The sequence below is a fragment of the Coptis chinensis genome, chromosome 8 (assembly GCF_015680905.1).
Source record: "Coptis chinensis isolate HL-2020 chromosome 8, ASM1568090v1, whole genome shotgun sequence".
NCBI lineage: Eukaryota > Viridiplantae > Streptophyta > Magnoliopsida > Ranunculales > Ranunculaceae > Coptis > Coptis chinensis.
Window position 1 is genome coordinate 26,965,836 of NC_141463.1, and position 72,089 is coordinate 27,037,924.

The 72,089-nt window shown below is 42.2% G+C and overlaps 1 protein-coding gene, 2 long non-coding RNA genes and 1 pseudogene across 5 annotated transcripts; 2 read left to right on the plus strand and 2 right to left on the minus strand.

The window, feature by feature from the left end:
• Positions 1-10,294: 10,294 nt before the first annotated feature.
• Positions 10,295-14,315, minus strand: LOC147480836 (uncharacterized). 3 transcript variants are annotated; one of them, XM_086577870.1, is made up of 6 exons: positions 14,231-14,315; positions 13,642-13,745; positions 13,293-13,514; positions 11,607-11,732; positions 11,202-11,421; positions 10,295-10,947 (listed from the first exon to the last, which is right to left on the minus strand). In XM_086577870.1, exons 4-6 carry the CDS (start codon positions 11,684-11,686, stop codon positions 10,909-10,911), a joined length of 339 nt encoding a protein of 112 aa, XP_086433996.1. In that variant the 5' UTR covers positions 11,687-11,732; positions 13,293-13,514; positions 13,642-13,745; positions 14,231-14,315; the 3' UTR covers positions 10,295-10,908. The 3 variants fall into 3 exon arrangements, with proteins under 3 accessions (XP_086433996.1, XP_086433994.1, XP_086433995.1); XM_086577868.1 differs by lacking the exon at positions 14,231-14,315 and having other exon boundaries at positions 11,607-11,756; positions 13,293-13,719; XM_086577869.1 differs by lacking the exons at positions 13,293-13,514; positions 13,642-13,745; positions 14,231-14,315 and having other exon boundaries at positions 11,607-12,437.
• Positions 14,316-15,659: 1,344 nt separating this feature from the next.
• LOC147480837 (uncharacterized) lies at positions 15,660-22,631 on the minus strand. Its single transcript, XR_015203696.1, has 2 exons — positions 22,501-22,631; positions 15,660-15,785 (listed from the first exon to the last, which is right to left on the minus strand). It is a non-coding gene; the product is annotated as an uncharacterized LOC147480837 (long non-coding RNA).
• Positions 22,632-24,423: 1,792 nt separating this feature from the next.
• LOC147480838 (uncharacterized) lies at positions 24,424-32,515 on the plus strand. Its single transcript, XR_015203695.1, has 2 exons — positions 24,424-24,552; positions 25,161-32,515. It is a non-coding gene; the product is annotated as an uncharacterized LOC147480838 (long non-coding RNA).
• Positions 32,516-53,479: 20,964 nt separating this feature from the next.
• On the plus strand, positions 53,480-55,507 carry LOC147480839 (3,9-dihydroxypterocarpan 6A-monooxygenase-like; annotated as a pseudogene).
• Positions 55,508-72,089: the final 16,582 nt, after the last annotated feature.

The following is a 72,089-nucleotide window of genomic DNA, read 5'->3' on the forward strand; positions in this document are numbered from 1 at the left end:
AAGAACACCTAAGTGATAATGTAAAATTTGGGAAACAGAAATTTAATTCATTTTGCTGATAGACACGATAAACCGGTTTGCATTTATATAGTCATTCCCGCTTGATTGCTATGTGATTTGTGATGAGAGGGGTAAGGTATTGTAAATGCTAACCCCACGATTTTCTGGTGGTGGGGGTCAAGATATTGCATATGCAAGTCCCGACTTTCTTGAGGCGGGAGTAAGGTGTTGTAGACGCGAAACTCCACGACTTTGTGATGCGGGAGTAAGGTTTTGCAAACACAAACTCCACGACTTTTTGATGCGTGGAGTAAGGTTTTGCAAACGCCAATTCCACGACTTTTTTGATGATGCGTGAGTAAGGTTTTGCAAACGCCAACTCCACGACTTTTGATGCGGGAGTAAGGTTTTGCAAACGCAAACTCCACGACTTTTTGATGCGCGGAGTAAGGTTTTGCAAACGCAAACTCCACGACTTTTGATGATGGAATAAGGTTTTGCAAACGCAAACTCCACGACTTTTGATCGTGGAATAAGGTTTTGCAAAAGCAAACTCCACGACTTTTGATGCGTGGAGTAAGGTTTTGCAAACGCAAACTCCACGACGACTTTTTTGAATTTTGAATTTAGGTGAAATACCAACCTCACCTAAACTAAGGTGGTGGTGGATGAACTAGAGTGCTTTCTTTGTACATTGCTTTTGAGGAATTTATATACACCGTATGTCTCTTGGTTGAATGGAAGTCAAATATGGAAGAATGAAATTTTATTGATGATTTCAAATTTGAAACAACATAGCTAGTCCGTCTCATGGACAAACACTAAGGAGCCGTCACTCAAGCTACCAATTTGTACTAATGGGAAACCAATTTAACGATAAAAACGCCTAAGATGGAGCCGCATTCCATGGTTTCGGAGAGGGTTCCCCGAAATTGTCTTGAAGGAAATATGCCCTTAGAGGCAATCTGGTCAATGATAAGAGGTCCTTCCCAGTTTCGCCTAGCTTCCCCGCCTCGATGATCTTTGATTGTCTACACAAGACCCGTCGCTGGATGAAAAACTTTCAAGCCGCTTCTTGTCATATTGCTTCTTCATTGCGGCTTGGTAATGGAGGAGACGAGCAATACTTTCCTCGCAAGACTTCATCTAGATTGGCCTTTGAATGAGCTACTAATTCGCCATTATGGCCATCATTTAAGGCAGCGTCTGGTCGCCTCAAAGAAAAATTTCCGTGGGTAATACCGCTTCGCTCCAAACGCCAGGGTTAAATGGTGACATTCCTCGAGAGCTTTGGAGTTGTTCTATACCCCATAGAACGGCTGGTAGCTCCCTTGTCCACTTGCCTTTAGCCCTGCTCTCGAGTCGACGTTTGAGGATTGCTAAGATGGATTTATTTGTCGCCGGCCCCGCCCATTTGCTTGGGGTGATAGGGTGCAGAAAAGTTGTCTTGAATATGGAGACTAGCACAAAGCCCGCGGTATTTTCTTCTGATCAAATTGCTTTCCATTGTCGATATTAACTCAGGTGGGGATACCAAATCGGCAAATTATATCCTTCCATAGGAACCGCTTTGACGTCCGAAGCTTGTATGTGCACCAAAGGTTGTACTTCTCCCACTTGGTAAAGTAATCAGAGCTATGAGGAGAAAGCGAACATTCCCTGGAGCTCTAGGTAGGGGCCCAATGATGTCTAAACCCCATTTTGCAAATGGCCATGGTGAGAAAATCGGGTGTAGCTCAGTGGCTGGAAGAGTACCCAAATGATAGTGTTTCCGACAAGGAATACATGTCCGGGAAATGTTTTTCGTGATCCAATTGCATATGAGGCCACCAATATCCTTTAAGGCCATTGCCTTATGAGCCAAACTTCACCACCGAATGATTTCCGCGATATCCCCTCGCATGGATTTCTTGTAGCACGGCCGTTTCCTTCCTGTGTTGTGAGACACCTCAAAGATAGGAGACAATGAATTACCTTTCCTGTACAATTGCAGAGTTCCTGTGGATGAAGATACGAGTATAAACTTCCATGAGTCTCTTTTGACGTTATCTGCGATCTTGGGTTCTGAAGGGACTATGCCATTGCGTAGAAATGCAATGATCGGTGTCATGATCGTCGATGTCCGCCTCGACATTTGGGTAAGTGAAGTTGTTGGGCTCTTCTGCAATTTCGTTGTCACCTTGATCGTTACTTTCAGGTATAGGGCTGGAGTCTGCATCATTTTCTTGAAGAGTCTTGTTTCTATCTTTCTGGGAAACGTCTTCACTGGGCTTGTCTTGTAGGGGAATATCATACTTCCTTTTCCTCGTATTGACAACATTAATGTCCGATGGTAGATGTTCCCTATCCATATAGAAAAAGCAACATGCGTTGATGTAGATGTCTGCGAGTTGTTCTAAGGAGAAGTCAATGCTCGGGTCTTGCTGGAAATCAACGTTAACTTGTCTTGGTCCATCAATGTCTACTGCTGCGGATAGATATGCTAAGGCGTCTGCATGTCGAACATCATTCCTAGGCCTTTGTATAATCTGGATGGTTTCAAACTGGTGAGCAAGTCTGTGAATTAAGTCTAGGTATGCTGCCATTTTATCGTCTCGGGCTTCAAAAGAGCCGGAGAATTGCCCTGCCACCAACCGTGAGTCAGTGAAAATTTGTAATTTTCGAACTCCTAAGTCCAAAGTCAGGCGCGATTCGCGCATATGACGACTTCATATTCTCGCTACATTATTGGAGGCCTTGAACCCAAAACGAACCGAAGCCCATGGTTGATTTATCCGCTTGATAAAACACATCCTAATCCAGAGCCGGATTTGTTGTGTGAGCCATCTGTGTAAACAATCCATAAATCGGATGAAGGGTCCGTATGCTTTGGCAGGGCTTCCTCGCCCCCAACTATAGCCGTTTCGCTATAGATACTGCTGTCTTGGTTGACTTCGGGGACAAAATCGTCGATAGGGAAATCTGCCATTAGGGATGCAAGTGCATGACCCTTTTCTGAAACACGAGGTTCAAAATGGATGCTATAAGCACTTAAGTAGATGTCCCATTCCGCGAGTCTACTTGATTCTTGGGCACTTCGGAAAACTTTGCGTAGAGGATATTCCGTGTATACTTTGATCAGTCTTCCTTGGAAATATGGCTTGAGGCGTCTGGCAGCATGAACCAAGGCTAGAGCAATTTTTTCAATTCTCGAATATCTGCTTTCCGCCCCCGTTAGTGTTTTACTAATGAAGAAGATTGGACGACCGTCTTCTCCATCGATGAACAGGACTGCACTTTACCGCGAGATCTCGTAGCGCCAAGTAAGCTCCAACAAAGTTGCCACTCAGAAATTGGCCGCCAAGATTGGTGGTGCGACAAGGTAGTTCTTAATTGATTGAAAGGCATTTTCACAATCATCATTCCACTTTGCTGAGTCTTTTAACGTCTGAAAGAAAGGATGACACCGGTTCGAGTATTTAGAGATGAAACGATTTAGTGTTTGCTAAACGCCTGCGGAGTCATGAATCTCCTTTTTGTTTTGGAGAGGGCATGGATTGAATGGATCGGATCTGTTCTGGGTTAGCTTCGATGCCTCGACGAGTCATCAAATACCCTAGAAATTTTCCCGATATCATCACCGAAAAGCACATTTCAAAGGATTTAGCCGCATGTTGAATTAAATCGATCTGTCAAAACCGATTGTAAGTCGAGATGTGATCGCCACTGTGCTTGGATTTTACAACCATGTCATCAATGTAAGCTTCCATTGTCTTGCCCAACATATCTCCGAATATGGTGTTGATCATCTTTTGGTACGTAGCCCCTGCGTTTTTTAAACCGAAAGGCATAACTTGGTAACAAAAATCCCTTTGGTCGCTGATGAATGCAGTTTTGCTTCTTGGTCTTTAACAAATGGGGATCTGGTGGTATCCCGAATATGCATCCATAAATGATAAGCGTGGGTAGCCGGGCGTGGCATCTACCAATTCGATATTCGTGGAAGAGGTAGGGATGAATCGGGCAAGCTTTGTTAAGGTTCGTGAAATCAATGCACACTCTCATTTTACCATCTTTCTTGGCACCGCAACCACGTTAGACAACCACCGCGGATATGAAACCGGGTCATTATGAACCGAAAGTTGAGAGTAACCGATCAATTTCCTCTCTGACTTTGAGTTTTCTATCCGGGGCCATGCGCCTAGGCTTCTGCCGAACTGGCTTGATGGTAGGATCCATGTCAAGTGTGTGGCATGCAACTTCTGGGCTGATCCCCGCATCCGCCGACCACCAAGCAAAGATCTTTTTGTTTTTTCTGAGGAGTGCTACCATTTCTTTTTGTTCATTTTCCGTCAGTTCTGCCGAAATGAAAGTTGTTTGTCCGCCTAAATTCCCAATTTGAACTTCTAAGAGGCGGTCGATAGTCGGCGGTCCTTCATTTTGTGAACTAGCAGTATAAATACTGTGCGTGGCTAACTCTGATTTAGACACTGCTTGCGAATTACTGAGAATTGTATTTCCCCGCATATCCGACTGACGATATTCATCCAAGACTTTCTCGTGACAGCTGTGGGAAGCCATCTGGTCACCGCGCACCTTACAAATTTTGTCGAGAGATGGGAATTTTACTGCCTGGTGAAAGGTAGAGACTCATCCCATCTTTGTGGAGCCGATCTCTTCCTAGGATTGCATTGTAATGGGACTTGCAATTCATCGAGGAATTCAATGTCAATAGACTTGTCCATGAGCGTGATCGGTAGAGACTCTTCCTAATCGGAGTTGTTGCGGTTCCGTCAAACCCAATGATTGAGTACTTTCGTAGTAATTAAATTTTCCTCGACAAACAGCATGTTCTTGTAGCAACCTGCAAAAATGACGCTGACAGAGCTTCCAGTATCTATCATGATGCTCTGAACTCGCCATAATCCAACGAAAGCTGAAATGACGACAGCATCATAATGAGGATGATGGACGCCAATTAGATCTCTATCACTAAAACATAGGGGACCAAGCTCTGTGGTTTATGAACGAATTCCTTCAACAAAATCAATGTTATTGACGTGATAAAATTCCCGTAAGAAACCAAACTTTGCTCGTTGTTCACACTTTTGCCTTGTTCGTGAAACATCATTGATTTTGGCATGACCAGCTAGTATGACATTGTGGCTAGTCATTGCTACATTTTGTTTCACCGTTTTTGAAAGCACAAACTCATCTAATTGTCCCTTGTCGACTAGCCTCTCAGATTTTTCCCTTGAGGGATCTGCACTCTCCTGTTTCATGGCGAAATCATTGTGGAAGTGACACCAAAGATTTTTGTCACGTGTAGACTTAGTGTTTTCAGGCAAGGGTAGTGGTGGAAAAAGTAAGTTGCGTCCCTTGATCTTTTCATATATCACATTGTACTTGGCATTTAATGGAGTGAGCTTCATTTCCTCCCGAACCGTGGTTAACCTTGTTGTATTCTAACTTCTGTTGTGGTCCTTCCGATATGTTTTGCTTCTGTTTGCCTTTACCTTCGTTTGAGTCTTTACTCCGGAAGTCTTTGTCTCTTGAGGCTTTTGATCTAACATCTTCCTCCACGTTAATGAACTGCTGTGTTCGTGCAAACAAATCGGATTTTGATTGTGGGGGGTCCCGTACAAGGGAGTTGTAAATTCCGTTTTTATCGAAATGGACTCCTTCCTTGAATGCATGAATGATCATTACGCCGGGGACATCGGTGACCTCTGCTTACACTTGGCGGAAAACGAATTACTTAACTTTGCCAATGCTTCATCCTTTTGCTGCTTGGTGTTGAGCAAGATGTTGACATCCTTAGGACGTGTCCAATTATGCTTAAACCGATCTGTGAACTGGTTTGCTAATTCCTGAAATGACGCGATAGATTGAGTTGGCAAGCTGGAAAGCCAACGTAGAGCTTCTCCTTTTAACGTAGACGGAAAAAGTTTGCACAGTAGGGGGTCATCTTTGCGCCATAGAATTACCCTGCTTTTAAACTCCATAACATGATCGTTTGGGTCTCCTCCTGCTTCGTTGAACGTAGGAAGGTCTGGTTGTTTGAATCCTTTCTGATGCTCTGCATTTTGTATTTTTAGAGAAAATCTCCCGACGACATCTTCATTTACTGCAAGGTCTTTCCATCGTGCTTCAGTGACACCCACATTAGTCATTATTTTCTTGATGATGTCTTTGATTTGTTATTCCGTGAATGGTGCACCTGTGGCTTCTAGACTTACGACTTGAGGAGTAACTTCACTACGTTGCCTCTCACGGTGTTGTTGTCCCCACCGGTTGTTGCTTGCTTCTATATTTGGTCGGTTCCTTGGGCTGCGAGAGACCTATGCCGATAAAACGGGCTAGGGTCATTTAACCGAGACCCATTTCTTTGGTGTGGCCATATTCGGGTGACCGTCCATTAACCTTTGCGTCAGACGGTTTGCTGCATTCAAGCCATGTCTAAGGCTAAGCAGTTAAAATCGGTTTTCAGAAGTAATCGGTCTAAGAGCGATATGTGATTAATCAGTGAATCGGTGATTAATCGGTGATTTAATCGGTTTAATCTGTTTTATATTATTATATACAATTATATCTTCAAAATATTTTAATATAGAATAGTAACAACATTAAATGTATTAATAAAAATTGTTATTAATTAGTAGGCATTGTTATCCTTGTTCTTATTTATTTTATTGTTATTAAAATTTTAGTTGTTTTTATCTAATTTGTAGTTTCATAAAAAAAAAAAATTATCTCATTCTTATGTAATATTAATATTGCAATTTCAATGCATTTGGTGTGACAAAATTTGCAAAACTCTCTTTCAATTTGATTGAATAAAAAATAGTTATTAGTGGAAAAAAAAATAGAAAATAGTCAAAATATAACTTTTTTGGATGAGAATATATATTAAAAAAACTTAGTAAAACTTTAAAGAATATAAGTATAGATACGTGGCTTAACAAGAAAAGTAGTATGGCCATGTAACTAACATTGGTAAGCACCATAGTATTTCTTTACAAAAATAGAATAAAACAATGTTTGACTTTAAGCTTTCACCATCGTCCTCAATCTCTCTTCAATATAGATCTGTAGATCTGGTTTTGCTGCTGGTTCTCTCTCTCATCTCTCTTTGTATTTTGAGGAACCCATCACTCCTCAAAATTCCATCCATCGTCCTCAATCTCTCAAAATATAGATCTTGTTTGTATTTTGAGGAACCCATCACTCCTCAACCAATCACTCCTCAAAATTCGATCCATTTGCAGTTCGAATATTAATCTTGTTAGGATCCGATAATATCGGGCGAGGATTTTTCTCATTTGTTTCGAGAAAACGGTGTTTTCTCGGTGTTATCGGTCGATATGACCGATTAAATCGCAACCCGAGTATTAACCGAGAAATCGGATAAAAGCATATCGCTCAACCCCCGAGATACGATTAATCACTGATTAATCAGCGATATAATCCGATATTAACTGCTTAGGTCTAAGGTCATGTTGGAATTCGTCTCTGAGGTCCTGATTTTGGCGTTCAGCATTTCGTCTTATGGTGGATGTTGTCCACCTTTCTGATACGCTATGATCAACATTCAATGATCTTGTCATGTTATGACCACTTATACGCCTACTGTTGTTGGTATTTCGAGATCTGGATCGTCTTCTTGAATGAGATGAATGTCTGTTTGACCTTGGGTGACGATGCTCAGGGACCGTTTCCAATGGACGGGATGTACCGTAATTAAATTGTAGTCGGTTGGATACACTCCGATTTTCACCGGATCTGGGAGCTCTTGCCGGTGTGGAAGATGCATCATCGGTGTCATCCCTTTGTACTTGCTTCCCTTTGTCCAGTTGCTTCTGCAAGTAGTTGCTATGCTCCTTCTCTCTTCTGAACCTCTGACGCAGTACTTCTAACGGCATGTCTTCATCTCCTATCTCCATGTTATCCGGATCTACTTCGTTTACATTTGTAACGTCTAGATCTTGAAGGTGAGTTACTGGAGTCTGAGATGTCGGACGTCTAGATCTGGGTTGTCGTGGCACTGGGAGTTGAAAAGGCTGATCTTGCAGATCTGTTGCAGCCGGTTGTTCTATCACCTCCTGATTGATTAGTATTTCCGGATTTTCGTCTTGTTGTTGTTGTGTTCTTGCATTCTTGTTCGCCTGAGACCTTGTAGTTTTTGCCATTAATGGTGCTTGGAAGAAGGAACGTGGAAGAGGGCCCGTCAATAAGGACCACGGACGGCGCCAATTATGTTTGGGTGAGAACTCACACAAACACACTAATGATCTTGTTGGAGAGGTGGAAAGAGAGTGAAAGAGACTGTACCACCAATGGCTGCCTACGTATCCAAATTGTTCTCTGGAATCAAGTCTCAAAAATGCACGTAGTTCTTTGTTTGAAATGATTATTGGGTATTTATAGGAATCTCATTGCTAAAAATACCCCTTTCTTATTTGACGAGATATTTCCCTTTTTGTATAAAATCTTTCCAAAAGCTTCATACCTGCTATATATAACTTGAGTGTCATATTAGTGGGCAGTGTCATTGCTCCAATAGAAGGCATGCCCGAATACCACATTAGTAGACAAGCGGGACTGCCACAGTAGCGGGTAAGCAAACCCGTCTCATTAGTGGGCTTATAGTGGTACCCCATGATGGTCGTTCGTAGGGGTACAAATACAGTGGTACATACAATATATATATATATATATATATATATATATATATATATATATATATATATATATATATATATATATATATATATGGGGAGGGATAGAGGCACATTCATCGTAGAATTCTCAATTAGCAATATGAAATTTTGCAAATTTCGGAAATATATTTTTACCGAAACAAAAAAACGAAATTTTCAAAATTTAGATCCAGACTCCTCCTTCTCCCCTCTATCTCTATTCTCTTCTCTCTTCTCCACTCTCTCCAAAAAACCACGACTCTCTCTCCACCACTCCAAAAATAGGCGACTCTAGACCTCAATTTCTCTCTTTCTCGATCTTAAATCGATTTCTCCCTTTCTCTCTTTCTCGATTTAAATTCTAGATCTACAACTCTCGAGGAAAGCTTTGTCTATCTACAACTCCAAAACAGGTATCATTTCGTTCTCTCTGTTTCAATTATGTTTTCTTCATGGGAAAACTGATTGATTAAGTGATCATTGAGCCTCGCCAACCTATGCTTGCTGCGCATGATTCCGCGTTGTAGAAGTTGAAGTTTTGTATAGTTTCCCACTGAATCTACATGTCTTAAATCAACCCAAAATCCCTTTTTGGGTGACCGATGGTTATCAACAACTCGCAGAGAACAAGTAGGTGAAACAAACAAGGACACCATTACTAGTACTACTACTAGCATCATAACGGAAGAAACGTTAAAGGGTGAAGAAGCCATAGGTGAAAGAAGGGTGGGTGGAATGTTAACAAATTGGAGTAATGCAGAGAACTACTTGAGAGACGAATATATAAGGTGTGAGAAAAGAATAATGGATCTTTGGTTTACAGGGTACGAAGCATGCAGGACTCTTTAGTTAACTAAGAATCAAATGCTTACAATCCACTAATCAAGAAAGTATGATGAAGAAGCAAGAGACGTAAATGAAGATTACTGAGTTCGAGTTGAGTGGGTCTCTTTAACTGATTAACTCTAAATCTTCCATCATTATCTCTTACCGAAATCTTCGTTGTATTTAAGATGTAAAGACTGAAGAGTTTCTGCTGTTGCAATTAAGTTTAAAATACTCAAGATCTTGTGCTACTGGGAGTCTCACTATATGCATGGGGGAAAAAGGTGCAACTAACAGTCAAAACCCTTCAACCTTGTATTAGAAAAATTAAACAGCAACCACAAGGAAATGCAGTTTCCTTTAGATAAGACAGATTCTGTTTGCAAATAAAGATTACTAAATTCATCGAGGCCTACCACCAATAGAGCCACCAGGTTCAGTTTGATTTTCAGTTAGTGTAGCGTGTGCACAAAGGAAGGTTGTACCAGCACGTTCACACCATATTACTCTACATAGGCGACTCAGTATGGTTATCAGTATGTGCGCACATCCACTTTGATCTGTTTTACCCTTGTACACCACAACATCTGCATCTTTCTTTATTAATTATAAATGAATGTAGAAAATATAATATTTTTATACTTGTCCAAAAAGTATATTTTAACAAACTCATTTTGCTCCTGTAACTTAACAAAACATCTAGTCTATCAATTATGCAAACCAGTACACTGGTTGCCAACATTAGAGAGAAACAGGATACAATGAGAATAAAATACAATGCACAGTAAACATAGATTCAAACATAGCTGACCTAGAAACTACTCTCCAACGCAAGAATCCACCTTCTAATCATACAAAGCTTGCCAAATGATTCGTCATGTCTGAGTATCAATATTTGTTACAGCCAAACAAAGAAAATTCAAAAATGACATAAACCAGTAATAGATAGACCCAGAACTGTCAAAAACAATGACATGAACCAGTAATAGACAGACCACGAATTCTCTAAAACAATGGCTTTCGAATCATTTTCATTTCATATGAGCCAACCATGTGTTTTTTACGGCTGCCATGGCAGAAGGTAGACCTTCAAAACCTTTTCTTTCTCAACTTTTTCCAAAACCATGTGTAATCCAACTTAAACACCAGCCATGTTACATAATAAGGCATCCATTATTTTAAACCAAGTCCAAACGACAGCTTCGGCCGTGTTTTGTTTTTACCCAATAACTTCATCTGATTTGATCTTTCTTCCTCTTCTTCCAATTTCTTTCTCCGCATGGCCTCTTCTTTCTGCCTTTGGAGTTGTTCCAGCTCCCGGTAGCGTTCCTCCTCCTTCCTCTGCTGCTCTAATGCTTCTCTTTTTTGAGCTTCTTCCACTCTCCTTCGGTTCTCCTCTAGCATCTTATCCAGCTCCTCTCTCTCTCTCTTTACGAGCTTGTTCCTATGAGATACCAAGCCGCAATTTTAAGATTTTAGCATAAAACAGGTTCTACATATAACAATAGATAAAGCCAATTAAAGAGATCATCATGAAAGTTTGACTTTGCAGAAACTTTAATAAATGTAACATCTTAGTTCATAATCAGTCCATCATATCAATCCGATGAAAATATTTGGCTCATTGCGGCTTTTAGTTTAAGAACACTATCAAGATTAAGCAATCAATATCAGACAACGGAGAGAACAATAAGCTACCTCTTTCTGCCGAGCCTCTATAAGAGCAGCTTCCTTTTCTTTTTCAAGTTGAGCAGCAACTTCGTCAGGGAGTTTATTGCGACCTTCCTCAATTTGCCTTTGTGTCTCGAGCTTTACTTCCTCAGAGTTCAGTCTCTCTTCAACTTGCTTCCTAATTGCCTCTTCAACTCTCTTCACAGTTTCTTCTTCTAATAGTTTCAACTCCAGTTCACGCTGACGCCTGATAAAACAAGAAAAAAGTCAACCAGGAAAATGACCTTTAACACAGAAGAGCACAACACTTCTGTTTCCAATTAAATGTTAAACGGAAGCCGCAGTGTCAGATCTACGTAATTTATAATGAATGACTAACTAACCTTTCCTTCATCAAGACACTAAATACAAGCTTATGCTAATAAGGCATACCTCTCTAACAGATTTCTGATCCAAACAAATGAGTATTCAAACTGGTGAACAGTAGATAAACGAGGCACCAATTGCATCATCAAATATTACAAGTTGAACTATAGCAGTAGCTTCCTTCAGTAAAGCCTGTCGAGAAGAATGTCAAGTAACCTGTTGCAGGTTTAAAACTAATCACAGAAGCACTTCAATCCTCACATTAACTACAACTCTGACACAACCAGATTTATTAGATTTATTCAAATACAAGAAAAATGTTTAGGAATTGACTTTTGGGGAACAACAACCAGTGAACAAGAGCAAATGATTCCACCAAGGAAAGATTTTCGTGCAAAAAAAACTCTCCACTCTATCCCACAAGGGTGACGGCAGAGTTCAGTTTGATTATATAACTTTTATTCTTTTATAGCATAGCTTCACACTCTTACTACCCATATTCATCTTGACCATCTAGTACAGATATACTGCCAACATTTTATTAGATGTTTGAAAGACGAGGAACTTCCACAATACTCTCGAGCGATTGATATAAGTGCGGTGAATTGCAACCCCCCCGGGTATCAACGGTAGAAAAAAAATTAGACACAAGATTATTTTCCTGAGTTCATTCAACTTCTCTCTTTTTTTTTTTAGCGTACACCTTTTAAAGTTAATTGTTTTGCAATTGAACTCACGCTACCAGAAAATGGTCATAGCTTCCCTAAGCTATCAAGAGCAAAACTATAAAATTTTAAAACTGGAGAACAAATAGATTAACAGGAAAAGAAAAACAAAATATTATTTACTTGTGATTAACTTTTGCACAAAACGAGCCCATGATTTCCAAATATCAGATTTAAGTCATTTAACTTTCAGTGAATGCAACTAAACGGGGGGAACAAAGAGCTCAAATAAAGTGCTCGATGCGTAAGTAGACCGAGGCTCCTATTCCGTTTCATTCACTTCGAAGTTCGATGCACATATGCATTAAACATTTACAATCGATAACATCCGGTGATTGTAGAAGCCATAAGATAATTAACTCATACATTGGCGGTGGAGAAAGGGGTTCACAATGATTGTCCATGTGTATCGGGCCATAAAACCAAGACCGCTTTTGTGAAATGTCGAACAAAAATTAAGCACCCAAAGAGTTGCAAAACATATTCAGCGTCTTTCTACCATCAACTAACTATCACGTTATCACCTACAATAATTTCTCGAGAATCCAAAGTTTCTCATGAGCTAAGAGAATCAAGAAGGTTTTCAAGGCCACAAGGCAAAGAGTAAAGGACCCTTCAAAAACATATATGAAGCCTTTCTCATAACTAAAAGAAAATCCATATGAAAACTTTTGGCAGATTTATATAATAAATGCCTAGACATCACCATTTGAATATCTGAAGTTGAAATATAGGAGCCTTATTGCAAATTACATGCAAACGTGATACAGTGCTAGTAGATACATAGTATTCAAGAATTACGGAGTCATGACTTTGAATCGAGCAGTAGATCCCATGGATTATTTAATTCCACACACATAGAAGAGAAATAAGGATACTGATGAACCCAAGCTTGCAAGAAATTATACATAAAGGATATAAAGGATAAAGTTTGAAACAATACTGAACTTACTCTTTACTTTAAACACGAGAGAGAAAAAAGATATATTATAGTATGCTAGTACAGACATGTAAAATGACAGTATACCTTTGCTTTTCTTCCTCTTCAATTTTCAACTTCTCAATAGCATTCTTGCGGTCTATAGCACCAACGCTCGGACTACTAGACTTGTTGTTAATAGGGGACACTGAGGAGCTCGTACTTCTACGTCTCTTGTGACGCCTTGGAGTTGGAGAACGACTTGTGCGACGTCTTGGAGTAGGTGAACGACTTTTGTGTCGTCGTGGAGAAGTCGAATGACTTCTTCATCTGTGCAATAAAACAAAACAGTAAGGAATACTTGAACAGAAATCAACTCTCAGAAAGCAGAAAAACTAATACCATGAAAAATCCCACCACCTAGCAGACAGGTTTTCAATACAACATGTACAGTTACCTCATATATTATTAAGAATACCAATTGTGCTCCATTCATGAAATCTTGAAGCCCAAATCAAACAACCAAAGGAAAATCAACGAAATCCTTCACCTGCTTAAATCCTATAAGAAAAGGAGCACCTATGTTCTTTCATTATCCTTATAAGCACCATGTTCCCTACGCCTGTCACATTAACCATTTGGGACTTAATGTTCTTCTGTGAAACTTTACTTTCATCGTGCATACATACCCTCAGATGACTCAACCAAACAAACGATTTGGGGTGCAAAGTTCAAAACATCGAGTACGGAATGGGTTAGCTTTTGACAGCAACAATATCTTCCTTAAGCAAAATGCGACAATTCAAACACCATAGTACAACATAACGTCCACTTGAGCACGTAAACAGTAAAACAAGTTAATTTCCCAATCATGTTTAGTAAATAAATCACAATATACACCAAGGTCAACAAAATACAAGCTTTACCACTTTAGTATTTCCACATCTATGTGCCTATATATAATTATGTATTGCCTATATACAATTGATTGATTTCGAATAAGGTATACAAATAAACAAACATATATATAATAAATAAAGGATTACCGGCTACGGGAATAGAGAGAGTCGTGGTTGAGTTGAGAAGAGAGAAGAGACAGTGGAGAAGGAGGAGTTTCAGAGCCACATTCTCGATCTAAATTTTGAAAATTTCGTTTTTTTGTTTCGGTAAAAATATATTTCCGAAATTTGCAAAATTTCATATTGCTAATTGAGAATTGATTGTATCCGGATGGGATTGAAATAGATAGAATGGATGGGATTGTGCCTCTATCCCACCTAGAATGTGGGTTGGATCGGTCCGGATATAGGCAAATCCAAAACCGATCCGCTTTTCAACAATACGCACCTTAACCGGACCGACCGAACGGATATTTGAGTTAGAGAACTAGAACCGAACCGAAAACTTTTTTTGATTCTCGATCCGATCCGTTTCAACCAATAAGCTCAATTTCAACCCGTGAACCGAAGTTTTAATAATTGGATCCTAATTTTCGTTATATAAATATTAAATAATTTTTTTTTGCTAAACACAAAAACAAGATATACAAATAAAAAAGGCATAATGAATGATTTGAAATCCAAATTTGTAATAGAAACCATATTTTTATTATGTAAAAAAATATCGTAACATTACATATGTATTTTGTATATCTTATTTTGGAATTTTAAATATTACAATGTTGTATAAGGTAATAGAAATATATGGTGGAGGAAAATTAGAAAGAATAAGACTAAAAATTTTAATTGGATTAGGCCCATAACGGTTCGGTACATACTTAATCCAGAACCAATCCAATAAGAGTCCGGTTCTAATTTTCAAGACCCAGAACCGGTCCAATATGCTAACTACCGTCCCGACCCGCTTTTATTGGTTCGGACCGGATCGGGTATCGGTTTTTACCCGACCCATTGCAAGCCCTAATCCCACCCCTCTATATATATATATATATATATATATATATATATACAAGTACACAATCGTTTGTGTTGTTTCTAAAAGAGTGGAGTCTTCCCTTTATAGAAACACACAAATCTATCGAACTGTCACAAACCGACTAGGGGCGTGCACGCGCCTTCATCATGTGCAACTGAAGGGCACACGCGCTTGTCACTTTCTTCTCCCACACAGAGCAATACACATTTCACGAAGAATTTCAATATACACTGATGTCTCCTTAACACAAACATACAGACAAGAAGATTGAATTTTGGTGTGTACATAGGGTGCAGATAATTTGTATACGCATAACACAGCAGTTGTATGAATCTTTAACTTCTTGAATTCCTAGCAATATTCGAGTAGCTATCGGGTATTGGAGTCCAGAAACTACCGCATCTAGTTAGGAAATGGCGTCTTTTTCTTTTAAAGCACTTTTCCAACCGGAGAGTTGCTTCAAAAATGATCATACTTGAGGGTGGCCTTGACGGGGTTGCTTAAAGAAGGGATTTTTTTGCTTCATTCAAGTCCGGACAAGTCACCAACAAGAGAGGCAGACGATCAGACGTTATACTTGAAGTAAGATCGCCTTGGAGCTCCTCTAGGCCTCAATCTTTTTTAGCTGGTTCTTGAGCTTTGTTTCGTCGAGTTTGAACTGAAATCCTGAGGAGTTAAGAATAAAAAACCTAAAGTCGGTGAGGGATGAATAACAAGGTGCTGAGTAACGAGAAATCCTGTCTTGCAAGAAATCTATGTGAGTTTTGTCAGTCACATAGAGTCAATGTCGGTATTTTGTCCAATCTCCGACTAGAACCTAAAGGGCGATCTACCTTGGTCCTCTCCACTCTACCAAATCAAGGGAAACTCTCTACGATACGAACCTTACAGACCCGGAACTTATCAATTTCGAGACTTCCTTACTATACTTTCTATCTACTTTGAATAGCTCTTAACCTGACCTATAAGTCGATCTTACCGGGGGCTACTTTTCTGCTTGAAATTGGGATAGTTACTTTCAGTCTTCGCTCTTCTTTACCCGTGGAAGGGAAAGTATGGTTAAAAGTACCGTATCTAAAGATAAAGTTACCACCTCTACTCATTTCGACACGAGCTCTTAGTGCACTTGTACTCATCAATCCGATCGAAAAGAAAAGAAAGCCTTAGCGACCTTGACTTCCGGAATTCACTCGAGCTAGGAAGGCAGCTAGGCCTACTAATTGAAGTAGAGTCTCCCTACTATTGGAAGCCGTATTCTCTAAAAAAAAAAATATTCCATTCCTCTCCCTATCGGCTTTAGTAGCAGCCCTTCGGACTAGCTAAGGTGCCAGTTAGTTATCTCTTTTCTTTCTCACCAACCAACATAGGGCGGGCCCTCTGCGAGCTTGACTTCAAATCCTGATCCGCTAGCTGACGGTGCTTGCGCTGAGTCTCGGTGTTCGTTCCTTCTCTAAGCCCTCTATAAGCACTATAAAAGACCGTAACTGAAAGAATCAGTCTTTCTATGTATCATTTCAAAATCTTTCATTGAACCTTGCGAGCGGGACACAATGCCTCGGTTTAGAATATACCTATGGCGGACGGCTTCCACTCGATTCAACTCCTGCCTGAGCTAGGAGTTCGAGTTGGAGCTGCCTGAGGAGCCGAAGCACTTTACTGATCGAAAAGAAGTCACTGAGCGAACCCCAATCAGTAAGCCGGGGAAGCGAAAAGTTAGATCAAGATATCTCTCAGTTGGTTAGCTAGTGTCATTGGCCTTCGGCTTCGGCTTGTCAGTCTGGTCAGCTTCTTGCTTGGTTGCTTTATTGGTATAGAGTCTATTCCCCTTAACGAATGACATGTAATAACTTTCAAAAGAAGCCACCCATGGATTAGTAGTTATCCATGAACATGCAAGAAAGCGAAAGCTTGAAGATCGAGGGGAAAAGGGCTTTGGGCCGAACTTTGCTCGCGTGCTTGCTGAATCTATGTTATGGAAGAATTGAGCTTCTTGCTGGGCTAGTTATTCAGAACCCGCAATTGGCTGCCGGATTTAGTCCCGTCCGTAGCGCTTCGGAAGTCACTGTGGCTGAATGTAGAGCAGTCCGCGACGGAAGCCTTTGATCAGTAGATCATTTAGAACTTCAGAAGATGGTCAAGGTAGCTTGTCTCCACTGCACTCGATGCGCATGTAGTTGTAGCAGCAGTCCTGCCGGTAGCAAAGTAGCATAGCCAATAGCGAGCTGATAGGATCTTTGTTGAAGATTCAGTGGGCATGAAGATCTACCAACCGAGATTGCTGTGCCTAATGAAGAATGGGAGAACCGAGGGTGGAGAATTGCGAGGTGGTGGGTGGCGATCCTCGAAAAAAATATAGAATAGAAAGAAGTTCTAAAAACTCGTAACAAGGTAGCTTCAGGGTAACCTGTGGCAGGATTGAATCCAAAACGAGAGAGTGAACTCAAAGAGAGAGTGAAGAAGAGAAGGTACGAAGTGGAATTCTCATGGCACCCTCCAAAGAAATCATTTCGCATCTATATCAACTATACCGCCCAGGAGCAGGCAGCCCAGGTTCCAAGAAGTGTAGAAGCACGGGAGTCCGAACTGTGCACAGACGAGAAATGCTTCGTCACGGAGCGCTCTTAGAATCAGCTTGTTCGGAGGCAATCTCTAGTTTGAAGAGTTTGAAGTCAATTTCTCTAGCTCGCCCATAGGTATAGGAAGTCAGACTGATCATGGAATCAAGATTAGCTTGCTTTCAGTAATAGACTGGTTACTAGGCGTGTACGCGCTTCCTTATCTCTTTCGAAAGTAGTGCCTTTCTCTTTCTATTGAATATTTCCATGAGCTAGTAAATACTTTCATAGGATATGAGAAAATTCCATATATAAGTAAGCAGACGATCTGCCTTTCTATTCCTTAGGTTTGATCCTAGGATTGTCCTCATGTCTATGAAAGTCTAGAAAGCTTGGAAAAGAAAAGAGCCACGCTTCCTAAGGTGCCCATCTCATGATGTCTCGTCGCACCTCTCTGGGTGTACACTATTCGTAATATGTTTTCAATAACTAATTGAAATGCGTTATTACCTCTAGGTGATGCAGGTTATAAGGTGTTTGGCTAAACCAAGGGCACGACTTACTGGCCGTTGGAGACTACTATTACTCTTTATCAGTCGACCTAGCCTGAGTGATTCACTAGCCTTTTACTTTTGGTTGGATAGAGGTATTCCGCTCGACCCTGACTTAAAGGGAAGACTAGTGGATTGACTTCGAACAACAAAAAGAAGGTCAATGAGCGCTAACTCTCTTCTCTCTCAGTTGGTTAGCTAGTGTCATTGGCCTTCGGCTTCGGCTTCTTACCCTTCCCCTTCTGCTTCTTAGCCTCTGTAGGGGGGTGGTTGTAGAGAGTAGGTTGCTCCATATCTAATCCCGTACCGTAGGTTGCTCCGAAGGCATATTCTCTATTGTTCTTTTATCTATTATTGATATCTGGAGGTTTTGTTTTCTTCTTAAAGTGAAAGTTTCTTCTTTGATTCTTCTTAGGCTTATGATTGTATAGAGTAGGTTGTCCCGTAGTTTGTTTAGGCACTGATATCTCTTCTTGTTTCTTCTCTAATCCTTGCTTAGGTATATCTGTACTGTCTGAGAGAGCCATTGATTCACACTGCCCGCTATAGCGAAGAGAGAGGGTTTGGGTCTGCTCTTCCTAAATAGATATTCAACCGGAGATGTTCCATCGTATAGTCAGTCAGAAAGAACTCAAACCACGGATTATTGTAAAAAATCTTATTTCAAATTAAAAAATTCTTTATTATGATATATTACAGCACCTAGAGGATATAACACCAAAGATTTCAATATCTCGCTGGAGTGTTCGAGGGTGTCGAATGTGGGGACTGTGTACTCCCGAGGAAGGAGTGCCATCGGACTCTTATGCGTCCAAGATGTGTGTGCAATGCCTACGAATTTGGAATGTTAGAAATCCTTGGCGAATGTAGGCCTGCCGCCCCTGAACATACGAAGAATGTCGGTTCGCGCAGGAAGGATACCTTGGAAGGAGTTCCTGAGAAGAAAGAGAGATCAATCTGTCTCCTTGGGCTATTTGCTAATGCAAGGTATGCCTCAGATGGATCAGTAGTTTGTCTATTTTATATAATATAGAATACATGTCGGGAATATGGGCTGAAGGATTATAGGGCAATCCTTCAGTAGCGGGTCGATCCACAGAAAGCGAGGGATTCCTTCCAAACCAAAAGGCGTAGGTCATCATCACGGCCACCCACCGATACCGATATGCCGAGGGAATCAGATACTGGCTATGAATCGAGCCTTTATGCTATGCTAAAAAAAAAGTGGTTTCTGTCAATTATACATATCGATATGAGATCAAGGAAGAAAGGTGAGTGGTCCATTCCGTCATCAGCTCTTAGGAGATGCAGTAAATGATATCAACAAGCTAGGGGCTGGTCTGACCCACCATTAGCCTAGTCCTTGCTTTCCTACCCCAAGCCAGTACACCCTCTACATCACAGGGACATCTCCTTTCCCTTGGCGGTACTACCTTCCCTATCTATCTCTCTGAAAGACATGGGGGCTGCTCCTCTTTCTCTCATCTCTATCCTCACTTCCCTCTCCTCCTCAAAATCGTTCTTCTTGGCGGCACCCCGCTTTCCAGGTGGCACTCCTGGTCAGCCTTTCTTTCGTTCGGGTTTTCTTCCTAAGTGTTGAGGCGGGGTGCTTAATTAACTGCCCTTAAAAGCATGAAAATAGGCTGGTTCGAGTCCAGCTCGTAACAAAATTCTCGACCTTTTCCCTCTTTGTTTTCTTGCCTATTAGCGCCAGACACTTAATCCTCATCTAATCCCCCGATTCCCATCGTATGGAGCCACCCAGGCATGCCTTGCTTCCCCTTTTAGGGAGATAGTAGTAACCGTCTACTACCGTGGTGACCACTGCAGTCTAGGAAGCTAACCGATTTACAGCCGTCGATGTCTGCCGTTTCGTACTGATGTCTCCGTTCGTACCTTAGACAGGATCTTCTCTTTGGAAATGAGTCGCACGCCCACTCTGAATCGAAAGAGATCTGAAGATACCAGTGTCCACGCAGATTAGCAACTGGAGATAAAGATAACATTAGAAATGAATCCTGCACCTTGGATTCCCCATTCCTGCGTATCTGCCTGGACAAGACTAGGCCAGCTAAGCCTCGTAACTTGGCATACCGCGTGGAGTTTTTCCAATTGACGAGATCTTAACTCTCGATCTCTAGGGCTCAAACTTGGGTTCCCAGAGGTTACGGGACTACGTTCACTTGGAAAAGATCCAAACATCAGTGATTTATAATATCACTTTCGATATTTCTGAAGATCTTGTATGCGGAATCTCTAATTAGCTTGTTTGCTTTTCTTTAAAGACAGGTAACAAAAGACGTAGAAAGTCTGGGACTTAAGGAATCGAATAGGCAGCTAGACTTTGCCTGCTCCCTTCCTGAACAGTTTGTGTTCCGGGGTGATTGACCTTTTAAGTGGATAACCATTTCCCAGTGTCTTTGATTCGGCTAAGGGGTTTACTTGAGTGATTTCAGTTCCTCCCGTTGAAGGATATCGAGGAGCTGGCTTTTTCGGGTTATGGTTATGAACATGGATGGTGCTTTATGGATGGATTCGAATTGTTGATTCATGCTAGTATCTCGTTCCAACAACACCCAATGAAACAACAGCATCTGCCAGTGTCACAATGTTCTATTCTAGATGGACGCCTTCTATCACGGACCGGGAGCCAATCGGCATTAGCAGGATTGGAATTGAGTCGTCAATTTTATGGCAGCAGGAAACATAGGTGTATTAGTGCAACGGAGATGGAGCAACTCACTAGTAGAATAGACTATTGAGTGACGTCAGAAAATTTACAAGCAAGCGCTGGGCGAGAATAATTAGCAGTATGAGTAGGGCTCATTTGCTGGTGAATCAAGACCAGAACTTCTCGAAGTTCTTGGGATTGGCGAACAATGTAGGACATAGGAGCAAGTGGCTTTGTATTCAGCGTCCAAAGAATCTATTATGACCGCGATCGACAAACAATATTCGTTTTGTCGGCGGGATGGGAGCGGCCGAGCCGCCCATAAGATCAATTCATTCTCCATAGTAGGACCCTAACGAGCAGTCGGACGAAATTCGACTTCCAATGAGCCCGCCCATCTCAGAAGAATTAAGCCGTAGCGATCGGCAGTGAGGCGAACGACGAAGAGCTAGTGAGTGGGTAAGACAAGGTGTAGCGCAGTCTGGTCAGCGCATCTGTTTAGGTTCGAATCCTTTCACCTTGGTGTGGCGAATTGTAAGATTTGGAATAGTTCCCTATGGTAAACCTTTCCTTTTTCTTTTTCTGCTTTTTGTCTTTGGTTTGAGTTACTTTTTGATCACTATCAGAATTCTGATAGTGAGAATTCACGGGAGCAAGCAAAAATATTGAACTGGAATTCTTTGATTGATATAGAGCCAAGCTTAGCTTATAGGTATATCGGGAATTCTGGTATCGCCGGAAAAGCCAAAGGGTTATCTGCTTCTCTTGAGAAGTTTCAGCTTCTTCATTGGCATCTACAAGACCATATCTTTGGTTTCCAGCCATCTTGTCCTCGTGGGCTTATTAGGGGAAGGAGCGCGCTTAAAGCAAAAACAAAGCTGTGTAATAGCATTCCTTAGTGGATTTTAAACCCACTGAAAGAAACCTAACAATCACTAAAGAGTAACCTTTCCTAGAAGAAAAAGCAACAGAAAGCAATCAGTGATGAAATAGATTCCTAACAATGTATTTTCCCGTTTTAAGGAAGCTTAAGCTTAACTCCGCTAAAATAAAAAGACTAAGGCAATTCACATAGCGAGAGGGAAAGGAGGGTTCAGCCACTATACTATACTACTGCAGTGAAAGTCAGTACCCGTTACTTCTGATCCTAGTAGCTATGGCTCAGGAGCGGGATAACAAAAAGGATTTGACTAGCTCGAACGTGGGTCACTCATGCTTGAATGTGAACAACCGCAAGCAGAGTAAGGAAAGCAGCATTCTACTAATTGGATTACCGTCTTCCCTTAGAGTAGGAATTCTCTCTCGAGCCCTAGAACCGGAACTCGAGAAAAGCGAATGTTCAAAGCTTTCAGCGGGCTAGAGTCGTCTTCTTGCTGTTGTTGAATGTGAAGTTGTGATCAGCTTAGCAGTAAAGAGCTCTTGTTTAGCGAAAGTCGGATTCTGCTTGAGCGGCCTTCTCTCTCTAAAGGGAATTACGCCAAAGGTAGTTCGGTTCGGGTCATAATCTAGTATAACCGAAGCATTAGCCCTGTCTCTATCCTTGGAAAAAGGGCCCATAGACTGGACTGAGTGCGGTGAGGTAGTTTAGGATGAGAAAACCGTACCTTCTTACTTTCGGACTGTCTTGCTGGCTTGACTTCTTGACTTAGAGCTTTCATGTGGAAATCTAGCTGCTGAGAAAATCCTGCTATAAAGAGGGAGTTGGCAGAGGTAGAATCGGCATCTGTCTCGCCTGCTGGAAAGCTTGACTTGGCTATTGAAATCAGCAGCAGATGTTATCAAATCCACTTAATTAAGAAGCTTGGAAGAATTTCTACTATAAGGGAGGAGTTCTCATACCCAGTTAAATGATTAAGGAGTTTTCCCGCCTCAAGTGGAATCTCTTTCTTTTGGGAGGGTTCCGGAATTGATAGAGTCAAGTCATTTATGGCATTCAAATCGTTATCTTATCTTTGTCTAGAGTAAGTTGGTGTGAATTCGACTATGGTAGAGGATCTACAATCATTAGCTCTGGTTCACAGGCAAGTAGTGAGGGGATTGAGTTTCACTCTTGAGAGATAGCTAGATAGTTAAGAGACTGTAGAAGTCGTAAGGTAAGGCCTCCAAATAAGAGTTCAGTCGTCAGTCTGCCCATTCAACCATTTCTCTGGGAATTGCATACAAAAGGAAAAGGTAGTTGATCGATTCCGCCCTTTAGCTTGTCACGTTGATGGAATAAGTGCTCTTCTTTCTTTTTCTACCCGGGGATCTGTCTCCTCTTATACTTATATAGAATACAGAAGAATGACATTCCCTTCCCCGAAAGCCTAGAAGTAAGCCATAACTCTTAACGATGCAAGGAATAGCTATCCTTTCGTGCCCAAGTCCAAGCACGGGATGAGACTTACCAACTGATCCTAGTGGCTCTGGGTCAGGTCACGAACGGTATTCGATTGATTTGAGCTCTATCGTCCCATCCTCTAACTAAACTAGTCCACACCAGCGAGGGTAGGCTACTCACTAAGTAGAGTCTCTAATGTTAGCAAGATCCGCTGCGCTATTGAAAGGCTCTTAGCTGCTTCTCCGGGATTAGAAAAAGACGTAACTGCTCTTGTCTCTTCTTTCAGAAGCTCTGATTCCTCAAGTTGAAACAGATATGATAGTAAAATAAGTGGAATAGGGGTATCCCCTTCCATTTCAAATAACCGGTGTTAGGAATCGCTTTCATAAGAAGCAAGGGAAATTCCTGTAGGACAGGTCCCAACATCCTCTGTGAAAGAAGCCGAGTCTGTAGCCTTAAATGAAACCATGTCTTGAAAGATGGGAAATTGAAATAGTAATAGGATAGCCGGAAAGACCAGGCTTCAGGTAAAGTAAATGAGCTAGGAAACCTCAAGCCTGATTAGTCTTAGTCTTAGTGGTAGCGGGCTTTGCTTCTTTTCTTTGCTATTGAATCTGCTATTGAAGGAGTAAGCGCCCTTAGCATGCTTTTGCCCAGGAGTATCCACCCTTCTTTTAGCCTTATCCGCTCTTGGTGGTTTAGTTAGGGCAGTAGATTACTTAGAGGCTATTACGGATCTGATCCCGGGAGCTGGAACCGGATCAAGTCAATCCGTACCTGGGCGATAAAGAATAAATAAGTAGGGCGATCGATCTCACACCCAGGGCGAAAGATTTGTGAGTGAATACTTGGAGAAATAAAGGCGGCTCTTCCTTCTTATAGATAGCACGCACAGGAAAGTCAAAAGGTAAAGCTGAATTTAGTACGCTTCCAAGGAAGGTAACTGCCCTAGCCTCAGTCAATCTCTCCCTTTAAAGACGTTAACAGCTCCATCTCAGAAGGTCAGGTCAGAAGGCCAGTTGATTCCCATTCTCTTGCTTGGGTGCGGGAGAGTAAGATCATTGGAAAAACCCCGCCTTTTTGGTTGAAACCCGATTCTATTACTAAACTGGCCATTGAAATCGATCAACTCGCTAAACCCCGTCTTTTTCGTAGCCACCCGATTTCTTTCTTTAAGAAAGTCACTGGAAAATCGACTCTTCACTCGTGGTGGACGAAGGGCTAGTAGAAGCCTAGATGGAAGAACTCTGGGGAAGGACTCAGCTCTTCTCTTTCTCTTGGCACGAATCTGCTCTTTGAAGGAAGCAGGCAAAAGGCTCAAGGCCCATCTATCCTAGTTAAGTTAACCTTTAGCTAAGCTCTGATCTTCTTCCTCTTCTAGTAGCTAGGTATCTAGATCGAGTATCATACCATTTTACAAAGAAATAGAGTATGCTAAAAAAGGTATGCTCTTCTAGGGATAGAGCACTCTGTAAGAAGGTAGTCTGCCCTCCATACTAAGCTAAGGTCGGCCCTTTCTATTAGCTATAGTAGCTAGATGGGAATGTAGCCTAGCTGCTAGTAGCTCTCTTCTTATAGCTCGGTAGTTGGATGTTTAATAATTCCTTTATGGTTAGAGCAAGCTAGGCCATATAAGAATGGTAATATATCGATCATTTATTTGATTTTTAGTGAATTTGACATAGAAGAAGTTCGTCTGGCCTCTGGATCCCCTTTCTTTGTTCAATGGGAGAGGGGTCATACCTTCCCCGCCCACTTAGTTTCATAAGTATAAGTGATTTGGGGCACATAATCTGCCGTAGATGTTCAATTTGCTCATTTTCATTCTCATCACATGAATGAGACATAACTGCTTATCATAAGAATAGTTCACTAGAAATCATATTTTGATTGGTTTGAGGATTCCAACCTTGAACTAGAAGAGGTTCTGTTTTCTTTGGACAGGCCCGGAAAGATAGATCGGGATGATGGAGACTTGAAGAAGTAGAAATCAAATAGAAGGGTCGTTCGTAGATCAGCACAAAGCTATTGATCCAATCCGATCCAAGATGAGGAACCGAGTTCTTCTTCCTATGGTTGGCATGAGAATCCCTCTCAAAAGGGAAGAATCAGATTCGATCTCCGGGCTTATAACCAACCTATGAACAATGTACCGAAAGAGAGGGGACTACAAGCTGCCATACGAGAATAGACAGATTGCGCCTATGGATTGGAGTCTCACATCAGCATCCGTTGATTCGAAAGAGCTTGATAGATTTTAGTCAAATTCCTACTGAACTGAGAGATCTCGGTCAGCTGCGTTGCTGATGAGTCTGAGAGCCACTTTCTGCAATGATTGTCGAGGGTACAAAAATAAGGAGGGGATGTTGATCTACCTTTTTCAGAAGTCCTTGGAAAGAGGCCGCGACGATGGTTCTTATCTCTCCCCATTCATGCAATCCGAACGTTTGAGGATGTGGTGGACTTATTCATCATAAAGTAGTTGCACCAAGCAGATCGTCCGCCGTGCTTGATCGAAGTTGATTAACCTTTCTCAGAGGCGGGATCAAAGAGAGTACTGTTGACTTCATCGATCGGGTGGAGGAATCTTGCATTAAGAGCGACCTTTTCAATACCTGAAGGTGATGCTGTACATATAGTCCTTTCCAACATCAGAGGTCCCAAAATGGTGCAATCGCATTGGGTAATTAAAAAAAGAAGACCTTTCCCGATTTTGACGAGTGCACCATACGCATGGAGAGTCCCAAACTGGCGAGAAAGATTGAGAAATTTGTGCCTCATTTTTAAAGCTGCTAAGCAAGTGCCTTCTAACTGATATCACATTTAAGCCAATGCCATCTATCGCCTATCGCCTACTTTGAAGGGAAGGGCACTGAGGAAAGCCTCTCTATGAGATGACGATGTTTGCAAAAGATCCCACACAGATATCTGCGCGGGACAACCAACCCGATGGTTCGGGAATAAGACCAGAGTATAAATATCTTGTCAAAGACATACGCTCAACTCAACCAGAAAGCTACTGCGTTCCTCGGCAGACAAATAGGTAGAACAACATCATCTAATTTAAGAAAACAGCACTACTTCAACCTTTCATTTAAATTATTATTATGATTCCATTAGTTGATATGGAATCGCTAAAATAAGAGCAAAAGAAAAAAAAAATTTATTGCTCGTATACATGATTGGGCATGGGACACCCTGAACTAAACCGAACTGTCTCGCCGCAAAATGAGACGAGGGAAAGTCCCCCTCCCTCTAATCTAACCCTACCTCGCTCGACAGAGATGAAAGATAGGCGACCCAGCAAGATACGGCTCAGCGCTCAAAGAACAACCCCGCTAACTTCCGCCTTAAAAGCATACGTTTGCTCCTCCTCGCGCAGGAGCTGTAAGCCTCGACCAATAGAGAGAGTAGCGCTACTGCATGATAGTGGAGTGGAGCTTTAAGTCACACTTCCTTCCCTTCGCTCGGTTCCAGTCCGATATATCGCTTCATCGTATATATCAGCGATCGACTTAATCATATACTGAATCAACGGCTAGATCAACTGCAACATCTATGGCTTACTAAACTGAATAACCTGGAGAGGGTAAGAATCGACAGGATCTACTGCTACCCCTAAAAATGGAATTGGTAGGAATGCTCGTTCAAATGGAATCGGAACTGTGACTCTCTCTAACTACGACAGTAACCCACCCAAAGGTAGGAATGCCGTGAACCCTGGAATTGGCCGAGATGCTGCTACCTCTCATCAGATGGAGTAATAATAAGAAAATTCTATGGTGTGCGATAATTCAAGTTTAATGAGCCCTCTTTGCTCCGTGCGCTTTGCCTCCATATAATTCTATACGATTTCGTCTGTAAATCCGAGTGTGGTAGTGCCGGGGTGCGCTTCGGATGCTTCCTCCGTCCCTGCATATAGATCGGATTCTGGATCCGGATGCGTTGCATATCGCCCCCCAATGGTTTAGAGAGAGGATATACGATGGTTCGACCCACACAGGTACACCATAGAGGGGCACACACTAGAGGGTACTCACGAAATCAAAAACTCAATCTTGAACTAAAAGAACAAAGAATAAGGGCTGGCACATTAACTGGATAGAAATAGCGCCGGTTCCGGGTTAATAGTTAGTGCTTGCTCCGTCTCCTCATCCAATAGGGATAGTGGTTATACGGGTCCAACAACTTCTTGGTGGCGAAACAGTCCTTCGGGGAGTATGAAACAAAGACAACCATGCAAACTACTGATGCTGGTGCTCGGGCTTATCATATATATGGTGGTGCTTCCACCCTGGCTCAGGATCTAATGCAAAAGTGGGTCTCCGAGTGGAAAGATGGTGGATCGTGTGGGTTGAGGATAGAAATATCAAGCGGGTTTTTGAGTTGGGATACAGCAACCTGCCCAAGTTAATAATCTCCCAATGGTTTGGGCGATGGGCTCATTCTCACCTCGTTAAAGTCTAAGCAGGCTTGTAGTCACTCTCTAGCCCATGTCAACAGATAATTGTTGGGCATTCCAGCCAAGGACTTGAAGTATCGAAGCGAGTGTCTCCGGGAATTCGATAGAACCACTCCCATCGTGAGGCCTACTAGGCCTTTTGGAAATCGCTTTAGTGCGCGCGCAGCCAGGAAGATGCTGATAAAACGCCAATAGCGCATTAATTTCCTCAGCAGCTTCTACGGCATAAGCTTTAAAGAAGAGAGCTATCAACGCTAATAAACATTTCATAAGATCACTATTGTCTTTATTTATAGGTATAGGTAAAATTTGAAACAGTCATTTCCATCTTTTTCTCGCAAATCTAATCAAAGAACAATAACCCGAAAAATCCGTCCATACCTAACCTACGTCCAAAATTCAATGCGAGAAAAATAGTAAAATTTGTTGAAACTCTTGACTTAGTAGACCAGATTCCGTAATATTTCTAAAAAATAGAAAGTAGTTGTTCCAAGGATTGAGAATCCCCGATGGAGGTAGGTTGCTATTTCTTGAATACCCCGATCGGGGGAAGAACAAGATTATTATCATAATAAAGTAGTAGCAATTCCTTGATTTTGTTGTTAATTTGTTCCTTGATCGTATCAAAACAGATGTTTCCTAGCTTTTCGCCCATATTTTCATGATTTAAACCTCTCAAAGCTTTGCACGAAAATATTATCAAAACTCTAAGCGGAATATAGGCAACTCCTACTATGGTGAAGATATCGCCTATCATTGAAGATATATATGCCGATAATTCGGATTCATTGTTAAAGTGAAATAGAAAACTACCGAGAAATTCAAATGAGAAAAATTTATGCACCCCGGATCCATCTTTTAGCCTACGCTTTGCTTGGGCTTGCTTTTGGTCTCGCTTCGCTATGCTACATAGGGCGGAGTTCGGGCCTCTCGACCCATCTTGGGAACCTTGTTACCTTAAAGGGATACTCACACCTAAAGCCGATCATTTACGAGATTTCCACGCTTTGAAGAGCTCATAAAAAGCGCTAGCAATAGGACAATAGACGGTAGCATTAGACACAATCTTCACAACCCAATTTGGAGCATTCCGCATGCTGGCCCCCGACCGGCAATTGTCGATTCCAACTGAGAAACCTAGAAGCGGCGTCATGCAAACACACGCAAGCTGCGCCCAGCTGGAGGGCTTAAGGCTTCTTCTTGAATCGGCGACATAATACTATGTGATTCTCTAGTCGAACTCTCTGCGCCACATAGTTCCGCGGGTGAGGCCTCTAGACGCGTTGCCTCGTCTTGAGGGATTGCACCTTGGGAACTTCTGCGAGGGGATTTTCCCGGGAGCTTCATGTCGGACCGGTAGGGACCCACGGGTGAAGTGGGCTGGGGTTGGTTGGATGCCGGGAAGAGCACGAATCAAGTGGATGTCTCATCGAACTACTTGCAAGAGGAGGTGGTCGACACCACGAAGAGTTATATTAGTCGGACCAACGGACCGCGCGTGCTAAGTGGAGAGATGGAAGGAAGGAACATCCTAAACTTTTTCCGTGTCTTCCCTTCCATCTCTCGAATCAGCAGGAAAAAGTGGTCAATCGTGGGAACCGGGGATCAACAACCAAGAATGAAGGCTTCCAAACCTGATTTACGACTTCACCCCTTCTCTTCTTTTCCTTTGAAGCCCATCGCCAAGTATTAGTCCTAACTCAACCGTCCTCGAGTGAAGGAACTAATGCTTGCCTCTTTGTACTCTTCGTGATAGTTAGCCCGCCCCTCGAAGTTCGAGTTGAGGAGTGAGCTCTAGTTCCTTTTCTTACTCACTCGATAGTCATAGCTGCTATCCCAATAGTTGTAGCTTGCTTCTCATATGTTGAGAGCAAGGTCTTCCTCATCTTACTAAAGGTAAGTAATACATTGTCTTTAATCCACTTAATAGTCATCTATTTGCGCTTGTCTTTCCTTTTATCATGAGTCGAAGCTCTTGATCTGTCTCATGTTAGTTACCGCCAGGACGAGATCACATAGTAATCGCATGGTGTAGGTTAGATGCAAAATCAAGACCACGATCATGCGAACCCGATTGTCAAAACACGGGATTTTTTATTCAAATGGCTTTTTCACTCATAAGACGCGAGATCGAAATGATCGGACTTTATGAAACCCCCGTATTTTTTATTCAAACCCAAATTCCTTTCATAGAGCTGGTGGCAAACCGGAAACAATTCAAGAAACCCCGTTTTTTATTCAAAAGAGCTTTTAAGCATTCACAAACTAGTTACTATGAGGACTTCCTTACTCAACTAGGATAGAGACAATAAAAGAAGTCAAGCTACCATCCCACGTTAGATTGAAGATCTCTCTTTCTTCTTCCCGGGCTGATCACTCATCTATTTCGGAGGGATCGGTCCACCTAACCTTAGAGATGAAGGTAGGCCCAACTCGAAAGGCGCCAACGATCTGCATCTACGGAACCTCTCTTGTTGGACACCAATCCGATGAGTCCGATTCGGATAAAAAGTGTTTTTAGCAACCTCTTCCCTCGAATTAAACAACCAAGTGAACTTGGAATCTTTTTGCGACATCTTACCGATGAGATGCAACCGAACGAATGGAAAGAGATAATCCAGGGGAGCTTTCAGCGGAGAATAACGTATGAGTATCGAAAAGAGATAGAGGAAGGGAAACTATCTCTTTCCGCGCACTTACGCACAACAAAGTGATAAAGCTTTTGGATTTAGACAATACCGAAAAAACACCGTCACACTTGGACTTTCTAGTAACTCATCCCGAATAAAACATTAAGGGTTACTTAATGGTAGAAAGAGAAAACCCACTAAGTTCTATAATAATTCCCTATATAGAGAAACAAAATGAAGCATGATCCATAACTTCGCTCTTTGATCTAATTCAGATTCGATATGCATACCGGGGAGGAAAGAAGGGAAACGCATCCGTATGGCTTGAAAGCCCTTATTTTGGCTAGAGAGGTGGATAGATAGGGCTACTAGTTGCTCGATCGGGACCCTAGCTGCGAGCCTAAAACCTTATTTTTTAACTTTTAAGTAGACCCTTCATCTCCTGACCTAACTTAAGTATTCGAATCATAAATGATTACCCTATGTTTACTTTCCGTTAATGAATGCGCAATTCCGTATTCCTCTTTTTTAGAATCCCTTCTTTCGCCTCTGGATTGCCTACCAAATGGAGATCGAGGAAGTCAAGACCAGGCCTTCAAAAGAGCCGATGGGATTTCCCAAGCTGCCACCCATTCCAACGAATGTTTAAGACGGAAGAGCGGTTCCGATTCTAAGCTAGCTAACTCCCGATTCATCACTATCCAATTATCAAGCTCTCAAACCCAAAGACACTTTCGCTCGCCAACCGGTCGTGTCCCTTCATTCGTCCTTTACTAATAACAATGAAACCTCTCGTTTCTCCTTTCTAACAATTTCTCGAAGTCCGTGCCCTTAGTCCCGACGAGTTCCGCCCGGCTGCCACTAAATAGGGGACTTTGGTCCTTTTCTTTTGCGGTATTGATCAATTGAGGTCATCGCTCGAAAGAATAAAGAAAAAAAGGGCTTGCAGCTCCTTTTGCTCATCCTCCATTTGTGGAAGGTACCCAAGCGTGATTCATTCCTTTTACTAGTAGCTCGTCAAGGTAGTTTTCTTTGCCTGCCCTCCATTCCTTTTGCCCTCGCTTTCTTCCTTTTCTTACTTTGTGCCAATCATTATATCATAAGAGAAGAAATTCAAGAAAGGAGTAGGTTCACCAATCATACTCAAAAGAAGAGTTTGATCCTGGCTCAGAACGAACGCTAGCTATATGCTTAACACATGCAAGTCGAACGTTGTTTTAGGGGAGCCAAGGAAGGAAAAGAGGCTCCTAGCTAAAGGTAGCTTGTCTCGCCCGGAGGTGGGAACAGTTTAGAACAAAGTGGCGAACGGGTGCGTAACGCTGGGAATCTGCCCGAAACGGTTTGGGCCAAATCTCAAGAAAGCTAAAAGCGCCGCTTGATGAGCTGCGTAGTATTAGGTAGTTGGTCGTAAAGGCTGACCAAGCCAATGATGCTTAGCTGGTCTTTTCGGATGATTAGCCACACTGACTGGTGAGACCACGGCGGACTCCCTGGGGTAGCGATGGGGAATCTTGGACAATGGGTGAAAGCCCGATCCAGCAATATCGCGTGAGTGAAGAAGGGCATTGCCGCTTGTAAAGCTCTTTCGTCGAGTGCAAGTGTTCTTCGGAATGACTGGGCGTAAAGGGCACGTAGGCGGTGAATCGGGTTGAAAGTGAAAGTCGCCAAAAACTGGCGGAATGCTCTCGAAACCAATTAACTTGAGTGAGATAGAGGAGAGTGGAATTTCGTGTGTAGGGGTTAAATCCAGAGATCTACGAAGGAACGCCAAAAGCGAAGGCAGCTCTCACGGGTCCCTACCGACCGACTTTGGGGTCGCGAAGCATGGGGAGCTTAACGAGATTAGATACCACGGTAGTCCATGCCGTAACGCGATGAGTGTTTGCCCTTAGTCTACGCGGATCGGGGGCCCAACTAGCAACGCGTGAAACACTTCGCCGGGGGGAGTGCGGGTCGCAAGATCGAAACTCAAAGGAATTGATGGGGCCTGCACAAGCGGTGGAGCATGTGGTTTAATTCGATACAACGCGCCAAAACCTTACCAGCCCTTGACATATGAACAACAAAACTGTCCTTAATGGGATGGTACTTACTTTCATAGTCTTTGCATGGCTGTCGTCAGCTCATGTCGTGAGATGTTTGGTCAAGTCTTATAACGAAGCGAAATCCTCGTTTTGTGTTCTTTGAGACATGCACCTAAGGAGAAAGTAAGTCTTTGCAACCGAAGTGAACCGAGGAGCCGAAAGTGGCGTGCCGCTATTACTATTGAGTGCCAAAGACGTAGTTTGTCTTTGTCGAAGAAGGGAGCCAACACCTTTCGAAGCACTTTCTAGTGTGAACCACCAAGGAACGTCCCGCGTGTCCTACTACTAAGATTAGGGCTAGTGGAGTTTATCCTACTACTAAGATTAGGGCTAGTGGAGTTTGGAGTTCACATTCATCAAGATAGAGTCCTGTGCCTGCCTGCTAGTGTTGCCTTCCTCTCGTTAACGGATCCCGAAGTGTCTCTTAGCTTAGTCTTTAATCTCAGCTTGGGAGTGGAGTCACCCGTTCCATATCATGTCATGTGAACCCCCTAGAGGTCAATCTCCTCCTATCCCCAAACGCATCCAGTGGCCCCATTTGAGAAAGAAAAACCAACGTTAGTCATGTCAAATAGGCAAACATACATGATAAAGGATTCCATCGCCTCACCTCACGTAACCGCTCGAAACCGTTGGTTGCCCACCCACCACATATATAGCTCACAGTCTCCCTCCTCTCGTCTCCTTTCTTTCATTCAGCGACTGGGTACGCACTTCGCCATGAAAGATCTTGGTGATCTTGTATTCTATGTCCTATCTTTCGGTTCAAAATATCCTTATTCCGAAACAGCCGGTTTAAGAAAGGCAAGAGCATCTTCTAGCCAGCTAAGCTAGCCTGGTCATTCAAAGCTATCTTCTAAACCGACTGCGCACTCTATTCCATCCCTCGGCCACTCCTCTTTCCTTCCTCGCTTAAGGTCTCAAAGGGGAATTCATGAGATTGTATCGCTTCAAATAGGAAAGTGAAAGCATTAGCTGTAGGTTCCAGAGACCTATTAGCGCTTTCAGTCAAGTGTATTCCCTTCAGCTCTTCCAACTGAAAATAGGCCTAAAAGTCAGTGGTTTTAACTACCTTTGAAACCACCCTCCTGATTTCCTGCTTACGCCTTCTTTGCCACATCCCCTTTTCCTTGGTATTTGAACTTGTTGGCTAAGTAAGCATTGGACTTTTAGCTAACTCCCCGACCGACTCAAAGAGCCCACTTCCTTCGGTAGTAGTCTTTACTTTCGGTTGTTTAGTAGGTAGTCCGGTTGTTCTTTTTCGAATCTGCGGTTAGGTTCCGTTCCTCTTCTCCGGCTTATCTAATAAAAACATTGAAGTTAAGTAGTAGACCCGACCAAAGCATTTAGAGATCGTCTTCTCGCGTTAGGGTCTCCCATCAAGTATACTACCCCGGCAGGGGTACATTTCCGTGCATGCTATGGCATAGGCTAGGGTGGGGGCAAGACTAGTACTTTCACATCGGGTTCCGCTCTGTCGTGAGAGAGGAAAGAGTTTGCTCCTCGGTTTACCGCTAGATGTAGTTTTCTACCTTCCCGCTTTGTCCGTCTCCGGCTTTTCCTTTCTTAACTCCTGTTTTCGGTTTGGCAACATCGCTGTGTTCCACAAATTGGCTACTGGGATCATCCAACCCTTTCTTTGAATGAGAGAAAAAAAAGTGCAAGATCGGTGATCGGTGCTTTCATCTTAGGAAACCCTCATACATAAATCGCTTTTACCTTTTCTCATTATTTATATCCTTCTTCTCTCTGCGGTCTACGATTGCCCACTCTCTAAGCTAAGCTCGGAATGAGATCGATCTTTATGACCCCCTCCGTTCCTCGCAAGCAAGCCCCCATAGCGTGCTTACTCACCTTCCTCTTCGCTGGGCAATAGATTGGTCCAAAGACCCTCCCCGACTTAGAGACTTTATCGTAGAGCTTGCTTTCTTAAAGGCATTCGACTTAAGTCCCGGCGGTCGCGGATATGGGTGTTGTGGATGAAGAAGGGATGGGGAAGGGGTTCACCAATGGAAGACAACCCTTAATCGTGCAAAACTAGGATCGGCGATGAGCCGGAATGACTTAATCAAGCAAGTCAGATCCGTGGCTCGTAATGATTACAGCTCTCTTCCCCGAAGGAAGGTGCGAATTGGTTGGACAACGAGAAGTCTACTTAACGCTATTTTCTTATAATATCCGTTCGTTATCCGTTAATAAGAGGGGCGACATTGCTCGAAGAAGGTGATACGTGGAGTGGCTCCATCTGCTGGCTTGATACAACCGCCGGACGAGAGGAAGAATCAAAGTGGTGCGAGACAAAATAAAACTAATAGCTATCGCGAAAACGGCTTTTGAACTAGCTAAGTTTGGATGCTTGTTCTCTGTTTTGTCATCCCAACCCCTCAATGTCCGAGGCTTATTAGATTGAGAATCTTATTTTTTGTACTTGAGCCGGGCTTACCGCCGAGAACACTTGAATATTGGTTCTACTCCAAAATACCTTCTTTGCTTCTTTGAGCTCTGTTAGCTTACTTCCCCCCTACCTTTTCATTTTTACATCCCTTGCTTCTCGCATTGCGACGTCTCCTCCACTTTTTCCCCTCTTTAATTGTTAGCATTAGCGGTTCGGGTGGAATTAGACATAAACCAAGTCCAAGAAGACCAAGGGGTATAAAGTTCATGGTAGGTTGTTCCAATCTTGACAATTAACATCCTTTTAGTCGATGTTTTCGTTGATGACCACGGCGAGGAATAAGTCATCTAAGGTAAGCTCCTTCCTTACCGATCGGTAATTCTAAGATTTGGAGCTGTTGGTTATAACTCGTAAGCTAGTGATGGTGCGGCTTTCACCCCCGCAAAGAGGTAAACAGGAGGGCGGGGGATTGAATATGGATATGGTGGCGGAGATCTTTGCTTTCTTCACCGCATTGTGGAGGCATAAGCTGATGTTCCCACAATTGGTACTACTTTCTCACATCAATCAATCACGAGACTTCCTTTGAAAAAGAATAAGATTCAATTCAGAGGTTGGTTTTCTTTCCCTACTTTTTCTTTATCTTGGTCATAATCTGCTTCCGCTTGCTTCTTCGCTTCATCCCGATAGGGTCTTTAGTGGGCAATGGTTTCCATACCGGTGAAAGTTCCAACGCTTAGCATATCCACTTCCGAAGCTGATGGAAATAGAATAGAAGATCAAAATCCGATCGTTTATCCAAAACCGAATGAGGGCTTATTCTATTCACCGAAATGGAAGCGGCGGTCCCCAAAAACGCATCTATTAAATAAGGGGTTGGGGTATGGGACGCAGAAGCATAGGGAGTGATAGCAACAATTGATCCCGATCTGGTTTTATCAAGACCAAGAGCATTCCTACGGGATTGAGATTAAGAACAACCAATGGTGGAGGCAGTTTGATCTTAATCACCAATTACTAATTAATAATAACAAGACAGTGCGGAGTGAAAGGCAAAAGGATAGGGGCCGATGAATATATATCTCCACAATTTGGATGAAAGAATCTTTTTCTTGAATGATTGCTCCAACTATCGCGATATGCCCGTTATGCTTACCTATATGCCTACAAAAAAAACCTTGCTCATAGCCACATTCTTACGGGCGGGGGCAGCTGCAGCGAAATGCGCCCATTTTTTTAAGGGGTCGACCTTTATCGTTTGTGCATCTTTCTCCCATGCTTTCCGCTAATCGTCGGTCTTGGTAGTTTTCATATACTCTCTCTCTCTGGTTCTCTTTTCTTCTTTCAAGGTGGATGTCTAAGAAGCTAGGTATTTTCTTTCATTTCTTCATTATTGTTGTCACTCTTAATCCTCTTTAGGGGGATCCCCTTTTTTAGTCTAAGCTACTAAAGGCCTAGTTTTAAGGTTTCCCAAAGTGCCTTCATCCGTAGAAGGCTTACAAGCCGGTCACCGTTGACGGAGTAAGAGCCCTTTCATCACTATGACTTAGGTCAACTAAAGCACCCGCCCCGAAAGAGCAAAAGAGTCTGTCTTGTCTATCCCATAGTCCCTTGACTTGATAGCCAAAAGGAAGTAATGAACCGAAGGATTTTCTTCATTTGAATGAGAAAGAGAGGAAGCCCTTCAATGGTAGTTACTTTAGTTCCCCTTTCATCGGGATTGGATTTGGTTGGTCTTTCGAGAAAATAGGCTTCTTTTGTGTCCTCTCAAGGTCACTATTTCCACATCTATAGGGTCTTCATCGAGTGATTCCCTATGACATGCCTCAAACGTGACTTTTTCTTTAGTGAGGTTTTGAGCAAGCAACACAACGGTTCTGTCATGTTCATTTTATCTTTGTCTCTTCCCCTTCAAATACTCAAAGAAGGGGGTCCTGGGAAACTTTCTATGTCTCGGAGGGTCAGTCATTCCATTCTTTTCTATCTATCCTTAGAAGTAGGTAGGGTGAGGGACGGAGTAGTCTTTCCATTCAAGTCATCTCCAAGCCGTCGTCGAGTGGGGGGCACGGATCAAGTCAAGTCAAGGGTCGGCAATGGGTTTTAAATCTTGTTCATCATTCGACTTTACGTCTCACGAAATGCCCAAGAATAAAATAGTTTAAGCATTTTCGAACTATATGCTGCTATAAGAGATAGTGAACCGCACAAATTCGACCAACATAGATAGTATTTGACCGCCACCGTGAGCACCTGTTTGAATACTTTCTATTTGCCTTTGAAATTACACGATAAATCACCTCGACGATTCATCTTTGCCCACCGCCGACTCAACCGAAAATACTCAAATCAAAAGAATAGGATGTGGATCGCTTCGCCGTCTTCCCTCTTTGTCCGAAGAAAGAACTGATCGGGAAACCTTCTATTGATAATAGAAAAAAGTTGTCATTGAACGAGGATTTTATGCCTATAGGTGGTGGGTGAGCATGCTTGCTAGCTAAGCCGGAGAAGCGACCGCTATACCGGAAAAAAAGTGAAAAGGGGGAGGCGGATCCATTTCTTCTTGAAACTGAAAAAGGCTTTTCGCCTAGTCATCTCTCGTGGCACCTATACTACACTACCGGCATCAATAAGTGGATTAGTTGGGGCGGGCAATCACTTGTTGGGTGAGCTTTTCTTTTTACGGGCAAACAAATAAGGGTCGAACGGAAGCTCAACGAGACGAAGAGGAGAAAGACCGAATCATCATATCTATAGAAAAAGAGGGTTTACCGATCCGAAAGCAAGCAATATGAAACGCGAATGGTTCTAATCCTGCATGCATCTTGACTAACTTGACTGGCTCACCACTAAGCCTTTCGGGAGGTGGAGCGGAGCAAATATAAGTACGGAAGAAGAGAGAGAGCGGCTATATTTCTAGGGCATTCATTTGCACTATCGGTAGGTTCGTTGACAAGCGTAGTCTCTTCCTCGGCATGCGATTATGCGGGTCCCCGGAATCAAAGCAGCTTCTCGGGTCGAATCTCTTGTATCAACCATGCGCAGGCATCATGTTGAAATGCTTCGGCCTTAACCACAAAGACGAACGAAGTGAACGCAGAATGCTAGTCTTTCTTTCACCTTTCTTTTTTCTTTAAAAGTAATGAGAAGTTCAAAGAAAATATAAAGAAATAGAATAGAAAGATTACGCAACTTCTAGGTCGATGACTTTCCTCTTGCTTATTCTACCCTTACCAATCAATTACCCACCTCTGCTTGCTCTCTGCAGCTAGCTCTCTTGCTTAGCCTTCCGTTGCTCTAGTTGAACCACCCAACACCCTGCTTGTCTTACTACTACTCGGTTGAGCTAACCGAAACCCGCCCTCTTAGCTTCCTGCTTTAACCGCACTAGACCTTCCTATGGCTTAGTTTGCTACTTTGGCTACTTACCTCTTGTTTACCGCCACTACAGTTTATTGCTTTTCTCGGTCAACTCAAATAGGGATGATTAGCCGTATTACTAACTCTAGTTCTTGGGATATTTTTCTCCTATAATAAAGGGGATTCTCAAACTACGTTTCTTACCGGACTACTTTATCAAGCTGAAAATCGGGACTAGCCCTATCTTTGTTTCTGCCTTGCTTCCCATATAGCTAACGACTATGCCTTATGGTACCACGGCTTACCTTATCGCTTTGGTTGAACTACCTCCTCGCTTTTTCCCGATCTCTTGTCGGGCTACCGCTTTTAACACATCTTTGCTTGCCTTGCCCGAGCTCCAAATTTTGTTTTAGTTTCCCACTTTATATGCTATTGCTTTAAGAGTAACTACCATGTATTGGTGGGAATGATCTGCTTCCCATGCTGTTTTCCTATCCATCTATGCTTCCATTCTTGCACCTCTGCCTCGTCCGAAACTAGCTCAAGTTTCATTTTGTAGCAAAAAGGAACAATCATATCTTTGTTTGTTCTTCTAAAAAAAAGATAACAGATTAAGAAATGATTAGCCGCAGGGAATATACTTATAGGTCCTTTTTCTGGCCTAGGTAGATCAAATCAATAGGAAACTCTCAAGACAAGGCTCATGGAGTCGCGACTCCACTCGCCTCGCTGGTTTCGAGATGATGGGTTTGCTTCTTGGCCATCCAGAAACTAGGGTGGAACCCAAGAAGACACAAAACCAGATGGTAGAACGACGAAATCGTGACACCCTCCCGGTCGGCAAGATCGTAGTAAGCCCCGAATGGCGAGTGGAGAACCGCTATAGAAACGGTGCTTGCTAGTAGGGATAATATCTTACATCCAAAGAGCTAGCAAGTAAGGAGTATAAGTATTAATGTGTATTGCTCAGTATGCATTTAAGTAGGGCAGCAAAAGTCACTTAGCTTTGTTATCCTGAAAACCAAAGCCTCCGCTTCGTTCGATCTCGCCTCAAGCCGTGAGTCTCCTTACCTCCTTCGTGTCCCGATCCCTTGTGGGTCAGGGGTAGAGTGTCTAATCCCTCCTTGTTCCAGTCCCAGTGAAGCTGATTTGTCCCTCGTGTTGTGCCTTGTTGTCGATGCCACGGGATTCGAGATAGCTTGAAAGCGGAGCGAGGATGCTAGAGATAAGAAGAAGGGCGCAGCTAATGATGGAGATGGAGTAGTGAAAGTCTTTAGTGCCCCGGTCGAGCTTTTGTTCGCATTTCTTCAAGAACTACCGCTTGGAAGCTTCATCGAAGATGTTCCCCTCCCACTCCACCGACCGAGCAGCAGGGATTTAAACGTAGCGATAAGGCATGCGCTTAAGTGAAGCTTAAAATGCGCAAGAACGGAAAATAACTCAGCGCCGCCCTCCAACCGAGATTTTCTTATCCGCCGGGCCGGAACATTCATGAATCGGCCTTCAATACATTAGTCTTCCCTTCCCTGTCTTAACGGATGGATTTTAAGATTGCATTCCCTTCCTCCCCCGGATCCGGGATAGCAAGCAATAGAATGAATCAACCGATCGGTCCTAGTTCTTCCTGTTCCGCTTCCCTTTCCCCACCTCCCACCCAATGGATGAGAATCCAATCAATAAAGGTAGGCCTCACTTTCTTCCCGTTCTGGCGGAAATGCAACAAATAATGGAATCAAGGAAGGAAGGGTTTGACTTAGATGTGGCAAAGGATGTCGACCTATAACTATAACCTTGGCTCAGCCCGCTTAGGTTTCATGTAGTTCCGCCGGCTTCAAAACGGAAGCGCTTAACACGCTTCGGCTGAAAAGCCGCTGCTTGCTCGCTTGTTGTCTACTTCAGCGAGCCTTCACCGCCTGCTCACGTAACATCCCTTCTTTTGTCCGGCCCACGGCTGTAAAAAGAGAGAAAGGGGCGGCTATCTAGCGAGTCGTGGCGGTTGTATGCCACGAGGTCCCTATGGACAAGGAGACAAGTGAATCATCGCTTTTGGCGCAGGCAGCCCTCTACCATCCATCCCATTGCATTCCATCGTCTCTCGTATTGACCGTACCGTGATCGGACCAGAGAATCTATTGAGAGATTTAGAGAATTCTCTTATTCTATATTTGTATATTGATAGGGATCCCCATTCATTCCTGGATTCCCGCCACTACGGATTGATTGTCCCTACCTAACTACATGGTAGTGGTCTAGGGAGCGCAATTGCTAGAGCACGGAGAATTAAGAGTAATGATTTCAGCAAGAGCCGGACGGACTACTCTTAGAGTAGAGTAAAAGGTATGGTATAGCAGCCTTTCCGAACGAGCCTCGGGATCTCTCTGTAAACCCCCATGATGTGGTAAGGGGGGGATATTAGGGGAAGCAGTGAGTGGAGATTCCCCTACAGAGAGCCAGATGAGGGGAGACCTTCACATCCGGTTCGGAGGGCGGGGATATCCCGACCCTACTATCATTATGCCTTTGCAATGTTCCTTGGTTCAACTCCATTTGTGACCTTTTCTCGTATGTGGGACTCTCTATCTTCTTGGGTAGATAATCGATCGTCTTTCATTTTTATAGTGAGTCATTTTTATAATAATAAGTAAAGTCAAGAATAATAATCGAACTGGAGGAGCTTGCCAAGATGGCTTGGTAAGCAAGCAACCAGTTATGTAGGTGCCAATTCCCAGTTCTTTCTCTTCTTTCTTTTTTATATAACTTTGATATCGAATTGGATATCCAATTCGATCGCTTCTGTTAGAAGCTTTTCCATCAAGGGCATTCCATGTTTTTCTGCAGGAAAGGAAGACATGGGGCTCATCCAATTCCGTGGGTGACGGATCGCCAGAACAAAGTAGGCAATCTCATCTCGCGAATTGCGGAGCGCGATAGATTGCGCCTCTTGCTCCCCACCGCTTGAACCGAATAGTAGAACTGTTGCAAGAGAAATATGGCCCTCTTACCTTTTTCCCCGTGAATAGCTTCGGTTTATGTTCATATTAATCATGGCCACTAATTGACCCGATCCACGCAGTTAGAAGCATTGGAAGAAAGCCTTGGTTGAGCGGTGGTCCATATCGGTTTACGTGGATGGCAACATTGAGATGAATCCAGGCGAGAGAAGGGCCTTATTCCCGCGGTTCATGAATAGGAGTTATAGGCTGGGAGCTACTTCCCCTCTTCGTGGTTTATGCAGCTAGGAGGTAGCTTTGAAAAGAAATTATGTAAATAATAACTAGAAGAGAGATTCCGATCCCTAGCTGCCTGTGAAGCGGAACCTTCCTGCATCTATCTCTCCATTGCCTTGACCAATGGTTCTCCTTACAATCCATCAAATGGAGCAAATGAATGCTTTACCCTCCTCGGGTCTCGTTTCTCCGAAAGTGAAAGTGCTTCCAACAAGCAGCTCGCACCTTCTCTCCCTCATTCCCTTGCTCCCAATGCTCGAACCTCTTTTGCTCCGGATCCCTCGCCGGGTTCTCTCCTTCAAGGCCTTTGATCCAATCTAGTGGAATCTCTCCCCATTTCTCCCTATCCAGCTTCCTCAAAGCAATTCCTTTAGTCCAATGCTAGCTCCGTTGAAGCATCGGTAGCGATCCCTGTTTCCCCATCATTCGTTGTTCCGGCGGAGGTAGGGACAAAAGCGACCACCAATGGATGGAGATGCTAAAGGCGCATTCGCCAATTCTACTAGTTTTCTTGTTCCAAAGATTGGCGAATTCACACTTCTTCAAGTTCAGCCTCGTGCTTCAAGGCCGGCATCCAAACAGATCTGGGACTTTGCACATGCTCTTCCCATGTCCCATAGAAAACCGGATGTCGAGGATACCAATACAGAGTGATACAAGGCCGCGCCCATAACTAACTCATCAGCTCATGGATGGAGACGATCCCTTACCCCCGACGGAACGGAATGAGACTTAGTCGGCTTCAAAGTGCTATAAGTCGCGTTAGCCTATCTTGAGAAGGAAGAGATATCAAGGTTGGACAGCCGAGGTACCTTACCTCCCTTATTAAGGAGATGTCTAAATGTCATTAGATATGGAACTTTAAGATAGAGAGGATGGATCGATGGGGAACCTTAAGCCGAAAGTAGAACGGAATAGTCGAATAGAGAGAATAAGCTACTACGGATTGCACGCTTCGCTCGGGTGAAGGATCGTCTCTCACCGCGGACGCGAGAATGAAGCCGCGATTTGAATTAGCGCCTTCCCGGCTTCGGTAAGTAAAGCGCATACCTAAAGCCGTTTAAGCCCCTACTAATAAGTTTCCCCTCATAAAAGGATAATCACTTCGTGACTTTGTTGCAGCTACAACTATTTTACAATAAAAAGAAGTTGCAAAATGGATCACGAAATAGAAAAAAAGTATAAAAAAGAGAAAAAGTATGAGTTTCAAGCTTTTTTTCTATTTTTCCTAAACCGAAGAAGGCCCCGTTGAAATACCTCGCTAGATTATGGATTATCCCATTGTGAGTTAAGAAATGTGCGAAAAAAGCCTTGTATAGGTCTTTTCAAAAGCTAGTAGCTATCGAGTCCTCTTTTAAAGTGAGGGAAGCTCGTGTGGTTTCCTTGCGGTGTTGTTGTTTGCCGGTAGTAGTCATTACGGTGTGTTAGTTTGGAGTAAACTCCTCCTTTTGCGTTTGGTTGTGTTAAGGGTTTAGGTGCGACTAGTTGCCCCAGTTGGACCAAAACATATAAGGATCGGTGTAGTCGCCGGACATATCTATCCGCGATCGATTCATAGAGAGGTATCCCTCAGTAGTATAGAGGATTGACACCCTTTCATTTAGTGCTCGCCCGGTACACTCTTGGGTTGGATATACAGATTGAAAACAAGGATTTCAGAAAGCATAAAAGACTCCCTTGAGAAGACCGATCTTCAAGCCGAGAATCATAACTCTAGCCTCATTTCGGCCGCTGATAAACCCTCGTTTTTATGGTAGAAAGATGCCCTCAGATCCAAATCTTCATTAAATAGCGTAATCGGTTGAAACAAGAGACGCATTGGCATCCAAAGAAGCAAGGGTGAGATAAAACCCCGCATTCCATAATGGCATAAAAATAAGACTCTAAGGGCTTTTGGGCTTAGCATCCGACAAAGACACGACCCGTATTCTTTTCTGTTTTTAGGTTAGTATTTTGTTTTTTGGAATCGAGGAGCAGCAAAAGGGGCACCTATTTGCATCTGAAAAGCGATAGAGTTCTCCCTTGCTTTCGGGTTAGGAAAAGACTCTAACCTCACCATCTAAAAATCCGGTAAAGTATACCATATCGAATCGAAGACCGATAGATTCCAAATACTGATTGGGCACCGCTTTCGACAGCCTACATGAAAGCTAGAGTCATGGACAATCACGAGACACTTTCCCCGATTACCCTTTTCACTAATTGATACAGGGACCTTTGGCTTAACACCAGAAATGCTTTACCAAAGGGAAGTAGGTTCGAAAAGGCTTGTCCCGTCTGGCCCAAATCAGCTTCATCACTAGTTGCAATAATGAATGCTAATGTCCTACAATAATGCATTTTATCATGATAAAATGGTTTTTCCTACTTAGTGAGCATTTACCTGTAAGAACTTAATTCCTAGCAATGCAATAATGGATAGTTGCAACTTCGTAAAATTGAATGTAGTAAATATTTTCTTACATAAAGAAATATACTTCTGGATGTGGATGACATATAGATATTCTATGGGTCTATTTTCTTCTTTCTTTCTTATTCAATTGATAGTTTGTGATCGAGGGCGGTACACTGAACACCAATATGAGATAGGTTGCAGCTATAGTCAAAACTCCAACTAGGCCAATATATAATAAACCATGACCATAACTCTTTTTCTCTTTATATCGTTCTATTATATATAAAGAAAATATAGGGTAGGGCTTTTCCCACCACTAATCTGATAAACACCTAATTTGGGGAGGTTTCTTTTCTTCCTCTCTTATTAGTATTAATGCCTTTGCCCGGAGTCCTTCTTGCACCAGCTCTTATAGATAAAAGACTGTCTTAGTGTATGTCCCACGACAAAAGGGAGCGACAGTAGTTGGAATCATCAACGTTATCGATCGTGGCCTTTATGGGCACCACTCTATATCCAATTTTTACAAATCTAATAGCCAATCTTGAGGGAAACCCTAAGTGGGCTCATTGCAGATGAACAAGGAGCCTTCATAAAAGGTAGGCTGATTTATTACAATTCACCGTTTGGAGTTTTTTCACTCTGCGGGGAGAACCAGCCATGTTAATCAAACGTCGACATGGCCGCTGCATACGAAGCGACCTTTTTAAAATGAGCAAGAAAAGAAATAGGCTTTGCTAAACCTCTCGAAAAATGGATCGAGCATGCATAGCTAATCAATCTATTGAACCCTTTTTTTTTTGGGAGCGGGATTCATCCATGCGACCAAGAGCTCTGGCGAGGGATGCCCGTTATCCCCGTAAGGAGTTAGTGGCGAAATGTTGAACAGAGCCCTCAAGAAAGAGCAACGATAGGGAAACTTATGGGACTAAAAACCGGGGATTCCAGCTCCCCTAATTTACCAATTTGTTGATGACACTCGCCATCATAACGGGTATAAATCGAGCCACAATTACCTTTTTCCCTTTGTTTTCTTAAAAATTTCTTATTATTATAGTAAATAAGATTCTATTTTTGAATGTTCTGGTACTAGATAGGGCATTTGATTAAGGATACTAAACCCTTGAGAGTCGATAAAAAGCTCTAGTTCCTAAGACTCGATAAAAGCAGCTATAGAGCATAGTTTTGTCCGGGTAGAACGTAAGGTGCATCGAAAGTGCTTTGCTTTAGTCTAAAGAGAAAGAGCTAATCCGAAGTTTGTAAGGAGGTTGTAATTTCCTTATGGCTTCTACCCTCGGATGAAAGAAGTCTTGTGGTAGAGCAAGAACTATGAGCGGGTAGACCAGGGGATGGGAGTTAGCTATGCTAGACTAGAAGGAAAGCTACTGAATCTAAGAGCAATGCACTAGTCAACCTAGTAGGATCGGGTAGGTAAATTAATTAATAAGGGGGGGTCTCGGGGGCCTGGCGATGAAAGCTTTTCAAATAAACCTAATAGTGTTAAGAGGGGGGTTTCCGATTCCTTATGTGATGCCTTTATTTGATCCCGTCCCAAGTTCCTTTGGCATGATCGTTTTTGAAGTTCTTTCTTTCATAAGATAGTCTTTTTATTTTCGAAATCAGAACAATTTATTGAGCGGAAGGGTTTTGTATTACTTGGTTGGGATAAGGGTGCAAAGAAGTGGTAAGAGCAATAGAACCGACCGCAATGGAAACAGCTTGAGCAAATCCCTTTCTCATTATGAACCTACTTTCTTCCATCACGGTAAGAAGCCCAAGCAAAGGAACTACATCGAAGACAAAGCATTTCCCTTCCTCACTACCATCTCGAGAGCAAAGCACGAAGAAGAAAAGACAGATGGAAAAGAAAAGCAGCTTAGCTTTCTTTAGTTTTGCTTCCAACTAAGGCTAAGGGACTTGGATAGTAAACCTGATAAAAAAAAAGCCGCCCTAGTGAGGTGCAATGCTGAAACTATTACCGGTAAACCCTACGTAAGTCGGAATGGGATCGGGTAGAGAACTAGTCCCTTGCCCGGCGGGATTGGAGGGGTCTATTAGCACAGGACAGACTGTTAGAAGAATCCCTACGGCATCCTTAAGAGGCTCAAAGATCTTGAAAAAGAACGAGTGAGGGCGTGTCCAATCTCTCTTCGAGGAACCAAGCAAAAAAATAATAAGGCAAACACACTCTTTGTCCGAAACGGCTTAACCGGCTTTGATAACAAGATGCTTCCGAATAGTCCTACAAGGCTGATAGACAAAGAAGACTAAAGAAAAGAGGGGATATGTAAGAACCTATTAGTATGGATCCTAGGGAATCACGAACCAAGGGAGGAATCTTATAAGCCAATTGTCTTGAACATTGTCTTTGCGGAAACTATCGCCTAACTAGAGGGGGAATATTGAACACAAACATCTCGCCCGGGACAACTTCTTCGTATCGCGAAAGTATGTTGTGGCTACTCCTCACCACAAACCTTGCACCCACCCGTAAGCAATCCACTATAGCAGCAATCTCCTTCTCGCGGTGCCGAAAATACCTCCGTTCGCCGTTGAGCTTTCGGGCTCGTAGCAACCGGATGCCCCTCCCCGCACCATATCACCTCCGATCGCGTAATCGATCCGTGTGCACCTCAAACGGCACATCATGAAGTCCGGGCATAAGCGCCAACACAGTTCGTCCGCCATCGCCTGCTGTTGGTCTAGCCTTTGACAACAACTTCGACCCTCAACAAATCGGTGTTGGGAGGAGTCTTTCCCTTTAATGAACCGCCGTAAGAGATCACTAGTCTCATAAACGACCTCACCTCTGCGACTCATTTCCAAACCTCCCATTCTCGCCGAGGTCGGCTCGGACCTTCCCTTTGTCCATCCGGATCATTCCCCCTCGCAAATTCATCCAAAGGCCAAGAAACAACACCTTCGTCTGCCTCTGCACTTCTCTCTCTGCACATACAGTTCGTTCTCACGCAAAGATACTTAAACCCTATAATGTTCCGTGTCTTCTTCCAACGTCCGACTCTAAGGTCGGTCCAGTAAATGACCACGAATGTCGCCCGTGTACTCTCTCGACAGCTCGTTCATCAACGCATGAGAAAGTTGACGGCGCTTTGGTGAAAAGGTTCGAGCAATCCAACAAGGGCTTTCGCTCACCGACCTTGTCCCGCTGCATACAAGGCATGTCTTTACATACTTTGACATCGCCCATCATCCTTGGCCAATAACCATTCCAACAAGGCTGCGATCGCGTCCTCCTCGGGTGACCGTCCCTTGTAGTAGTCATTGTTGGCAATCCTTGAGGAGTTACTTTCTCAAATCTCCATTAGGCACGAAAAGTAGATTCCCTTTTGTGGCCAAGAGCCCATCAGCCGAAGTTTTGCATTCCTTAGCTTGGTGATGGATGTAGACACCAACCAACCGCTTTACCGCCAATAGTCATAATTCTTTCAAGTGTGGTCTTGGACAACCTCGAAACCTACCGAGCTAGGGCTCGTTTCTCTAGCTCCTCCTCCGGAGCCTATCAAAGGTAGGTCTGTAGTAGGTAGTGATGTTCCCGCTCCTTCTATTCCGCCTATTGAGGCACCGGAGGAATGGACCACCCATGAATCCCGCCTCCTTATCTTCCCCATTCCATGGATTGGTTCCAACATCAAGACCGGTGGAGGAGAACTAAAGTCAATGTGCTTACCAATTCCTTATCGACCTTAGAATCTCTTATCCGACGGGGATAAGAGCAAATGAACCTCCCTCCCTATTGTCTATTCCTACTCTCGGCTCACCGCCGGGCATTAACTAGACCTGCTTCTCATGGCTATCTATTGGTGCTCTCGGCATAGGAAGTATCGCCGGTTGATCCAAAGACCTTGCTAAGCATCCATTTCAGTTCCATAGCCATAGCCTTGTGTAGTTCCAAATTCGATCCAATCGATTCATAAGTTTCAAGCCCTCGGTCGATACCCACCAAGCCAGCTGAGATACCTTGCAGATCCAAACCCTACTAGATGCGGAAATCAACCAACGGCAGGGATGGTAGCCAAAGATCGGGATAGAGATCCATGTGAGCTAACCCAGTTGACCCCGCCTTTAGCGGCGATCGTTAGAGAAGCGTTGAAGAAGGCTGTAGTTTAAGCCATTGATCCAGTCGTTGATCCCGCAGCTTATCCAAATCGAAAGCACCGGGCGGATCGAGGTAGATACTGAGCCATAGGCGGAGACCTTCATGATCGATAAGCGAGATCCGGTTTTACCAATAAGCAAGCACGTACACCGCTTAATCCAATGGCGTAGGCAGCATAGCCTTTGGTTTACCCATAACCATCACCGCAAGGGCTATGGTAGCGAAGTCACAAAGGCGTACATCAAAAGTAGATACGGTTGGAGCAAAGCCGATCCTATAGAAACAAAGACAAAGCCCGGAAGATCCAGACGCATGCCTAGTCGGTGTAGCATCCCTTTGAGTTGCGAAGCCATCCCTTCTACTTGTTCAAGACCCGATTCATACCTTCGTTCTCAATAGGGAGAAGAGGATGTTCAGGACCGAGACCCGATTTTTACCCATAAGCAAGCCCATTTGCGGCTAAGCCGAGCCATGCTACCAACCTTACCCTTAGCCAATGATCCAGCCAGACTTGATTGACTATGACTATGCAAATTGGTTCTGCGTAAACCGATGGAAGAGTCGGCAGCATAGCCGCCAGTTCTGGGCGGTACCGCATAATCACGATGTAAGCAAGTGATCCAAATTGCTTTCGGATACATACCAACAACCAGGTTTAGCAACTAGAATAGGAATGGCGGGCGGGAAGAACTACTTTCTTTAGTTAGTTCACGAGTTAGCAAGATCAATAGGGAAAGAGCGGAGATATCGGTTCGCGGTTGCCGCTGCATAGCTTCCTGTCGGAGAGGAATGCCAAATACAAGCCACCTAGCTCATATGAGAAAGGGAAGACCTTAGCCCAGGCCTTTCCAATGGAGGGACGGAAAACTAACTCACTTCAAGATCCCGCAGGCAAGAACATAGGGACATATAACTTATTTAGATAAAGGAAGAGCTAACCGATGGCTAGAGACGATACGGCTAAAGATCTAGTTAAGGACAAGGCGTAGAGATCATGTCTAGGAGAAGGGTATAGATAATGTCTAGGCCAAAGCACTTGTCCGTCCCTCCCTAGCCTACATGAAACAAAGAACTACACGCTGGGGGTGCCTACTTTCCTACCGAAAACCTAGGGGCGTTAGTTGGGAATGCGCTAACCGGGGATTAGTCAAATCAAACTAGCAAGAGGCTCGCTCATCACATTGGTCGAATCCTTACACGAAATAGGGCGGGATCCTTCCTCGACTAAGGCTTTTGTTTGGTCATCTCGGATCACAAACGAAGTACCCGATCATAAGATCTTGCGACGATGTTTCTTCTCACAGCGACTGCGGACTCCTGCCCATCGCTGGTGTTGACGACGCTTTAGGCTACGGAGAGTTTGAAGAAAGGTCGGGTGCCGTTGACCAATGGTACCGCCCGACCGGGATAGAAAAAAAAAAAGTAGGGGAGTGACAAACCCATGGGGAAAGAAAAACAATCACGAAGGCGAGTGCCAAATCCAAAAACCAGAAGTGGCCCACAAGGGGGAGAAGGAATGAATGACATACATAGAAGCAATGAGTGAACCCGCCCACTCATTCGGGATCCATTTCTGGCCTAATTGACTCATATGATACACGATTTGAGGATCTAGTAAGCGAATCCCTTGCTTCTCCTCCGCCGCTTCGCTTTTTTTCTTCCGAGTCGTCTAAGCGTAGTCATGGACTTCGGATTGGCATCCCCTGCCTCACTTAATTGTTGTTGATAGAAAGTCGGTACGGACCCAGGCTAGCCCCCTTAGAAGGGGGATCGGGGGGTGGACCATCGCCTAAACTGACATTTGAGACCGAAGCCCGTGCGTTATTTTACTAACCGCTTAGGATTCACAACCATAAAGGGAAATCTTCTTGTCTTTCCCAATCCACTAGTTCTTGGTTTATCCCCGGACCCTGCCTATTAAGCCTGCCATTACGTACGGTCACTATCTCACTAAGGCTTGAAAGCCTACGTTTCGCTTGCTCCCTCGAGTGACCACAAAATGGCTAGCAAATGTTTTTCCGAAAGGATCTTCTCTTGCAAACAGCCACCATTTCCTTCCACCCCGAAATTTTGACACTGGTGATTTCCGCCAGTGGCAGGGTTGGAAACTGTCACTTTTTCTTCAAACCTAGGAAAAAGCGAAAAGAATTCCCGATCCAAGTCAAGGTCAAACAACAACCATCATTCCGAACCCACCGATGTAGCGAAGCCCTTCTTCCATTCCTTCCCGACGCTTTGGGACTAGATGAAGGTGAGTGGGCGGTAGAGATTCTAGTAGGCGGGCTTTATTCGCCAGATCATGCAGCCAAGCAGGCCGAACCAGCCCAAATTCGGTAGTTAATGCCAGCAATTCTAGATCAAAGTAGCCGACCTTACCCGATACAAAGACCATAGATCAAGCATTGATAGCTACAAGTCGTAGTAGCTTGAAGTAGCTTATAGTGAGAGGGCAAAAGTTCAGCTTATAGTTCCAAATGTGAATGCGTGTACAAGAGTGGTGAATGCAATTTAGAATCTCCTCTTTGAAAGCAAGGTCGGTGCCCGAAGGTTTTGTATTAAGGAAGAGCTGATAGGCCTTAGTGCCTTATAGCGATTGCCTCTCCGAATCTTTATTTAGGGCTTGCCTCCACTCCAATCGTAGTGCACCGGAGAAATCGGCCTAATTAGTGTTACCTCGCTACCGATCTAAGACCAACCTTGCGCGAGAGGCTTAATAAAAATAAGATAAGTAGGCCGGGGCCGACTTTTCACGCTGAGTCAATAGCCCTTAATGCCGGATTAAGGAATATTTAGTAAAGGGCGTGCATAACTTCTAGCCCGGTTCACCAATCCCATCTCTCACTTTAAAAGAAAGCCACCTATCGAATCATACTTAAGGCGAGCAGTCACCGAGATAAAAGAGGCACTCAACGATTACTACCATAAGTTTGAACCTTGACTACGCTAACAGAGAAGCTTTTGCCCTTCGTACCTAAGCGGCTGATGCCTTCTTTAAGCGAACGAGCGGTTGCACTCTCCATGTATTCCTCTTCCCCGCCCTAACCACGGAAGGAAGTTAGGTTGAACCAAGTGGCCGTCACGGATGCTGCCTCCACTGAACCCATTGGAAGCCCCTCGCAAGCTACGGCTAATGCATTTAAGAAAAAAAACAAGAAATCTCCCGCCAAGCTCCGTATTCAATCCCTATTGAATTAGATTCCTCGCCATTGGGCCGATTAATTGACTAAGGGATTCGCAGACGCTTGCTCGCTGACTTAATTCAATAGTTCGCCACACCAACCTTAGGTAGGCTATAGAAGAAAGGGCTGACCATTGAGATGCTTGAGTGGTTATGTTCTATTAAGCATTACACTATTCCACTAGGGTTTGGTTGTTCCAACAAGGTGGAAAGTAGCTCCTCGTCCGGTCCGGATATCTTGGAACCGGTGCAGCTTTATCCGGCTAATGCGCCTCTATCTATATGGGTGAAGCCTATGCTAGCAATGATAACAAGTGGCCCACCTACCCCCAACCAGCTCGGCTTTCCCGCTCGACCGACTCCTAGCCAAACACGGATCTTGATCTGACAAGCAAAGGCTTTTTTGCCTCGACTTGAACTATCACCCCCGATTGTTAGTGGTTAGCCCGCCCCGGTCTCCCTTGGCAATAGTTTCGTTTCTTTAGTTTTGCCTTGGTGAGTGGGGAGGTAGCCAATTAGGAAATCACTAATGGCATGGCACTTCGCAAAAAAAGAAACAAAACAAAATCTAAAAATATCCTTCACCCGTTATCACCTCATCTACTTTCCTACTTTTTTTTTTCGTTGAATTCGCGACCGATCCAAATACCTTTTTTATTTTCTTCCGAAAAAAAAGTAAATTCACTGACATTAAGATTCATGCCCGGAGGAGGAAAGTTTGTCACCCTTAGTTCTTGATGGTTTTGCCTTTGTATTTGGCGACAATAATATCGCCTTCTTTTGTCGATTTCTCAACATTCAATATCACCGGGGACTTCTCTATCAATCTCCTATTTGAACATATCTCTTTTCTCACAGGACTTGACAAGGCCATTCATCTATCTTTTATTTATCCCTTTCTTCTATCTATAGATAACTAATTCAAGTTTTGAACGCCCTCATAGACCATAGCTCAAAGAAGGCCACGCCACCAACGACCTATGATTCAAGGAAATTGCACCACTCACCATATTCTTCGTTGAACTACCGCTAACGCTTAACTGCCACGGGACCAGATTGAATCTCCTCCTCTAAATCGATACCTTCGCCTTATCTATTACTAAAAATTTCACTCACCTATTATGCCCTGCCTTCCTTCTCTTTTTGCTTCAATCCGGGAATGAGTTCGCTCATATTTCTTTTGATCTCACTATGCTCGGTAAAAGTCTGTCTTGGCTCTTTTATGGGCTAGAGATTGGGAATGATTACTAGCTCGGTGAGACGAAGGAGAGAGAAAAAGACATAAATGCAAGCAAGGCACGATAAGACAAGAAATGCTCTGTTTTCGGGGAAGAATTGGATGTGCACAGAGGATTCATCTTTCAACAAAGATTTCGAAATGAAGTCTTCGCTCATTCAACGACATTAGCGGTCTAGGCTCTTCGGGAGCGAGAGAATAGGAATAGGATAGGGATAGGCTGCTGGTAAGACCAATAGGCTCTTAGATGGGCTTGTTGGAATATTGTTGGGATAGGGGTGAAGCGTGAAGCCAATCTTTGGTGGAAGGTGTAAAAGGAATTGAATCAAGAGTAGGAATGCAGAGAATAATCGGCCTTTGATTGAAAGGCAACTAAACTAGTCCCGGGCGAGAGGTGCGTGAGCGAAACTTTCTCTATTATAGTAGAGCAAACTGAAGAGAACAAAGCAGAATAGGAGTCAAAGTCCGAGAAGCCCGAGTCCCTCACCATCGACTAGGGCTATTCCTCGAAAAGGAAATTACAAAAGTTTTTCTGTCCCAAAAAGGGCTCCGTAAGGCGTATCTTTAGGCTAAAAACACGAGTGTAAGGGGTGTCTTGGGTAGTTTCAAAGTCGTAGCAAGTTATTCAAAAGGAATTGATAGACATAGTAGGCCGACAAGATTCGATCTATGAATAGAAAGATTTTTCCCGGTCCTTTCAAACCTTCAAGCCTTGGTTGCAAGAAGTCTCTTCAAAAGGTAAGCTTAACTCCGCTATCAGACTAGTCACTAGTCTTCTTTCTTATTTGTTGGATGAGAGAAAGAAATGCTTTATTAGGCCTATTGATTCTCTGCAATCAAGGGCCATACATTTTAAAATTAGATTGGCCAAGTCTTCCTAACGGAATCAAGGTCGAGGCACTTGGCCTAGCATCGGTTCTCGAGGAAGAAAGTTCTGGCCATATAACTAAGAAGGCAGCAAATCCTTCCTTTGTCTTTCCTCCCTCACTCTGTCATCCAATGCATATTCTATATAGCACCAGCCCCTATTTTTCTTCCTAAGAGCGCTATGAATTGGCACATGTTATCCTATATGTATATAAACAAACGAAAATTACATATTCTGAAACCACTGAATTACATATGCTGATCGATCCTCTATATGTATTTCAACACAGCTTTCCACGTATGTTAAATCAAACATGGCTGACTTCACTAACACAGCTTGCTGCCTCTTAGTGTTCCTCATTTCCTTTGTCTTGGTTAGATATATCTTGGTTAGATATATCTTTAAAACAAGAGCGAACCGTTACAATAGCATCCGGAGCCCACCCAGTCCACCAGCTTTGCCGATCATCGGACACCTTCACTTCCTAGGCCCAATCTTGTATAGGTCCTTCCAAAATCTATCACGACGATTTGGTCCACTTATACTTCTCCATATTGGTGCATCAACTTGTGTTGTTGCCTCATCCGCAGTAGTTATCAAAGAAATCATAGGCACCCATGAAAACATTTTCTCTTCTAGGCCAGAGTTTGGATCGGTAGACTTCTACATATATAAGGAGTCTAGATTTGTCCACAAATGAGTATGGTCCGTGTTGGCGGTTCATGAGGAAAATTTGCATGACAAAGCTCTTATCAGGTACACAACTTAATAAATGTACTGATATTCGACAACAAGAGATAAGGAGACTCTTGGAATCTCTAACCAAGAGCTATGAAGAAGGTAAACCGATTGATATAAGTGGCCTGGTTACAACAATGACTAACAATATTATCTGCATAATTGTCATGAGCACTAGATGTTCAGATAGCTGTGATGAGGCTGAGGAGATTAAGAAATTCGTTAAAGAGACTTTGAAACTAGGAGGACTACTGAGTGTAGAAGACGTGTTGGGTCCTTTATCGAAGTTTGATTTGTTCGGACATAGGAAGAAGCTAAAGGTGGTGATGGGATTGTTTGATAAGCTACTGGAAGGGATCATGAGGGAACATGAAGACAAGAGATGTCATGATAAAAAAGGAGGGGATCTGATGGATGTTTTACTAGAAATTTACAGAGATGAGAATTCTGAGGTCAAATTGACTAGAAACAACATCAAGTCTTTCATCCTTGTGAGTGATCTTTTGTGTTTCCCTTTCACCAAGTAGTGGGTTTTTGCAGAAAAGACACTACCTGCCGATCTTCTTTGTATGTAATCTTTATCATATACATATGCCTGAGTCCCTGACCAATGGCTAGAAGCAAATCTGCTTAATGTTTTTTTAAGATGAGATCATTACATGACTATAGGGAGTTTTTCTATATTCTGCAAACCAATACTAGAAAAGAAATCTGACCCGAGATAGTCTGTTAAACCTTGAAGTTTATTGGCACCTTCACAAAAACAGAATCAAATGGATGAGACATGAAAGACAAACACTAGGACTAGCATCATTCATAACTTAGCAGTTTTTGTTGAATTGCCACCCTATGTTGTTCTGTTTTTCACTATTACGACTTGAACATCCTTACATTCGGAATCTAATTGGCTATTAGTCGATTACTATATCCTTTTTCAGGGAGCTTTTAAGTAGCAGTCACGGACTTCGACTTCTACTTCAATCCAATGGGCATTGGCAGAACTTATAAATCATCCAAACAAATTCAAGAAACTTCGAGAGGAAATTGATGTAGTCGTCGGGAAGAGTAGGCTACTTCAAGAATCAGATGTAACGGCTCTCCCTTACTTGCAAGCAGTTGTAAAAGAAACACTAAGGTTACACCCTCCAAAGACCCTTTATAATCCGGACAAGGTGTGATGAGGATCGCAAACATTAATGGCTTCAACATAATGAAGGGTACTAGGACACGTATTAATGTGTTTGCTGTTATGAGAGACCCTGATTCTTGGAATGAGCTAGATAAATTTATACCATAAAGGTTCTCAAATGAAAGTTTCGGGCATAAACAGAAGGAAATAAAAGGACAGGGTTTTCATTATTTACCACTTGGCAGTGGGAGAAGAGGGTGCCCTGGTGCATCACTTGCTCTGAATGTTGTTCATGCCACAGTAGGAGCCATGGTGCAGTGCTTTGACTGGAATGCCAACAAAGATGGAGTTGTTACAAATCAGGTTAATACTGAAGAAGGGCTATGGTTTTTGATCTGTTTAGCACACCCTCTAATATGCTTTCCAGTACCTCGTTGTATATATAATGTTGAAGGCTTAATTTCTACAGCTTAAGCGCGCAATACCCAATGGTTCATAATAATGTACCAAAGACATAATTGGAAGATGCTTCAATAATAAGCTAATAACCATATCAAAGGGGAGTATTTTACGAAGAACAGTTGTACGTAACTGCTACATATACTAGCTTTGTTAGGAAGAAGGTTCACTTTCAATTCCTCAGCGGTTGATTTTTCTGTCTGTTTTCATTAACCTCAGTGCAAGTACAGTTCTTGGTAACATTTTAAACTCTTTAAGCAGTAAAGCAACTGTGAATATGATTGAACTGAAGCACTTGTTGATAACAAGGAAGTTGCAAATCAACAGGCACTCTTAAATAACAATGCAAATTTGATAGCAAATATAGACTTGTTTAGCTAGCATTTCTGGATCCATTGCCAACAAAACATGCTTCAAACTAAAGTCAATGGAAACTACAATCATTGCATTCACTTTTGTAGTATTCTTTGCGTTTGCAACTATTTTTTAGTATTAACAGTATGAATGTTCATAAAAATTAAAAACACAGTTACAGGGACCAAGATCGTTGTCGCCAATCGGATCATTTGGAAGCCTTGTCTCTACGATTCCTTCTAACTTTTTCATCAGCAAATCCTCTTTCAAGATATTTGCACACTTTCGAAGATCAAGATATTCAAGGTCGGGACATCCCATCAAGAATAGCTTGCAATGCATGCATCATCTGTCATGTCGTTTTCTAAGAGAATGAGACTACCGTAGTTGAGGCATGTTTTTAGCAATGGCTGATGCCACATCATTACCATCATCCCATGACCTACTATTAGGTTGGCTTGACCCGAAGACTCTTCCTTCTTGCGAAAGCGGCAATCTTTAGCGCGATGTCCCGATTTTCCACACACCTAACAATTTCTTTTGAACTTCTTAGACATTTGGTTGCTGTCCGTTTTCATTGGAACCTGTTGGGGAAAACGATACTAATCGATCCCCACTAAGATAACTTGTACTTGGACAATCTATTACTCCAATAAAAAATCTAAACTTTAACTACAACCAACAACCACAACCTAAACTATGGATATAACTATCACAAATAAGCAATAGAAATATAAAGCAAGTAAAACATACCACAACACAAAGATGTACCATGGTTCGACCAATGATGCCTACTTTCACAAGAGCTAATCCTTTTATAAGTATGGGAAGGAAGATTACAATCACTCCTCTCAAGTCTCTCCACCTTACTAGATCACTCCTATCTCCTTATATGCTTTTCTCTTTGCAAGAGTTTTCTCTCAATTTTGATTGCTCTCAAAATTAGGTTTCTATTCAAGACTTGGTTTTCCAAAACCTAACTTCTATTTTTATAGTAATCTAAAATTTCAGCACGTTTGCGAAATTTTGTGTTACTGTGGAGAAAATCAGAACCCGACTTATTCAGGCATGAGCGCGGGCGCGCTCTCAGATAGGCAAATCTGAGCGCGCGCGTGCCCTCTTATTTTCCCAGCTCAAAAAGTCCAATAACTTTGTTTCATGAGAGGTTGAAAAAAAACTATCTTCTTTTTCACGACAAAGTGCGTGGGCGCACCTTGGGCAAGGCCAATCTGAGCGCGTGCGTGCTCAGACTTCTTCACACGAACAGTACCAGTTTATCATTTTCTTCCTTATTCTCATGTGAGGGATAACTCCAACAATCTCCCCCTCCCAAATAGTAAGGGTGGATACCTCAATGCATTCCCAAATCAATAGGAGGAGTGTGCTACCATTCCGGCGGTAGCACAACAAATATCAAACTTACCTTTCAGTAAAACTTTGGTCATCATATCCGACCTGTTCTTGTCGGTATGGATCTTCTCAATACACAAATGCTTGTCTTCGAGAACTTCTCTAATCCAATGATAACGCACATGTATGTGCTTGGATCTAGAATGAAAAGTCGGATCCTTGTTCAAATGGATGGCGCTTTAACTGTCACATAGAACTACAAACTATTTATGTTTTAGCCCTAGTTCATCGAAGAACCTCTTCATCCATAGCATCTTTTTGCAACACTAAGTGGCTGCAATATACTCGTCTTCTATAGTGGAGAGGGCAACACACTTTTGCAACTTAGATTGCCAAGAAACTGCTCCCCCTGCAAAAGTAAATAGATAATCGGATGTTGACTTCATAAAGTCAACATCACCTGCTATGTCTGCATCATTTTAGCATTCAAGCAAGGTCTTACTCCCACTAAAACACAAACACGCTTTGGAAGTGCCCTTGAGATATCTCAATATCTACTTAACACCTTCCCAATGCTCTTTATCCAGATTTGACAGAAAATGGCTTACAACACCAACGACTAAAGCAATATCCGGTCTTGTACACACCATTGCATACATCAAGCTGCCCAATGTGGATGCATAAGGAATCTTTCTATTTGACTCTGCTCATGCTCATCCTTTGGACATATATCTTTGGTCATGTGGAACTGGCTACCAAGCAGACAAATGACTGGCTTCGCTTGATCCATGTTGAATTTCTTCAACACCTTCTCAATGTAGCTTTATTAAGAAAGCCACAACTTCCCACTCTTTCTGTCATGAGTGATCCACATACCAAGTATCTACTTTGCTTGACCAAAATCCTTCATCTCAAAATACTTACTCAAGTCTTTTTTCAGTTTGGATATCTTGTTGATGTTTTGGCCAACTATCAACATATCATCCACATACAACAAGAGCACTATGAAATCCCCATCTAGAAATTTCTGAACAAACACACAATGATTGGAAGCGGACTTCATGTGGCCATGCTTCACCATAAAGGAATCAAACTTTATGTACCACTATCTCGGTACCTGCTTCAACCCATACAAACTCTTTATCAGTTTGCATACTAGGTGCTCCTTGCCTTTGACCTCAAATCCCTATGGCTGGTCCATATAGACATCTCCTTCAAGGTCTCCATGAAGAAAAGATGTTTTGACATCTAGTTGCTCAACCTCTAGGTTCATACTTGCGGTCAGACCCAATACCACCTTGATATAAGTCATCTTAACTACAGGAGAGAAAATTTCATCAAAGTCAATACCTTTCTGTTTCGGCAATAAACTGCTTCAACACAACGAGAGCAATGGTAAAGAACGCACTAAGAAACAGAGGAATTTGATGTTGGCGGAGATGAAACTAAACCAAGATAATGGCTGCCTACATACCCAAGATCTATTCTCTAGGGATCAAGTTTCCACGTAGTTCCTTATGAAAAATAGTTTGGTATTTATATAGGTAGAGTAGAGAGTCCTTGTAGCTCAAGTAATTTTGTTGCTTGAGTAATTGTGATAGAATATAACTGTCAACTGATAATTATCGTTTTGATAAGAAATGAATCTGGACATAAATCAATGTACATTAGTGGCAAGCCATGTGGCTAAGGTTCAGCCTTAGACACATGAGTTAATGGGCCTTTATATTGATCCATGATATTGCGAATTGGGTTTTAGCCCTGTTGATTAAACGAATAAAATGGAGACCCCTAATAATGGACGTTTGCCACGTATGTGGGGGTCGAAACACCGCCCCCTCTTTGTCATGCGAACAAAGTTCACATGGCAAAGAAGAGAAGAAAAAGCAAGGAAAAAATGGAATAAGAAAAGAGTGGCGTGAGTGTATAAACGGGTATCATCGCGAAAGGAAATGATAGAAAAATGAAATGTCGAGAAAAATGCCTGAAATATTGTGTGGTAAATAATTTTAAACTAATTTATATGAGGCTGCAATGTAATTAATTGATAGAGGGGGAAGCAAGAATTAAAATAGGTAACAAAAAATCGATAAAGAAAACCAATTTTTAACCCGGATTGGCAGATCTAGTATTAATAGAAGTATGGAAAAAAAATGGATTCCTTTCAAGAAAGTGGTTGGGCTGTAGTGGCACACCCACTAGTTGGTGAGAGGGGTGAACAATGTTCGAGTCTCCACATGGACAAATTAATTTTTGAATTTCAAAGATTCCCAAACCTGGGCTATTAAGCCGGTCCAGTATATTGAAAATAAATTTGGATTAGGAAGTGATAAGCTCCGTAACTTGGAACAGTGGACGAACACAACAAAAACATAACTCGCGAAGGAAGAAAAAAATAATAATAATAGGGTTGTCTTATCCTTTTCTTCTTGTCGAACAGACAGTATCCCGTCGAAAGAAAAATGGGGTTGTGGAATCCTTGAAGGTGGGGTTTGTTTTTATTTTGAATAGGATAGTGATTGTTGTGAAAGATCGGTAGGGATGATTTGTTGTTAGAATTCAGTGAGTGGTTGAGTTTGTGGAATAACTTGATGTTGGAGATGGGGTTGGAAATTGGTGGTGGTGGCCTGAAGTTGAAGAGTGGAGGTAGTTTGTTGTTGAATGACTATAACAATACTATAGCAAAAGATATTGACGAAAAATTTCGAGCAGAAAGATCACAATACCGTAGAAAATAATAATAATAATAATAATAATAATAATAATAATAAAAATAAAGAAGCTGAATAAATGTTTCGCTTAGAAAGTTAACTTCATGCGAATTTTTGCCGCACGGAGAAACGACGGTTGTATGAGCTTCAGAAAGTTTCGCTCAGAAAGTTCGGCTTAATGCCTTAGAAAAAATAATGACGCTGATGAAAATTTTCGTTCGGAAAAATTCTCGTAGAAAGATCGGCAGAATACCTTAGAAAAAATAATGACGCTGACGAAAATTTTTGCTCGGAGAATTTTTCGTGGAAAGATCGGTACAATGCCTTAGAAAAAATAATGAACCGAATTAAAATTTTTTCCGGAAAATTTTTCAGAAAAAGATCGGCACAATGTCTTAGAAAAAAAATAATGAAAGTTGTGAAATTTTCGGCCGGGAAAATTTTTCGAAAAAAGATCGGCACAATGCTTTATAAAAATAACGACGTTGACGGTAAAAATTTTAAATTAAAATTTTTCAGAGAAAGATCGACACAATGCCTTAAAAAATAATGAAGGTGACGAAAATTTTAAATTTTCGCTCAGAAAATTTTTCATAGAAAGATCGGCACAATGCTTTAGAAAAAATAACGACGTTGACGAAAATTTTCGTCGAAATTTTTTTCGTAGAAAGATTGGCACAATGCCTTAGAAAAAATAATGAAGCTGACGAAAATTTTCGCTAGGAAAATTTTTCGTAGAAAGATCGGCACAATACTTTAGAAAAAATAATGAAGCTGACGAAAATTTTCGCTCGGAAAATTTTTCGTAGAAAGATCGGCACAATGCTTTAGAAAAAATAACGACGTTGACGAAAATTTTCGTCGAAAATTTTTTCGTAGAAAGATCGGCACAATGCCTTAGAAAAAATAATGACTGTGGAAAATATTTAACCGAAAGCGCTAAGCGAAGCGAATGCAGATTTCGAAGATGAAAATTAAGATTTAATCGAACAACCGTAAGACAATTGACAGAGATAATTGATTAGGTAATAATGTGAATGTAATACCATAGAGCTAAAACTTCTTTTGATGAAAAATAAAAATAAAGATGGGTTTGTTATTAAATATTGTTGTTGTGTCAGATAACATACCTGCGGAAAACTGACAATGTTGTAGATTTATGCAATTGAAATGAAATAGAACGAGACGCCCCCATGTAGAGAAAAATGCCCCCAATGCTAACTTAACTCGGCAAAATTAGACTAAGCGAGTGTAAAAACGTTCGAACTTCGACTGACAAAACAAAACACGATGACTTAGTCGGATATTGTCGTAGTGATAGTAACGGACTAAGCGAGCGTAAAAGCATTCAAAGCTAAATGTGGTAACTTTGTTAGATTTTGTTATAGTGATAGTAACGAACTCAGTGAGCGTAAAAGCGTTCAAACTTAGACTGGTGAAGTTAAACGTAGTAACTTCGTCAAATTTTGTTGTAGCGATAGTAATGACTAAGCGAGCGTAAAAATCGTTCAAACTTAGACTGATAAAGCTAAATGTGGTAACTTCGTCAGATTTTTTCGTAATGATAGTAATGAACTAAGCGAGCGTAAAAACGTTCAAACTTAGACTGACGAAAAGATGACTGCAAAAGTGATGTGTCAAGCCCTTCGCTCCTAACGGCAGCGGAGAGATAAGCCAATGAATCTGTATGACGTAAGTTATTTCGGGGTCTTTAAGTGATAGAGATGCTATCAAATTGTCGAGCAAGAGTATGTATCAAACCAAGATAAGCCGCCATACGATCATCTCTTGCTTCAAAAGACCCGCCAAACTGATTGGCCACAAGGCGAGAATCCGTGTATAACTGGAGCTTTCACGCCCCTAGTTTCAAAGCTGTTCTCAAGGCACAAACGGCAGCCTCATACTCGGCTTCATTATTTGAAGCGGCGAAGCCAAGTCGCACAGATTTCTCAATCTTCTCTCCGCCGGGTTTAACAAAAATGCATCCAGTTCCAGACCCAGATTTATTATGGGAGCCATCTGAGTAAACAATCCATAAGTCAATGGGATTAGGAATTGCGTTTGCAAGTTGGTCTTTGTCACCCCCAGTTACTGGTGGTAGAATATCTTCCATAGATTCTTCCTGGCGCAAGAAATCGTCAATAGGAGAATCATCAATCGGAAAATCGGCTATCAAAGAAGCTAGAGCATGTCCTTTTTCAGCAATACGACTTTCAAAGACAATGCTATATACACTAAGATAACTTTCCCATTCGGCTAATCTGCTTGATTCTTGTGCATTACGAAAGATCTTGCATAAGGGATACTCAGTATAAACTCTGACCAACCTCCCCTGGAAGTATGGTTTTAACCGACGAGCGGCATGAACCAATGCAAGTGCAATTTTTTCCATCTTTGAATAACGAGACTCAGCTCCGGTTAACGTCTTACAAGTATTTCTTCAGTTGTTGCAATGTCATCTCACAATCAACGTTTCAAGTTGCCGCCCCCTTTAAAGTCTGGAAGAAGGGATGACAACGATCGGAATATTTAGAAATAAATTTATGAAGAGCGGCAAGCCGACCAGTAAGTCATTGAATTTCCTTCTTATTTTTGGGTGATGGTATATCAATAACGGCGCGTATCTGATCAGGATTAGCCTCAATACCTCTACGAGTTATGAGGTATCCCAGAAATTTTCCAGAAGAGAGGCCCAAAAGAACATTTGGCGGGATTGAGTCTCATGTTATACTTGTTAAGCCTATAAAAACAAGTTAAAGATCGGAAAGATGATCACCCGTATCCTTCAATTTAACGACTATATTATCGATATAAGCCTCCATTATTTTTCCCAGCAGATCGGAAAAAATTGTATTGAAGAGTGAAATTCATTTCACTCAGAAGATTTAAAACAGATTGCACGCCCGGGTCGAGCCTATGTGGAAGATGACACCGCCATTACCTCTTTACGTGAGTTAGAGATTTTAGGTACATTACACACTTTCGAGTCCGACTGGAGATTTTCTTTTTCTTTGTGTGTAACCAACCTATCTAGGTCGGTAGTTTGTCTGGGATTGTGGTCTTCCCTCTAGTTGCTTCTGTGACACCTTCCATCCCTCGCCTCGGTCACATGCCTCGATGGCGGTTTTCTCAAATATGCTAGGTCGGCCTTCCCTGTCAGGTCGGTCCAGTCTAGGATGAAGGTTTTCCTTATACTTTCTTCCGTGACGCCTTTTTTCCCTGTTTGGATGGACCTGTCTAAGATGGCGATTTTCCGCCAAATGCGAGGTCGGCCTTCCCCGCCGCCGGTCCCCGGTCGGGATGAAGTTTTTCCTTATACTTTCTTCCATGACGCCTTTTTTTCCTGTCTGGATGGACCTATCTAGGATGGCGATTTTCCTCAAATCTGCGAGGTCGGCCTTCCCCGTCGATCCGATCAAATGGGATGAAGTTTTTCCTTATACTTTCTTCCGCTTCAGCGGCCTTCTTTCGGGCGTTTGTACTACCGCTTATGGTAGGGCGCGGCGATCGATCTTTCGCTTTCCCGAACCTAGTAACAAAAGTAAATGAATTTTTCATCACGCTGTTGCTTGATGTTCAAAAGTGAGTCGACATCCTTTGGCGTCCTTACAATTGTGGCGGAAACGATTAACAAACCGATTTTCTAGTTCATTGTATTGGTGAATTGATCTTGAAGGCAACTCACTAAACCCAAATAATGCTTCTCCCTTTAGAGTTGATGGAAAGAGCTTACACATGAGCGGATCATCTCCACCCCATAACACCAACTTATTTTTGAACGATAGAACATGCAAGCCAGGATCTTCTTCCGACTCATCATAAAGTTCAAAATCGGGTTGTTTGAAGTCGGGATGGTGGTAAGCTTCCTGAATGTCGAGCGAAAACTTATCAAGTACGCCATCATTGACTATCAAGTTTTTCATTCTTACATCCCTTGACTCTCTATCGTTAAGTTCTTTTGCAATCAACTCTTTCAACTGTTATTCTGTTAGAGTTAAAGTATTGGCTCGAACAACTGGACACCCCCGGTCGTGCCCATGTAGAGAAGGATACCTTCTATTATCTCTTATTGGAGTTAGAGATCTTTAGCGGTACACGATCAGCTCCGACCGGTGATTGTCTTTGTCTATCCCTGTAACCAGTCTGTCTAGGCCGGTAGTCACCCTTGGCCGGGTGGTCGGTATAATTATACCACTTCTCCATGTTTTGTGGCTCTTGTCTGGGATTCCTGCCTTCCCAGTCATGTCGGACATATATCGGATGGCGGTCTTCCTTGAAATTGCTTCTCAGAGGTAAATCTTCCATTTGAGATCGGACATGTCTAGGGTAGTAGTTATCCCTGCCAATCCGATTTTCCCCTTAAGTACGGGTAATAGGGTCATTACTCTTAGAGTGTGCACTGGTTAATTGTGTTTGAGAAATAACACGTTGTTGAGGACGATGAAGTGGATCTTCAAGATGGTCCCATACACCGGAATGGCTCGTCCCCTTCGCGGTTGCCCTTGATGTTGTTGAATTTACAAAGATCGCCCACCGCCTTTGCCTCTTTGCCGCTTTCCTTCTCAAGTTCCTATTTAAATTTTTGACTCGTCGTAACTCACGCCAACCGTATTAGGGGTGAATTGGCATTACTATCACCTTTTCCGTTAGTTGGTGTGAGTAATGTCCACGCCCATATCCATGTCAACCGAAGGATCGACATGGACGCATCGATGGACCGCATGGAGGATTACCGACTTGTCGGTTTTCTTGTTGCAGGTTGGTGCCGGCGGTTGTACTGCCTTTTCTGCGGTGGCGGAGGCGGTGGCGGTTGCACTGCTACAGTTGGATGTTGCAAATTGATCCTACCACTAGGATCAACTTGATTGTTCAACGGTTCTTGCATTGGCCGATTTGAATTTCGAGGGTTGCGAGTATTATTAGCAGGAAGAATATGTCGACTATTTGGTCTGCTTCTTGTGCTTACCATCTTGATTGTTTCACGTGATAATGAATTCTAACATCCCCACAGACGGCGCCAATTATGTTTCGGCAATAAACTGCTTCAACACAACGAGAGCAATGGTAAAGAACGCACTAAGAAACAGAGGAATTTGATGTTGAGGGAGATGAAACTAAATCAAGATAATGGCTGCCTACGTACCCAAGATCTATTCTCTAGGGATCAAGTTTCCATGTAGTTCCTTATGAAAAATAGTTTGGTATTTATATAGGTAGAGTAGAGAGTCCTTGTAGCTCAAGTAATCTTGTTGCTTGAGTAATTGTGATAGAATATAACTGTCAACTGATAATTATCTTTTTGATAAGAAATGAATCTGGACATAAATCAATGTACATTAGTGGCAAGCCATGTGGCTAAGGTTCAGCCTTAGACACATGAGTTAATGGGCCTTTATATTGATCCATGATATTGCGAATTGGGTTTTAGCCCTGTTGATTAAACGAATAAAATGGAGACCCCTAATAATGGACGTTTGCCACGTATGTGGGGGTCGAAACACTTTCCTTTGACTGAATCCCTTCACAACAAGGCGACCTTTGTGCCTTGGTTGTGGATTATTCTCCTCATGTTTGACTTTGAAGATCCATTTATTTTTGAGAACTTTTCTTCCTTTCGGTTTCTCAACTAAGTCATAAGTGTGATTCTTATGCAAAGAATCCATCTCATCATGCATGGACTTCAACCACTTCTCTTTGTCTGTACCTTCAAGAGCATATTGATAGTACATAGGTTCTCTACCATCAGATAGTAAAACATACGTATGTGGGGGATACCTGATTGAAGCTTGTCTATCTCTATCGGATCTCCTTACCCTATCTTCTTGTGGCTTAGGAGGATGCAATTCTACTTGCTCAGGTAGTGGTTCATGTACTTCATCTGCATCTTCTATATCAATAGGTTCTATCCCATCATGAGCAATAAGATCATTATCATGAGCTTTAAACCCATGGTTTTTTATATTCTCAATGCCTTCTACACGTTCCACAGTAGGAGCTTCTGGTTCTGAATCAACAAGATCATTAGTGAAAACTTCTAGCTTCTCACCATCATCAAAGTCTGCTATGGTTTGGTCTTCCAAAACATAACATCTCGACTTCGGATTACCTTCTTGTTGATCGAATCATAAAGTTTGTAGTCAAACTTCTCATCTCCATTACCCAGAAAAATGCACTGCTTGGCTTTGTCATTAAGCTTAGATCTTTCATCCTTGGGATTATGAACAAATGCCCTGCACCCAAATACCCTTAAGTATCCATAATCAACATCTCTGCCTGACCATACTCTATTTGGATAATCACTATTCAGAGGTTTCAAAGGCGATAGGTTGATCACATGTACGACTGTGCGCATTGCTTCTACCCAGTAATTTCTAGGTAACTTAAAGTGAGATAACATGCATCTCATCCTCTCTACAATGGTACGATTAATCCTCTCGGCTATACCATTGTGTTGCGGTGTCTTGGGAACGGTCTGCTCATGACGAATCTCATGACTCTTGCAATACTCTTCAAACGGCCCAATGTACTCACCCTCATTATCTGAGCAAATACACTTCAAAGGCTTCCCTGTCTCTCGTTCCACCATGCTATGGAAAGTATTGAACATGCTAAGTACTTCATCCTTGGTCTTCAGACTATATGCCCATATCTTTCTTGACGCATCATTAATGAAAGTCAAGAAGTACAAAGCTCCCCAATGGGACTTCACTTTCATAGGACCACATAAATCTATGTGTACAAGCTCAAAGACATTGTCCTTTCTATGAGAGGGGAATCTTTGAAAAGACACCATGTGTTGCTTTCCTACCAAACAGTGAATATATATATATATATATATATATATATAAATGCGTACCTTTTATGTTTGGCAAGGCCTTCTGCTTAGCAAGAACTTCCATGCCTTTTTCTCCCATATGACACAGTCTCTTATACCATAGTTCAGAGGAAGTTTCTTCTTGTGCCACATTCAACTCTGCTTTATACAAAATACTAGCATGTGTCTTGTAAAGTGAGTAAGTTTTCTTTCCTTTGGCTACTACAATGGAACCTATGCTCAGTTTCCATACACCATTACCAAACGAGTTTTGAAAGCCATCATCATCTAACTTCCCAGTGGAAATTAGGCTTAGCTGAATGTCAGGGACATGTCTTACATCATTGAGTGTCAAGGTGTAGCCGACATTGGTTTCTACATGAACATCCCCAATTCCTATAATCTTTGAGACTCCACTGTTACCCATCTTTACCTCACCAAATTCACCACAGCTGTAGGTAGTGAAGAATCCACTGTGCGGTGTGACATAATAGGATGCTTCTGTATCTATCACCCACTCTATAACACCCCGTGTTTTATTCTTTTATTTTTCCTAATAATAATAATAATGAATAATAGATAAAATAATATAGGATAACTATCAGCTTAGGGATAAAAGTCCCGTAAGTAAATAGATAAGTCTTATCCTTGTTTTCGGGGAGGTTTTTAAAACTAATAAAAAAAAAAAGAGTTTTCTTACGTAGAGTTTTTGGGGAAAAAACACAGAGAGTTATACACAGCAAAATAAGAGACGGAAGGGAGAGTAACACCAGTTAGTGGATTGCTGTTGGAGAGTAAAAAGAAAAGGTTTTGAACAAGGAAGACCGTCTTTATTTTTGCGCGACAGTCGACTTCGATCTTTCGGGGTTTTTCCGCTTTCGGAAAGCTGTTCGGTTTATAAACTGTGAGTAGTCGAACGATATTTTTAAATATTTGTTTTCTGCTAATCATATCAGTAATACTGGTTTCCTTTTTTGATTATCTTGTAAACTCTGTAAATGGTGCCGACTCTGTTATTGGTGTCGGCTATTAGATACCATTTTGAAGTACTACAGTAAATAAATTCTGACGAATTTGAGCATTGAACTGTCAAAGCCTTGACACCAGTTGTTACTGGCGTTGTCACCAGAACCAAATCGTCCTGTTTTGTGTGGGTTGAATGAATTGTTTTGTTGGAATTTTTGTTGTGATGTTATACTGTTAGTTTGAATTTTATTGTTGATGTTTGATTGTGCGCTAGAGAATGCGAAGTTGAAGCTTAGGAATAGGGCGTTAATGGAGGTCGGAAAATAGATCCAGTTTTGAGGGAGGAATTGGGGAATCAATGAATTGGGTTTTTGTATGAACTAAAGAAGTAGGGGTTTTGATGTAGGTTATTTTTGGGTAGGTTAAAAGTGTTGGTGGTTGGAAATTGGTGGTGGCGGATCGAGGGAGAGAGCTGATGGCGCTGGTGAGGGGGAGACAACCCTTGGTTGGGTTGGAGATTTGTCCGAACCATTCCTATTGTGGTTTGGGTAGAACCAACTCATCCTGTTAAATGGCCGGTGGTGGCTGGAGGTGGAGGAGAGGTGCTGTGAGGAAGAAGAAGGTGAACAGTGAATTTCGATTGGGCTTGGGCCAAATCGTGGGTGGGCTTATGTGTTTTTAAATTTTAGATTTTCATTTTGACTTAAGTTTTAGACTTTGGGCCTTAGGCTTTGGGCTTTTGAGTTAGAGGAGTTTAGGTCTGGTTGATTGCTGTTGACCATTGGCTGGTTAACTGCTGTTGACCATTGGCAGGTTGACTTTGAATGTTGACCATTAGCAGGTTGAATTTGAATGTTGACCAGGGTTGACTTTGACCAATTGACCCAGTTTGACCCAGTTTGACTTTTAACTCGGATTATGATTTGGTCTATTAGGATAGGTCTAGGGCTATTAGCGTGCTTGATTTTAGGCTAAGACCTTTATATATACATGTGTACGTGTATTAACTACTATGTGATATTTCAATTTTATATACGACACTATGACACTTAGACATCCATATAATTAATAACGCGTAAACCAAAAATACAAGAAACAAGATACTCCTTAGTTCTCTAAAATAATATATGCAATAAAGTTCAATAATGTGTAAACAAATTTACTGCACTCTTTTAGAACTCTCCATGCCTCAAGTTTTGGATTTGAGTTTTATGACTGATGATGTCATATGTTAGGTGACATTTATTGAATGTGCCATAAATGGCCCGTTATCGTTATATATGGCTATTCATTGAATGTGCCATGAATGACCTGGGTATTCATTGAATGTGCCATGAATGACCAGATTGTTTGGACTGCCCTAGAGAGGAACTAAGGTATTCGCCTTGCGGGTTAGTTGTATTTATTGATTGTACGGGTGTGCTTGGACTTGTATTTGAATACCTATAGGATATCTACATATGTTATATAAAATTTCTAACTTTCTTTTGCAGGAGGGTAGGACTTAATAATATTTTGTGCAGGGACGCGGTCCTACCTTTATATAGCAGTGGATATCGGTAAGTTTTAATTCAATTATTTAGTTATTAAAACAAGTTATTATAATGAGTTAATAAGATGGGAGTCTTGCTTGAGAAGAAACTATGCCGGTTGAAATGACGGAACTACCTGTCTTCCAAGCTGAGAATGATTATATTATGATCTTTAAAGTGTTAGTTATGATAAGTAAAGACTGGAAATGGTTATATATGGTTAATCTACTCATACCAGCAAATTTCATTTTGCTGACCTATGTTTGCTTTGTTTTGGCAACGTGGGTGTGTTCTTGGGAATATAGGTGGAAAGTAGTGGAACCACGGTGTTTGATTTGGATTTGTTTCTAAAGCAATCCGGGAGTTTATTTTATTAGGTCTGATCTTTTTGGAAGTATGTAATAACGTAGTTTTATATTCATATGACATGAGAATACGATGTTGAAGACCTATTATTCTTAGAATGTTATATTGATAATTTTTGGGATGGAAGATAGTCTTTAATAAAGTGATGGTTGAGAAAGTTTGGAGATTATTGTTTTTAAGTTGATTGTTTATGATGTGGTATTTTCGGTTTTGGCCTGTGTTGTATCCACCCCGTCATGGCCTGGGTTTTTAGACAATTGAACATAGCGATGTTTGAGATATTTATATTTAAAATATTCACTTTGTAATTGTTTAGAAATTCGGGCTGTGACACACTCTGTATCCTGACATGAGGTACTAACACAACACTTACCATAATCTGACACAATTCCTACTAGATCATCGTTGACTAGTGCGGTAGTATCTCTGCCTGTGCTTCCATTCCTCTTTTCGATGTCTTCGTGTACACAGTTATTCTTCTCATCCCTTTTCAATGTTTAACACTCATACCTGAAGTGACCCTTGGTGGCACAATAGTAACATTGTCTCTCTGCCTTAGGAGTTCTAGCTTCACCCCTAGATTTGCTTATGTCATCACTTCTAGAATGAGATGGTTTTCTGCTCTTACCTCTCCCCCACTTCTTTGTGACAAGGATCTCTGAGTGAGAGGAGCTGCTTCGTGAACCCCTTCTTGTCTCCTCATTCAACAATGCCCTAGTAGCCATCTCCATGGAAATGATTCCATCCTTAGCAACTCTGTTAAGAGAAACTGCTAACGTCTCCCAATTGTCGGGTAAAGAGTTTAATAGGAACAAAGCCTCAACTTCGTCACCCATATTAATCCTCATCAAGTGTAACTGATTGATGATATTCTGTACTTCATTAAGATACTCAAACATTGAAGAACCTTCTTTGTATTTCGTGTTAGCAAACATCTTAATGAGTAACACTTTGTTTCCGGCCGACTTCCTCTCATTGAGGTCTTTGAGTTTCTTCCACAAGCCAAAATCGATAGTCTCTTGGGATACATGGTGGAAGACATTGTTATCTATCCACTGTTGAATGTACCCAATTGCTTTTCTGTCAAGCTTGCTCCACTCAGCCGCAACAATTGCGTCTGGTTTTATTCCTCCATTCTCAATTGGTTATGCCAAGTCCTTGTAATAGAGCAAGTCTTCCATCTTGGCTTTTCCAAATAGTGTAGTTAGCTCTATTCAGACTAGTCATGCGAGTGTTTACAGAATTGTCCATCTCAACAAGCTATTTCAACTCAAATCTTCTCTCAGAAATTTTATCAAACACATTCTGGGCAAGATTTTGATAACAACCTTGTTGGGCTTAATCCAACTTGGCTCTGATACCACTTGTTGGGGAAAACGATACCAATCGATCCTCACTAAAATAACTTGTACTTGGACACTCTACTACTCCAATAAAAAAATCTAAACTTTAACTACAACTGACAACCACAACCTAAACTATGGATATAACTATCACAAACAAGCAATAGAAATATAAAGCAAGTAAAACATACCACAATACAAAGATGTATCGTGGTTCAGCCAATGGTGCCTACTTCCACAAGAGATAATCCTTTTATAAGTATGTGAATGAAGATTGCAATCACTCCTTTCAAGTCTCTCCACCTTACTAGATCAGTCTTCTCTCCTTATAAGCTTTTCTCTTTGCAAGGGTTTTCTCTCAATTTTGATTGCTCTCAAAATTAGGTTTTCCAAAACCTAACTTCTGTTTTTATAGTAATCTGAAATTTTAGCGCGTCTGTGAAATTTCGCGTTACTATGGAGAAAATCAGAACCCGACTTATTCAGGCATGAGCGCGAGCGCGCTTTTAGATAGGCAAATCTGAGTGCGCGTGCCCTCTTATTTTTCCATCTCAAAAAGTCTAGTAACTTTGTTTCGTGAGAGGCTGAAAAAAAAAACTATCTTCTTTTTCATGGCAAGGGTGCGGGCGCGCCTTGGGTAAGGCCAATCTGAGCGCGTGTGTGCTCAGACTTCTTCACACGAACAGTACCAGTTTTTCCTTTTCTTCCTCATCCTCATGTGAGGGATAACTCCAATAGAACCATCATTGGAGAGCTTTCTCTTCTTAGACTTGGACTTGGGGCTGTCTTCTACCACATTTGCATTTGCTTCAAAGGGGCTTTGAATTTTCTTGTCACACATTTTGTTGTCCTCTTCAATTCTCAACCTTACAATCAAGTCCTCTAACTTCATTTCCTTGCGTTTGTGTTTAAGATAGTTTTTGAAATCTCTCCAAGATGGTGGTAACTTTTCAATAAAAGATGCCACTTGGAATGATTCATTAACTATCATTCCTTTTGCATGAAGTTCATACATTATGATTTGAAGTTCTTGAACTTGATTCATAACTGTTTTGGAATCCATCATCTTATAGTCAAGAAATTTGCCAACAACAAACTTCTTAACTGCTTCATCTTCGGTTTTATATTTCTTGTCAAGGGATTCCCATAATTCCTTTGCAG

Bases quoted from the DNA above. Each gene is read 5' to 3' on its own strand.
- LOC147480836 (XM_086577870.1), bottom strand. From the start codon at position 11,686: ATGATGCAATTGGTGCCTCGTTTATCTACTGTTCACCAGTTTGAATAC. The intron at 11,422-11,606 runs GTATGCCTTATT...TTGTTTTATCAG, and splicing joins ATCAGAAATCTGTTAGAGAG to GCGTCAGCGTGAACTGGAGT. The intron at 10,948-11,201 runs GTAGCTTATTGT...GGTATCTCATAG, and splicing joins TAGAGGCTCGGCAGAAAGAG to GAACAAGCTCGTAAAGAGAG.